This window comes from Alosa pseudoharengus, unplaced genomic scaffold (assembly GCF_046254945.1).
Source record: "Alosa pseudoharengus isolate Yale_2024_CS ecotype anadromous, Long Island Sound unplaced genomic scaffold, YU_APseudo_1.1 YU_APseudo_1.1_scf_12, whole genome shotgun sequence".
Classification (NCBI taxonomy): Eukaryota; Metazoa; Chordata; class Actinopteri; order Clupeiformes; family Clupeidae; genus Alosa; species Alosa pseudoharengus.
Window position 1 is genome coordinate 36,548,946 of NW_027468587.1, and position 72,089 is coordinate 36,621,034.

At 45.8% G+C, this 72,089-nt stretch overlaps 1 protein-coding gene across 1 annotated transcript; it reads right to left on the bottom strand.

Moving 5' to 3' along the window:
- Positions 1 to 26,700: 26,700 nt before the first annotated feature.
- Positions 26,701 to 56,544, bottom strand: mroh1 (maestro heat-like repeat family member 1). Its single transcript, XM_076281162.1, has 43 exons — positions 56,316 to 56,544; positions 55,724 to 55,831; positions 55,309 to 55,454; positions 54,191 to 54,322; positions 53,841 to 54,003; positions 53,396 to 53,494; positions 53,052 to 53,203; positions 51,783 to 51,923; positions 51,098 to 51,190; positions 50,484 to 50,562; positions 49,691 to 49,804; positions 49,379 to 49,452; positions 48,270 to 48,392; positions 48,076 to 48,183; positions 46,907 to 47,051; positions 46,373 to 46,416; positions 45,781 to 45,922; positions 45,164 to 45,216; positions 44,854 to 44,961; positions 44,456 to 44,575; positions 43,911 to 44,033; positions 43,491 to 43,637; positions 41,581 to 41,607; positions 40,507 to 40,629; positions 40,165 to 40,244; positions 39,690 to 39,828; positions 38,933 to 39,028; positions 38,713 to 38,817; positions 38,286 to 38,421; positions 36,792 to 36,904; positions 35,784 to 35,936; positions 35,325 to 35,479; positions 34,949 to 35,114; positions 34,608 to 34,813; positions 33,724 to 33,861; positions 33,286 to 33,400; positions 32,375 to 32,521; positions 31,085 to 31,273; positions 30,613 to 30,762; positions 30,029 to 30,163; positions 29,584 to 29,686; positions 29,043 to 29,108; positions 26,701 to 28,884 (listed from the first exon to the last, which is right to left on the bottom strand). The coding sequence occupies exons 2-43, from the start codon at positions 55,743 to 55,745 to the stop codon at positions 28,808 to 28,810; spliced, it is 4,947 nt and encodes a 1,648-aa protein (XP_076137277.1). The 5' UTR covers positions 55,746 to 55,831; positions 56,316 to 56,544; the 3' UTR covers positions 26,701 to 28,807.
- Positions 56,545 to 72,089: the final 15,545 nt, after the last annotated feature.

Below are 72,089 nucleotides of genomic sequence, written 5' to 3' on the forward strand. Positions count from 1 at the left end.
TGCCCGTCCACTCTGAGGTAATTGCCTGAATCAGGGAAATTGCATTTATATAGGCTCTTGACAAGGCCATTGTGCGCGTGTAACATATGACCTGTCCAAAAGCAGAGTCTCAGGAGGGGGGAAAGGGAGAGAGATGAGATATCATTTCCTTCTGCAGACCCTCAAACAAAGGGAGTGTCACATCCCATCAAAAAATACATATCTCTCAGGTGTGCACAGCAGGGAGGCCAAGAGAAGAGAGAGGAGCGAAAGAGAGAGAGGGGGTGAGGGGGAGGGAGAGAGAGGTAGAAAGAGGAATGAGGGAGCGATGGAGAGAGAGAGTGCGCGGGAGAGTGCTATTTTCTTGTGCTCAGTGATAACATTATTATCCATTTTGTTCTTCATAGCCCTTTATTTGTCTCCAGCGTGGGCCAGGGGAGGCGCGCTCAGCCAGCCTGCACACACTCACTCGCACAGGTACACTGATTCTGTCCAAAAATCTCTCCAGCAAACACACACGCAAATACACATGCAAGTGCAAGCGCACAGTCACACACACATACACACACACACATTTATGTACACACACTTAACAGTACACACAGTCACACTTTACCCCCTACCTGCTTGCCAGCTTGGCTCTCTCTGCCTGTGCCAACCCCCCTCCAGCCCCCCTCCCTCTCCTGAGTGACAGAACAAAAAAGTGAACACTGATGTGGACAATATTTCCTCCAATATTTCATGCTGGTGAATAGATTGGGGGAGTGAGCTCCTCTTCGTCGCGCGGCGTCCCTCGAAATAAAGATAAGAAGAGCTGAGGGGAGATAAACCTGCGGCACTCTGGGAAACAGGCAGCGTGCCTCCCGTCCCCTTCAGCAGCCAATCAAAGAGATCGGGCTGCGCAGTTTTCCCTCAAGAAGAAGAAGACAAAATACAATATGGAATATAGAAATATGGAATATATGTATTTGGAATGAGATTTATAATTAAAGCAGTAGTGTTGCTTGTGGATGGTGGAGATGGCTGTGGAAAGTGAGTGATAAGCCGTGGGGCCCCACCTCTACCCCAGGAGCAGGTGTGGAGGCGCACGGAGCAGCTGATTCCAGAAAAGGATCTGGCCCCGACTTGGCGAGTGTCCAGCGCCTCGGACCTGGTCCAGAGTCAGCCGCCTGCTATCTGGAGGTCAGCGCCGGGCTTTCTGCATGTAAACACGGACCGGGCTCAGGGCACCTGCCCCTGACCTTGTCATCTCCCCCTGGCTTGTTTGATCATGGGCTGGAGGGGGTGGGTTGATCTGGGGCAGGTGGAGGGGGGGGGGTCTGCTGGTGAAAGTCACCTATCTCCCCATCGTCTGGAGCCCCACTCCCAGCTCAGAGGACGAGGGGGGCCGGCATTAATCTCCCCCGCGGCGAGCGCTCCCCAGGGACCCGGCAGGCAGCCTGGGACTCGGCGGACCCCCCTTTATCGCACCGCGACAGTCAGCCAGCCAAATGAGATGCGAGTTAAGGAGGCTGAAACGGGGACAAAAGCCACATTATGCAAATGTTGTTTGATTGTGGTCCATTTTTATCCGTCCCACTCTGTCGTCCTTTTTTCCCCTCTCCTCCCTCCCTCCCCCCCCCCCCCCTCTCTCTCTCTCTCATTCTGCCTCTTCTCACACATTGTCCCTGAAACCCTGAGACAAGATAAAAAAAGGCACCGGGCAGCAACGCTGCGCGCCACATGTTTGCCGTCTGCTTCTTGCTGAGTGTGAAGCAGATGACTCCCTCTGATCTCCCACAGCGACGCGCTTCCACACCGAAGCCTATTTAAGAGCAAAATCTCCAGCTCCAGCAATCACACAACAGCTCCACGCGGTCACGGCCCAGCTAACTGCCCAAATGTTCATCTGAACATGCCTAGACGCAGAGAAGAAAGCTCACACACAATTGGCGGATGAATCCTATTGAGAAGTGAGCTGAGCTGAGTGGGTTTGTGTCTGTGTCAGAAGTGAGTAATAAAGCTGTAGAACTCCCACGGCCCCCAGAGGGAAGCCCTTCTCCACTGGTGCCTGGTGTGCTGTTCACTTCCAAGATAGATGAACGCCATAAAGAATCCATGAGAAACAACTTGATTTTTTCATGATTGATTATGGCAGAACTGGCTGACGAGGTTAGACCAGTTGTGAGAGTTTGGGAGGAATATATCTGACTCTGTGTGAATAAGGAGAAATAGACAGGCAAGGGGAAAATAAGGAACGCATAGGCTTGCTTTTTTAAGCTCAATTTGTGTGTGTGTTTATGGTCGGAAAACAAATCTATTGGTAAGACAAGGATGGTCATGAAGGTGTCTCTTTGGAGAGCACTTCTCCATTACTGCTGATTCAGGATCAGGCTGAAGACATAAAACTTTAATCAGACCAGTGAGTTAGGTGACCCCAACAGGTCCTACGGCAGAGAGGTTATGGCTGAAAGTATCACAGAAACATAAAACTCACCTCAGCCATAAATCCCTTCATGAAAGTCAAAACACTGAACACCAGGCAAATAAAATTTCGGTGTGGTCCACCCTTTCACAGATTACTGGAAATCCCAAAGGCTTGACATCCCCTCTGTGACACCAATACAACAAGACCTATGACACACACACACACACACACACACACACACACACCAAGCTATCATCCACCCACACACTCACACACTGCTCCACCATCCCTGGACCAGTGAGTCGTCAGCCGACCTGAGACGTCCCAGGGGCCGGCGCTCGTCCTCCGTCAGGGCGTGTGATGGCGGCGTAAAGACACGGAGAACATGGTGTTAAATGAGATGAACACAATGAGGAGAAAAGAAATGGCTGACATGACACAGAGAAGAAGCACACGCGGCAGGGAAGCCTCACCTTGTTGACAAAGCCTGCACAAGCTGGGGAATTGACCAGATTAGCATTTTTATAATGAAGCCCCCCTCCCTCCCTCCTTCTCTCTCTCTCTCTCTCTCTCTCTCACACACACACACACACACAAGCTCCATAGCTCAGCTTATTCAGTGTTCTGCTTCAGTGGTAAGAGGGAGCTGGGCTACAAGAGTGCCCTGAACAATCAGCATTCACATGCAGATGCACTTAATACCTATGAGACACACAGCCTGTGCCATTGGTGGCATCCGCCCACATAGAGCTCCTCTATAGGGACTCACAGAGCAGAGCCGGTATGAGAGGGTGCTATCTATCTGTCCAATCTTTTCTGCAGACCCTCCCACACAATGATTCAACAATCCAATCTACTAAAAGCTGCATCTATTTTCTATCTATTTAAATCATTCATATCTGCCGGTATGTGCATGTCCAGGTTTCTCTTCATTGTTGTACAACAATGTAGAATCCAAACTCCATACTACACGCTTCATACTCCGTACATATATACTTTTCCGAGAGCAGGCTCATGTCTCCTGTGGCCTATAAACTAACTTTAGAGGACGCCTCCGGGCTGTTTGTCTGTGGCCTCCGTCAGACGGGGGACCTGCCTTTCAGAAGCCCCCGCTCCGAATCACCGCTCAGCAGCGCCGGTGAGGGGCAACAACAATCTCATTATCCATTAAGTGGCTGATAGAGTCTATCAATGTCAGGTTCCAGGCCTGCGATGGAGAAGAATGAGGTGGCAGTGGACTGTAATAAAGATAGCCCCTGCCTAAGAGGAAGAGCGGGACGGAGCTGATAGCTTATCTGTTCAGACTGGCCTGCTGATGTCTATCTCATAAGAGCACATCAACACATGGAGGCTGACCCCTGATGTGTTTATACAGCCAATCAAGGCAGAGCCCACACTCATACAAACCCTCTATGAATTGACGGTGTCGGTGTTCAGTCCGGTTGCATGTGGTGAGCGACAACTTCAAAGAGTAGAATCAGCAGCTTTGTTTTGTCTGGTGTGCGTTTCTTACCTGTGACCTTCCTATGTTCCTATGCAACTTGAGATATGCCCATAGAGTTGCGCTGCAGATAACTGTATTGTTTTACATTTGGTTTTAGGACATCTGTTATTGTTCCAACGCTGCTGTGCCGGAGCCATTCCCTCCAGCAGTTCATTATTTTCCATTTGGGCTACGAGCAGTCATGAGTGCATTGTCCCGCAGTTCATCCGGTGGTGGAGCTATTGTGCTTGTCTCTGTGTGGTTTTCAGGATGAGTGATAGGTCTGATTATGCGCTGGATGTGATGGTCTCCATAAACAGTGAAAACATGCTTTAAACATGCAGCGCCTGGTGTGCGTCGGCACGGTGACATTAATCACTGGAGCAGCTGAATTCCCCACTCATCCTTTAATGTCCAAAAGAGCACATTCATGCAGAACCCTCGGCTCGGCGCGCTGCAGAGGGGATTTCTGAGAGTCCCCACAACAGAAATGTGAAATGAAACAAGCCGCAGGGGAGCCCAAGTTTGCATTACCGGTGGCAGACAGAGATGCAGTTGCTCTTGATTGCCATTGATCGCAGTAGCGGTACACTACAGAGGCGCCATAGTATTGTATTTTTTCAATATAGACCAATTAGAGGAACACAATACATTTTTTTTTTTTTTGCACAAACTGAAACTACTAAAGGGTATAAATTTGTCAGATTTGTGTATAAATGAGTTTGCTTTTGAGGAAGCGTTGGGAGAGTTCATTTCAGATGTACACAGGAGAGGTGTTCAATTCCTTGTGCTATAGGAAGGGGATTTTCCACAGCGGCCAATCAACAAGGTAGCCTATTTACCATCAAAACAATACCAACAAAGCAACCTATGGGGGCAAAAACCTCCATCACCAACAAAGCAGGCTTTGTGAGCATTCCACTGGGGTTATCAAGCAGGCACCTTCCTTTATCGATGTTCCATTGAAGCCCACAACAGATAGACAGACAGACAGACAGACAGACAGACAGACAGACAGATAGATAGATAGATACTTTATTGATCCCCAAGGGGAAATTCAAGGGTCTCAGTAGCATACAGACATCACACACAACATGCTCTTACAGCAGAAATGGTAAATATAAGTATAAGTATAAACATATAACTAAACTCCACTGTACAATAAAGACAGTAGAAGATAAGAAAACTAACAAAACTAAATATACTATATAAATTAAATGTAAAAAGTCCAATGTGCTTGAGGGTGATCAAGCATAAGACGCTTGTAGTGACAGGGCGGTGCTCAAGGGAGTGAGTGTCATGGTGAAGGTGCAAAAAGTAGTCCAAATAAATAATATGGACAAATAGGAGAGTAAAGTATAATGTAGACAAGGTAATATAAAAAACTATGTCAGTGCAAGAACAGGTTGAGGTAATAGGGTTATAGCCATTCAGTATTGTAGCAGAAGCCTGACCGCAGCCATTGATCATGTGTGCTAATATAGCATGAAAAACAGTGTAGCAGTAAAACAGTAGTGAAAACATTGGGCTGTGGACATTAGTAAAACCGTAGTGAAACAGTAGTAAAGCAGTAGTGGGCAGTCAGTACTCAAACATGGAGAGGGTGGAGAGGCAGACAGACTAAGCAGAGAAGTCTATCTCTCCTCTTCCCTTTAGTGAGGCATTGAACAGTTCAATGGCCCTGGGGACAAATGACTTCCTCAGCCTTTCAGTTGTGCATGGCAGTGAGCGAAGTCTCCAGCTGATCAAGCTCTTTTGCTTTTTAATAGTGCTGTAGAGTGGATGACATTCATTGTCCAAGATGTTGATCAGTTTGTTCAGGGTCCTTTTGTCAGATATTGAAGTGATGCACTCCAGTTCAGCTCCCACTACAGAGCCAGCATTCCTTACCAGCCTGTCAAGTCGCCCAGCATCCTTCTTCTTTGTGCTTCCTCCCCAGCATACCACTGCATAGAAGAGGACGCTGGCCACAACAGACTGGTAGAACATCCTGAGGACAGCAGCCTCCTCAGGAAGTACAGCCTGCTCTGTCCTTTCTTGTAGAGTGTGTCAGTGTTGGCTGACCAGTCCAGTTTATTGTCCAGGTGGAGACCCAGATACTTGTAGGTGCTTACCACCTCCACATTGACCCCATCAATGGAGACTGGTAGCAGAGCAGGCTTAGACCTGCGGAAATCCACCACCATCTCCTTGGTCTTTGAAGTGTTGAGTTGAAGGTGATTGAGTTTGCACCAAAAAAATTCTGCATGTGGCATGACTCGGTGTTGTAGCAGAAGTCAGATGTGTACAGGGTGAACAGGACTGGAGAGAGCACAGTTTCCTGTGGCGCTCCAGTGCTGCTGATCACAGTGTCAGAGAGACAGTTCATCAGTCTGACGAACTGTGGTCGCTCGGTCAGGTAATCTGTAATCCAAGTTACCAGGTGAGCGTCCACACCCATCTGCAAGAGCTTGTCTCCCAGTCTGAGGGGTTGGAAGGTGTTAAAAGCAACACTTCTAGAAGGCTCAACAGTCGGGCCTGACATCCCAGACTCGCCCCCTCCACACTCCTCATGATGGGTTCTCTATCAACAAAACCCAACACATTCTTCAGTCATCCCTCTTTGTGGCTGTGGCCATTTATGATTAGATCAGCAACATAACCAAAAGATGCAAACCCTTGATGAGGGCACCAACAAATACCAACAAGTACCAGCAAATTCTTCAGTCGTTCCTCTTTGTTGCTGTGGCCATTTATGATCCAATCAGCAACATAACCAGATAAACTGAAAGCGCTTGATGAGGGCACCAACAAATACCAACACATTATTAACAACAACCAAAAACAAAATACCACAAATTCCTTGGTGCTGAGCTGTTTATGATCCAATCCGATTAGCATTACATTACAGTTTAAAGAATGTGTCATATTTTGCATTAGGAGAAGTTGTGAGGAGACAATATGTGGGTTAAAGGTTTGTGTGTTGCATGTAAAGTATGGTGTGTGTGTGTGGGTATGTGTTGTGTGCACACAACTGCCTGCAGGTATTGCATATGGAAGCATAGCACATGTGTTTGAGGATGTGAGGGTGGTTCTGGTGCTACAGCTGAACATGACTGCACATCCTGCACTGACAAGTGTGCGTCCTCACGGCAGAGGCAGCCTGAGAGAGCCCCGCTGAGCAGCAACATGCTCACATACTCACCTCACTCCAGATGGCCCAGGTGACACAGGCTGCCTGCAAACACAACACGCACACACACACACGCACAGTGTACCAAATGTATATGTAATGCAGAAAACTAAAATGGAATAATTTTCTGTGCGTTGACAGCTTTTGATTAATTACCCCAGACTGACACAGAATGAGACGCCATTACTCTGCTCCTAATGAATGACCTGGCTTTTTTAAAGTGGTTTGTTTTTGCGGCGGCTGCACAAGCCTCGGCACGCCTGAAGTTGTTTGGAGACAGCTGGAACAGGAGTGGGGTGAGCGGGGGGAAAGCCCAGTGGTGTTGGTGGCATGCCGATAGCTACAATAATAATATGCTAATGCACAAATGTTCAGCTAATTTGTGCCCTCAGATCATGTGTGATTTATTAGGTGTGTGGAAATCAGACAAATAGCCTTCACTGGTGTCTTGTGTGGTACTGGTGCACAAATCAGAATAACAGGTCATTGGTAGTGCTATTTATCTATGGAGGCTTACATGTTAATTGAACAGTAGACAGAAGAAGCCAAAAAAAAGAATTGACCCATTTGATACTTACACTGTATGACCATTTCTGGGCTTGACACTGTGTTAGCTGGAAGTGATCTAGCTGACTAATTGTCTAAAATGAATTAATGTGTTTATTAGATATCCTAATTACTGACTAATTAATTGTAATTTACTTGATCGCACTCTGTAAGTGCTCATGTACTGTGCACTGACCTTGTTAGATGATACAGCATTATTAAGAACATTGTAAAGTAGTGTGATTAAGGGACTGCATCACTGCCCAGGTACTTGTGTGCTTACAACTGATAGTATATTACGTAAAATAGTAAAGTAAAAACTTTAAGTAAATAGCTGTGCAAATGGAATTCCATAATTGTCATGTATCATCAAGTACAATCTGACAGCAATTGGGTATGTAGAATATAGTTATACTTAAATTCAGACAGTTTTTGCTTTGAGTTTTTCCAGAACACTGATTTTTGTGGTTTAGACATCACAGGGCACAAAAGTTAATTTGGTATGGCTCATTCCTTTCTGCTTTAAATGAATTCAGCACAATTTCAATCTAAACATTTGAGTCCCATTATGGTTTATTAACTCATATGGTGCTCATTGTTAACTTGATGCTGAGGTTCAGACGGGTGGCTCTGACCTGAGGGAGGCATGATGAATGGCATCTCCAGCAGGCGAGCAGCCGGCTCAGGTTCAGGGTCGTTCCAGCCTCTCTCCTTGAACCCCTCCACACACCGCATGGGCGGCACAATAGAAAGAGTTGTCACATGATGTTCACACCGCCAGGGACGTGTTGATTTGGGCAAGAGCACCTGCCATTTCTGTCAACCGGGCGAGCAGCAGCCTCGGACACGCTACGCTGCGATGGAGTCGCCCGGCGCCACGGCCTCCCGCAGAGTCCCAGCAGCCAGCCTGAGAGGCCCAGTGATGACTGGCACACAATGTGAGCTAGGTGTCAGTCTATCAGATGCACCCCCGAGACACTCCCCTCTGTGTGTGAGACAGGCCATCACACCTCCAGTGTGTGGGACAAATGCTCAGCAACCTGACAAAATGCACACACACACACTGCAGAGACACCAGCAGCCTTCTCTATACACCACATTGAAACTGGAGACACTGAAGAGTCTCTGCGAAGTGTCAAAAAACACTACTGTATTTAGGAGCTATCAATGTCCACTGAGGACAGAGAGAGGAGACTGCATGTGATCTGAAGACAGTGAGGTGACATTTAAATGGAGTGTATGAGCATCATGTTCATTGTCCCTCTTGCGAGTGAAATGAGACAGCAAACAGTGAATAGTTGAGCTTGTGTTGCTGTGTGCTTGTCCATGTGTGATCTGACCAGGGAGAGAGCCGGCCGGTCCCAGAGGGGAGACGCTCAAGAGCCCTCTCTGTCTCTGTTAGTGGAGCCTCCTGTTTTCAAAGCAGATATGAAATTCTAATCCGTCTTGCGGAGTGTCAGAGCGACTCCTCTCCCTGGTCACTCCACTGTCACAAAGTGGACACAGCAAGTCAGTGCCCCGGCTCTGCCTGCCGTCTCCTGGGGGTCTGGAGATGACAGCTTGTGTTCCGCAGCTCCGTCCCCAGCTCACAGCACAGATCCACTGCAGGCCTCTGAGATGTGTGCGGCTGTTTACAGCGATGCCAATAGAAGACAAACATCCCTTTCTGTGCCCCCTTTTAGTCACTGGGGGGATTTAAAACAGGCGTAGATCTACTAGGCTGGGCTGAATCCATTGAAATCAACACTGGATCAACAGCGCATATGGATATGCTTCTTCATCTCTTGAAACAGACTTGTAGTTTATGAAAATGAAAATGAAAAGACAGGGATTTACTCCAAAGCAATATTCCACCTGAATAAATGCATTTTCGTAGAGGTATTTATGAAAAGAAAGGCTGCGCTAGCAAGGTCTGGGTTGTAATTTATTTTTGCTGATGATGATTTATAGGGTGGGAGGAGGTCCGAAGAGCAGAACTGAGTTTCTAATCAAATGAATGTCATTTCTACTTGAGGAGGTACAACAGGGCATAAGCACACTCAATGTTTTTTCTTATTCAAAACTCAAGATGAACAGTTTGTCCAGGCATACTGTAGGACTCTCATGTGGGGTTAGATGCAGGGCTTTAGATACATACTCCAGAGATGTGGCAAGACTGAGGGACAGAGAGAGAGAGAGAGAGAGAAGAGAGTTAGAGAAGGGACAGGACAGAGGAGGGAGGAAGATGAGAGGTGCAGAATAGGTGGAGGGCAGAGAGAAGAGAAAAGGAGGGAGAGGAAGGAGCACTCTTCACTGAATGAAAAGCATTTCCACCTGCTCCCTCTTTCATTTGACCCTCATGCTGCATTTTCTCTTCAGTCTCCTTCTGCTCTTTAAGTCCAGACTGAGAGCAATGAACAGACTTCACAACCGAAGCGCGCGCACCCACACACACATATTCTCTCTCTCGCACACACACTCACTCTCTCTCTTTCTCTCACTCACACACACACTCTCTCCCTCTCACCCTCTCTCACACACACACTCACACCACTAGACACCACCTTTAGCTCCTTCAAGCTCATTATGTTCTGAGCAGTGGTGAAGAGGGAACTGCTCACTTTGACTGGAATCAACAGCTCCTTGTTGTTCTTCCTGCACCACTTTGCTCCCTCTCCTGCCTGAAGAGATGTTCTGTATTCCTCCACTGCACTTTAAAGCTTTTCAAGCCTCAGTTGTTTTGCCATTCAGGTTAATTCGCCCTGCTTCCAACTTTGGGGCATAATGTTTTTGTCACACCACAGGTGGAAAATATGAATTGACAGGTGGTCGTCATGCGTCATTAGCTATAGGCTATGTGCTGAGGCTATGTGCTAAGTGGTCTACGCAGCGTGGCTCCCCAACGTGGCCCACCATGTCACCTTCAGGATGACTCCTAATGCATTCAAATGTTGGGCTTAGGAAAAGGACCTTAATCCATCAAGAGCCTTAAGATTGTAATTTTGGCACGGCTAGTTTTATTGGCAGCATTGTGCATAATCTGGCCCTGACATCACCAGCGTGCACATCTGATTGATGCCGTTTCACTCTCGCCGTTCGCTCGCTGCCGTGGAAAGAAAGTTTCCCAGGATGGCTGTGATACGTGAAATGAGCTGATCAGTATCAGCCGTCTCCGACTACACTCCCCTGACCGGAGGAGCAGGCGTGTTACGGCAGACGTCTGTATTGGAGAGGACACCGAGAGAATCTCCATGAAGTCACCTTGCAACGATTTGCATCGATGGCAACGGCCTTGATCACTCATGCTGGAGCTAATTATCAGAATTCCAGTCACAGCGACGCATTAGCAGTGCACCTACGAGCCGCAAGGCGTCACCCATATTAATGGGGGAAGCACGCGGCCCGCGGGCCAGCACTGGGTATGGGGTTAAAGCCACCTGATTTCTGTTGATTATGCAAAGCTCAGCGAGGTGATGAGGATTAAGTCTATATGAGTTATGGCCGAGTTACAGGCATCATGCATGTTCCACCTGAGGGGTAACAAATCAGATGCGATTACTGCAGGGAGGTGTTATATTACTCTCCTCACGCGGAGGCCATGCCAATGTGGGGATAGGATCACAGAGCCCTACATCAATTAGTTTAGGAAGATCTAATTTCAACACCTGTTATTCATTTTGTTGTCAGCTGTGTCTATTACCTGCTGTCAGTGGCCTGGGAGAACAACAGTATTCAGTGCAAATGATTGTGTCATTATGAGCAGGCTTGGGAGCATTGTTATGTAGGGAAAAAAAGTGACGATGAAGCTACTTGTTATCTCACAGGGAAGAAAAACAGACACTAAGCTCAGACAATACGATTCTACAATTAGATGGAACTATAAACCTGCTGTGTAAAAACGACTGAAGGTGAACACAATTTTATATATTTCATTACAAGGTGAAAATACACATTTCACTCAGAGGACAAAAAATAGGAAATAGGTCAATATAAATAGCCAAATAATGATGCGTTTGCTGTGTCTCCCCTTTGTATCATGGGCAGCAGTGGGGTATACTACGCAGCAAGCTGAACATAGCCAGGCTATCTAGACATATGGAGGATTCACAAAGCCTTAACTTGGGCTAGAAGTTAGGTGATACTACAAACGCAGTTATGTGTATATTTGTCAAACTAGGCTTTCAGCTTAGATTTTGTATGCGTTCTCTGTGTTCTGATGATGTTGGCCAATCGTGAAATGTGGAGACGCACAAGACCGCCTATAATAAAAACGATTACTTCCGCATTAAAGGACGACAGCGTAATCTAGGGTGTTCATTTTTAGTGACTAGCTTTCAACACCAAATAAATCGGTGGTAATGACATGTTTTATGGTATGAACGTTCATATTAATGGAATATTTGCATGCGCAAAGGTGTTAAATGCACCTGCGAGATTGAAAAAGTTTGGATAGGCGGAGCGTCCCCTGTAACATACATGACAGAATCTTACATGTGATATAACTTTTGTTTTTCCAAGATAATTGATTAGTCAGCAGCACGATTTGAGTTTTAACTTAGCACCTCCTCCCGACCAGGTTTGGTTGCCAGCATAAGATCATGGTGATATAGCGACACTAAAAGAGAGCGACTTTCGTGTGACAGCTAACCCAGGCTTTGAGCGCAACATACCTCGCTAACCCACTAATCGAGGTTCGTAGTACACCCCACAAGTGTGACAGACCTTATTATGTAGACACAACAGATTCTGCGCTATCAAATACATGTAACATTGTAATGGTTTTGTCCATGAAAACATTAAAATGATGTCCATAAAATATGGAAAAGAGCACATTCTTTTGTGTGCACAAAACAAAATAGATGATTTATGTTGTGCGCTAAATTGACTGCTTTTTATTTTGTAAACAAAAGGCTGAAAGTGCTTCTCCCCTTGTGTTTCTCGTGGACAAAAGACATTACAATGCTGCATTGTTTTGTAAGAAGTGAATGTGTTGTGGGTCTGTTTCACTTGCCACCCCATACTGTGTGCATTACCTGCACACTGCCCTTGACTTACCCTTTCTCTCTCTACTTTGATTCCTTCAACTCCTGTCAGTCTGGGAGAGCTACTGATAGCAGAGATCGAAGTCTGGAGGTTGGGGCCGATCACACAGCTCAATTAAAGTGCAGGGTATCCTCAGAATCGCACATAAACTACTAAGTATCAGAGGCGGGGGACAACAAATGTAGGAGTATCCGCGGCTCCAGCTGATTGCACGAAGGCATTCTAAACACTAACGCACTGGCCCTGCTGCAGTTCTACAGACACTGCTGATCACATACAAATCTGTGTGTGCTGCTGTGGCCTTAACGGGTCTGATTTCCAGTCACAGATTCCTAATGTCTGGCCCCTGGGGCTTGATTTTCACTCATCAGTGCATCGGGGGGGAGAGGCTTGTCCTCCAGGAACCCTCAAACATCTTCATCTGACTGGGAGTCAGTGTTGAGCGCGGCTGATGGGCCTCCAAAGCTGATTTCCCTGAGCATGGGGGTGTCAGGTTGTGTGTCACCATCTGCGTGGCAGCGGCGGGCCCCCGAGAGGAGATTGCTCTTTATCTGCCGCTCCTTTTTCAATCTCTGGGGTGGCGGCTTGACAAGCTGGCAGGATGAAAGAGACGCATAATCAGAAGAGAAAGGGGGAGAAATGAGCTGGGTGGAGGAGCTCGCCCATGTCTCGCAAGACTGAATAATTCCCCACAGGCGGCTCAGGCCAATATCACCCACTTCTGGGGCCTGGATTGGTTTCTCCCGTCCCTCCAAAAGCAGAGCAGAGGAACGGAACAAAACTTGCAGGCTTTTTCCCTGAGTGGAGGAGGGGGCCGTTTCCACTTGATTTGATAAACTGTGATATAATGGCATTAAAATGACAGAAAAAGGTGAATTGCCCTCAGTGCAAAGGAATCCATTACAGTCCAATGGAGCTGGTTTGTCGCTGGAAGACATTTGAGGACTTGGCAGCACTGTTGAAGGGGGTTAGGTTGCAACAGGCACAATCCTCTGCCCCCTGTGCCCCTAGCCAGAGGCCCGTGGATCCAACCCCCCCAAGCCCCAGCGAGGGCAAGAGAGGCCTGCTGCCTCCGATTCCGGCCACCTGCTGTTGTTTGGGCAGCCTCGGTCAGCTTATCTCAGTTTGTCCACTCCTCCCGACTTACAGGCACTTTAGGCAGCCTCAGCACCACACACACACACACACACACACACACACACACACCCCATGCTCTGTCAGATTGGCTGGTTCTCGAGAGGCGCTTTCTACCTCAAAGGTTTCCTTATTATCCTGAGATGAAGCGGAAGAGAACAGCGGAGCTTTCCAAGACACCTTACAGATGTACAGTGTGCGCTGCAGCAGTCTGATCCCCAGTGGATTACTCCTCAAGTAAGACTTCAGCGTGATGAAAAGCGCACACAAACAATCACACTGGCACAGACGCACGCACACATGCACCGAAAGCTGCTCCTCTAAATGTTTTGCATATTCAGTAATTTGGGAGTGTGAAGACATATGCAGCACAAACTGGACAAAGACACCAGAAAGTCCAGCTCCTTCATTATTATCCCTTATTACCGGCCACTCGATTATTATTGGTATTTTCATCCTCAGTTGAACACGAGAACTCAAACCTAATTCGTTTCCAAATCTACTGCGATGATCATTTGAATGTGTAATTTCAGACAGGAACATCAGGAAAGATTAAATAAAGGCCATTAGCACAATCAACACAGCCTTTCAGGATGACAACCGACACTTTCCTCTCCTGTCCTTATTCATGCTGAAGTGTTGCCTCTTTTCTTTTTTTCAGCGTTAAAACCAAAGAATGGCGAGTGCTTCTCCCTAATGCCTCTCACACACTCATTTCCTGCTTACTTACCCTTCCATTTGGCCCGCCCCCCTGCGTGATTCATTCCTGTTATTCGGCCGTCTCGCGGCCACTCCAGCCCTTCTGAAGAGCTCTCAGTGTCTCTGAAGAGTGCATCCACCTTCTTAATGTCCTGTAAGAGCCCGGCCACAATAGAGCGGGCCGGCTGCGTGCCTGCAAATAGAACAGAGGCCACTTCGTATTCTAAAAGAAGAGCAGAGCCCCTCAGGAACAAACAGACCATTCATCGCTCGCACTGGAAGCCATTTTACCTGTGGCCACTCTGCCAAATGGAGAAAAACAAACAGGTGGATGGAGTGGAGCTCGGGAGGGAGGGTTGGGGGGGGGGGGGGCTGCCCTGAGTGTAATGAGTATTCAGTGAGGTCTTGGCATGGGAGAGAGGGTACATCAACTCTAGGATAGTATTGTTTCTCTGCCCTAACTGGGGCAATTATTCACACCGTTTTTGTGGGAAATCTAGATTTAATTTTGTTGCTGAGTTCCCTATCAGTCCTGAACATGCCGGCGCCCCCCAAGGTCTGACGGAGCCTGATAAGACCCCTGCTCCCAGCTAAGCCTGATTAGTGCCCCCCACCCGCTCTCTCTCTCTCTCACTCTCCCTCTCTCTCTCACACACACACGTACACAGACACATGCACTCTCATCCCCATCACACACACACACGAACACACACATACACGCAAAAAGCTTTGTTATGAGAGGTAAATAGAGTCTGGAATGATGGTGTGGGACACAGCTGATATGGTAAACCACACAGTGCCATGCAGCCTTTGAGCACACTGCCCTGAGTGAGCTGGAGAGAGAGAGAGAGAGAGAGAGAGAGAGAGAGAGAGAGAGAGAGAGAGAGAGAGAGAGAGAGAGAGAGAGAGAGAGAGAGAGAGAGAGAGAGAGAGAAACAGAGAAACAGAGAAACACTAGCATTCTCATATGAAAGAACAACATGGGGAGCAACTGTTGTCAGTAGGAGTGTGTAATGGAGGCTCCCCTCTCCACTGTCTGCAGTGCCAGGGCACGCTGTGGGCTGGGAGAGCGGCGACAGGGCTGGGGAAGGAGGGATCATTATGGGATGTGGAGTGGGGGGGGGGCTCTAATGTATTCCCAGCGCCGTTCAGGGGCAGCGGCTCTTAGCATGCGCCACAGGTTCCCTTTGTCCCCAGAGACAGTGATGAATGAGAAGTCCTCGCACATAAAGACCTGGGTGTCACAGCCAGCAATCGCCTCCCCCTCTCTGGATCTGCAGCGGGCCGGCTCTCCCCCACCTGGAAAGTCACTCTGAGGAGCGCTCTAATTAAAACAGGCCCTGCAGGAACAGCCAGGCAGCCACCTCGGCTATAGAGATGTAAAATCAAGTCTATTTTTTTGTGTTGCAGTATGCAAAATGTTTATGGGTGCTGTGCAAAACCAAATAGCAGTAAAATCAAAGGCAGAACCATAGTATAAGCAAAGAGCTATTTCATGCATTTGAAATGTAATGCAGGTTTGGTAGTGGTTATTAGGACCACTTGGCATGTGTATTCAATGTCTATTCTCACATATTCTATTATAATCTTTAAAACAATTCAATGTTTGTCAAATACATGTGGGTGGTTGTTCAAGGGGTCAGCTGTATGTTTGTAAGCATAGACTAGATGAGAGAGAAAGTGTACCTGACATCAGTGCAACACATCCACATGCTCAACATGCCTCCCACTGCCAAGGCAACTTTTGAAAGCTGTACTATGAAAACCTCTGGATTCACCTAATTCCGCCATGCCCATTTTCGAGGTCAGATGGCAAGATTGTACTTCGCCACCCAAGGAGTGGGTAGATGATATGTGGTACTGCGGTGGTGGCCTCCCATATCGTATGCTGATATATTTTGAGATGGAATGGCCATTCTCAGCACAGAATGTCATAATTGTAATAATAAATCATGATAGTACTTTCTTTATTTGAACCCAATGCATTATCTGATTATTTACTGTCTAAAATGCTAAAACCAAAACACTATCCTATCTTATCTGTTTGGTAACCATGAACAATTTAGAAAGTCATTACAGAACAGCTGCTCCTAAGTCAGTGTTAGTCAGTTCCTAACTCCAGATAGGAAAGGCGTATTAGAGAAATGTTTTAAGTCACCAAAATCCTAAATAAACGTTTCTAACTTTAAGATGACCCATAACATATGATGCCAGTCATCTCGATAGAACTCTGCTATCTCAATGTATCGCAATGGATGTACTGCTCAATGGGAAGTTCGGACACAAAGTGACCAAAGATGGCATAGTAAAATATGAAGGGCACATATATGTTAGTGCATTTATGTTAGTGGGGCGACTACTTTTCCCTTTAAGGTACGACCGCCTTTGAAAGAAAAAAGAACTGGATCAAGGGTACGTGAGAGCATGGAGTGTGTTTATGGTTCTGGTAGATGGCGGGCCTCATATCCCAACGCCACTAAATGAATTGTCTCTCCATGTGAAGGAGAAAGAGCTCCTCTGAGAATGCCGCCTACTGTGTCATCATCACAATATCCTCAGCAGGTTCCAAAATGAATGTAAACATGACTTTCTTTTGAAGCCTAAAGGTTCACCTTGCAGGATTAGTGATGGTACCACAGGAGGAAGAAGTGATCACATGTGCCTGTGTGTGTGTGTGGGGGGTTCACCTCACCTCCAGCAGCTCTGCGGGGCCACGGGGCGGGCAGGCTGGGACTGGGCATGGCTGGGTGCCATCTGAGAGGCAGCAGAGGGCACAGAGGTGAGAAGCGCCACCTCGTTCAGTCGCGCGTTCGTTAGTTCGTCAGAGGCAGATTGGTTTCTCTCCAGCAACGCCTGGCCTCGGCGCCGGCTCTCCCCCCCCACCTCCCCCGGATGTGCCGCGCACTAACGGCTGTCTTTGTTGCCGACGTGGTTGGTGCGGAGCGGCTGTGCGGTGGCAGCGGCGGCATCAGCGTGTACATTAATAAACCCGCCACAGGCTCCACATCTGGACTGTGATTACATCTCCCTATTTTCAGCCCAGCTGTCGCTCCATCCCAAATCTTATGTCTGTCCTGACAGACTCGGCACTGCAGCAGGAGAAAGTCGGAACTGATAAATCTGTGGGGGAAGGCGTGCTGTCGGTGTCAGTTTGATCAAGAAATATATTTTGGAGAACAACTCAAGGGTAAATGAACTGCTGGACTGAAGTGATGGCTATCAGAGTGGCGTAAGGTCAGCTTAAGATGAAACAAATGGAGAAGAATGTCCCAATGGCATTTTGACTTTCCTTGTTTGTCTCACTTCTTCCTAAGGATGTCATTTACCTTTGATCCACAAGCAGAGAGCTCAAGATCAACTGCTCAAAAATCAACAGCTTAGGCATAATCCTCCCTCACTGTTAGTGGAGAGTGACACTGACATAAAGAGAACTGTACATATAATGAAATGAGCATCCATACTGACCAAAGCCTCTCATTAATATCCTTCATCTTAATTAATGTGATACCTAAAATTCCATGGGCTCTGTAAGTGTTTCTTTCACACAATCACTGTGTATTTCCCACCATGTTACTGCTATTATCAAGTGTGGATGCTGCCATTCTTTTGAGCTAGATGGATACTTCAAACTAAAGTCTTTAAAGTTACTGTAATAGTTACCATTGGCAGTGTGGGCAGGCCTTCATGAAGGTAATGCTGTTGATTTCTTCAATGGGTCTTTCAGAACATGTGGATTCCAGCAACAGCAGGCCAAAAGCAAAACCTAAAAAAATCAAGATGGAAGGATCATTATGTGTTGTCTTGAGCTGCCATGTTTTTCCACAGACTATGGAGGCCATTTTGGAGATCACAGATGTTACCCCACAAAGGGTGACGATGGGTGAGGGACTTCTATCAAATATCTACACTGACCTCTGTCAAACCCCTGGTCTGGTTTGAAACACTGTGGAGAAGAAGAGAAGTCTTTATAGAGGTCCACTTCCTGCACCACCGCACTCACCCAACACACCCACACAGAGCTGTAGAGTTTTAATTTCTTTGTTGCTGGTACTTCTACCACAACCTTCATCGCTTCATATTGTTCACCTCTCCTCAGCTTCATGCATCCTTGAAAAAAAAAAAAGAATTAAATATTTTAATACCTGCATGGAGTACACAGAAATTAGAAACACTTGGCATTGTGTATAACAAAAGATTTGTTTTACTGGTTACAGTGAGAATGTGAAATCCTCACAGCTGGATACCAGTCGGCTGCAGCACGCTGGCTGAAGCTTGCGCTAACGCTAACGCTAACTAGCAGTAATGAAAGGCAGCTGGGCTCCGTCCAGCACAGATCAGAACACAGCACGGACACTTCGGAAGCAATTTTAAACCACTTAGAAGCAATTGCTAAGGAGATAAGGTGTTGTTTCAGATGATATGACATTAGGTGTGTTTCCTTGTGAAAGTGCAGCAGTGTGGGGATGTGGCAGCTGCTCTCCTCTTATTCCTGTACTGCGTATCGCCACTGAATCTTTCAGTGGTACGGAACACCGGACCATACAGGCCTACGCTGACCCCTGGCCACCCCTATCCTTCTTTATCAACGACTTCCACCCACGTCTCTGTCAAAGATATTTATTACTCTATATAACAAACAATTCCACTGGTTTCTATCAGATATCTTTACTGGTGTGTGCATGACACGTAAAAGCTTTGCTGCAGGCTGTGAGTGTGTATCAGTGTATGTGTATGAGACTGGAGGAGACGGAGACCTGGGACAGACATCAGACACAGAGCAGCCGTGGCTGGAGACCTGGGACAGACATCAGACACAGAGCAGCCGTGGCTGGAGACCTGGGACAGACATCACACACAGAGCAACTGTGGCTGGAGACCTGGGACAGAGACATCATCAGACACAGAGCAGCCGTGGCTGGAGACCTGGGACAGAGACATCATCAGACACAGAGCAGCCGTGGCTGGAGACCTGGGACAGAGACATCATCAGACACAGAGCAGCCGTGGCTGGAGACCTGGGACAGAGACATCATCAGACACAGAGCAGCCGTAGCTGGAGACCTGGGACAGAGACATCACACACAGAGCAGCTGTAGCTGGAGACCTGGGACAGAGACATCATCACACACAGAGCAGCTGTAGCTGGAGACCTGGGACAGAGACATCATCAGACACAGAGCAGCTGTAGCTGGAGACCTGGGACAGAGACATCACACACAGAGCAGCCGTAGCTGGAGACCTGGGACAGAGACATCATCAGACACAGAGCAGCTGTAGCTGGAGACCTGGTACAGAGACATCATCACACACAGAGCAGCTGTAGCTGGAGACCTGGGACAGAGACATCATCACACACAGAGCAGCTGTAGCTGGAGACCTGGGACAGAGACATCATCACACACAGAGCAGCCGTGGCTGGAGACCTGGGACAGAGACATCATCAGACACCGAGCAGCTGTAGCTGGAGACCTGGGACAGAGACATCATCAGACACAGAGCAGCTGTAGCTGGAGACCTGGGACAGAGACATCATCAGACACAGAGCAGCTGTAGCTGGAGACCTGGGACAGAGACATCACACACAGAGCAGCTGTAGCTGGAGACCTGGGACATCACACACAGAGCAGCTGTAGCTGGAGACCTGGGACAGAGACATCATCACACACAGAGCAGCTGTAGCTGGCGCTGACTCCTCCCGCTGGCTCCCAGCAGCTGCCTGTAAAGGGTCATAAAGGATTTGCCACCAACACACAGATGTGGGCTGGAATAAGAAAGCTCTCATTTGAATAAATACCCCAGGAGGGGGGGCTTTTAAATAATCAAACATCTATTAAATGTATGGCAAACCATGAAGCAAACTGAATTCATCGAAATATTTTTGCATTAGGTGACAACCGCCACACTCACAAGTAACTGTGTGTGTGTGTGAGCGTGTAATGTGTTTGAAGAGAAGAGAGAAAATGTGTTTAAAGGTCAGATGAGATTACCGGTATACTGCGCTTATGATTGGCTTCGGTGACCAAGCTTTATATAGTCAATGACAGTATGTATTACATACTATATGTGTATTATATATAAAAAGGTCTGCAGCATATTCTCAAAACCCTGAAGAAAGACAAATGGCCATAGAGTAGACGTTGGTGCCAGGGATGTAGTGGAGGCTAAACGCAAGTAATCACAATTAATCCACCTATGAAATTTCAGAAATAGAGTTTATCCACCTGAGTTTATCCACCAATTGGAACTTTTAACATCATATTTAAAATCACACTGTATTATCCACATTCACAATATGTACACTCATCAACACTCTAGAAATAATTTAATACCACTGGTATTGTTATTAACATTGGGCAATAACCTCCACCATCATCAAACATGTTCTGAATGCCTTGTGCGCCATCTGATACCACATGGCGTAGTCCATCTTACCGTGATCACCGTACCCACCTCTTATTTTACCACTACACCTCTGGTTGGTGCTGAATGATGAGCTTGCTGTTCCATAAACGGGAGTGGAGACAGATGAGCCATATATGTGAAGCATCTCCTCTCCAGGCTCTCTCCAGCACACAGCACAACACAGGGGCATTATTCTAATTAGGAGCAAGGTGAGGTGATTAGGCCTCTACAACTGTCTCTGAGGGAGGTCTGCACCAGGTGGCCCACACGAATCACAGCCGGAAGACAGAGGGAGAGTGGGGAGAGACTGACCGGTGAGGGACACAGAGTTTGACGGATGGACAGACAGGAAGGAAGGGGGAAAGTCAAAGACTTGGATCACATTTTGTTCAAAGTGCAGTCAGACCATATCATCAGTATAAAACCAGAGTACTTAATTGGCTTCATCACACCACCTCTCCCACATAAAGCCCCATTATTGGTATGATTGCAATAGTTTAACTGCCTCACCAGCCTTGATTCCACAATAAACACAAAAAAAGAAAGGAGAGAAAAAAGGACAAAAAAGACAGAAATGAAGAAAAATGAGTGAAAGATTGAAAGAACGCTCGAAGAGAAAGCTGACGAGTTTTAGGCTTCAGTCTGTGGCTTAGTGGGAGCGCTGTTACGGTACAGTCACTTGGAGGGGGAAAGCAGATGCTTGTGTGAGTAATTATTTCCTGTTTGGAGACTGGGAGCTGACACGTTGAATGTACATCACTCTAAATTGGCTGTGTGTAACCTCTGGCTCTGCCCGGGCAGCGCGGGCCAGCGAGGTGCAGCGGAGGGCTTGGCACACTAACGAGCAGCCTGGCCAGGGACACACGGGGCCGGCCAGGGCTCGCTCTCCATTCCTCTCTCTCTCTATCTCTCTCCATCCATCTCTCTATCTATCTCCATCTCTTTCTCCCTCCGTCTCCTTTTCTCCCTCCCTCCCTCCTGTCTGTGTGCCTAGCCCTGTGTTCTCTCTCTCATTCTCCTCCTTCTCGCTCGCTGTGTTCTGTGCTCTTGTAGCAGACACGTGCCCTCCTGTCAGGAAACACACACACACACACACCAGCAGCAGGGCTGCAGCAGCGAGGTCTGGGCTGCACGCTGAGCACATGTGGGTCAGAAGTGAGCTGTAACGTGGGGCCCCAGGATGGACGCAAGTCGGCAGGCCAGATAGTTCAGCCCTGAATGAATCCCTCAAATCAAACCAATTATGTTCACGACAAGATTGGTAAGGATTCACTTAGGTGTGTGGGTGTGTCTAGCTTGTTCAATGTGTCCACTGCTAAATTTCCTCTAACAGATCCTTGAATTGAATTGGAGGAGGTGCATGGACTGATTAAAAACATTAGACTTTGATGCTGTGGTCATCTTTCAAAATCAATTCTCCGGTCATCAATAGGACAACTTAATGTTGAGAAGAACACCCAGTCAGTGAGAGCCCTTTGGATAAACACTTCAGCTTCTCTCCAGGGGCAGCCACTGACTCAATCCACTAAAAACACTTTAACAGCTCCTCCGATTTAATGCTCCAAGTGTCATTTAATGAGTTTGAGGAAGTGAGTGATTTCTAGTTAATTAAGAGCGCACTAGAGTGGGGTGATTCCTCATTAGTAGTGCCACCTAAATAACCAGAGAAGATGCATGCAATTCATTTATTGGTGTTATAGTAAAACCTTGGAGCTCCTACATTGATGTGGCTAAAATACAGGGTAGACTTTGTCTTTAGGGTTCTGCTATGTGCATCGCTATGATTACAATCTGTATATTGCGAGAGCAAGGTGTCAGGTATAAGGTGTTATGATACTTTATTAGTTGAAATGACTTAGCACTGTGTGGCACCTGACATTATTGGCTAGGTGTATTTCTGGTGACATGTTTGGAAGCTGCCTTTGCAGGGCACTAATTGGGGGTGTTTCACAATGCAGTCTGATGTCCATCTGATGGTCCAGAAATATAATGGCTGCAGAGGGTAGGCAATGCCATTGCTATATTTATTTGGGTATACATGTCAGTTCTCATGAGGGGTCTAAATAGCTATTAAAACAGGTCAAAAATAAAATGCTACTGAATATTATAGTTATGTAATTGCAAAGTTAAAATCGTTGCATATGTATTGGTCTCTTTCAGCTCTGGTTAATTCTTGCATAGCCAGACAAATATTATTCCAAGCGACGTAGGAAAGAGGATGATCAAATGGGAATATGGTCTAAATGTGGCTGGAACATTCAGCACATCCACCCCAAGGCCTTGGCTCTCAGGAACGCCAGCATGGTTGGCCATGACCCTCCCCACACTCTGAACCCAAACAGTTTTCTGATGAGAAGCATTTGTTCCTTTCTCAGTACCACCCAGTGGTAATTACCATGAGCTTCAGGGCTCCGTTTAGCACCTGACACATGTGGAGACTGTTGGCTTCTCTTCAGTCTTCGTCTTTTCCTGGAGACCTATAAGAAGAGCTGTGAAGGAAGAGGAAGTGTCTCCGCTCAGAGCAGCAGATGTGGGAGCAAACCTGACAGACGTGTCATCCTGCCGTCCCCTGTGACACTCCACACTGGTGACAGTGACATCACCCTCCCTGGCACTACACAGAAGATCAATCAGCGGGGGCTGAGTAGATCTGATTATGACGTTCATCATCTGCTGAAATGATTTGGATAGCAATATCATAGTTTATGTCAGTCTAACGGATTTTCCTCTGCAGAGTTATAAAGAGTCATAAATCTTCCGATACAATTTTGTAACACTCCGGGGAACGTATTGAATGAAAAACTGAAACAGAGAGATTTACAGTGCAGTTTTCGATGCAGACATAGAAGACAATTTAGAAGGCAATGATAATGATGAGAGTTCTGTATAAAAGGGTGTAATGGCTCCTATAAACATTTCTAACATCAAGAAGTGGGCTTCCACATACATTAAGTGTGTTTTTGTGCAGTTTGATCGCAGTTCCTTGTATAATCCCCCCTCCACTTTCCTGGGTTAAAATATTCTGAGCGTGTCCTTCTGATAAGGAGATGCAGTTTGTCTATGAGACTAACAGTAGGCACAGAGGAGCTGCATATTAAGGAAGCAGGTGGACGTGAGGAACTGTAATGTCTTTGATAAGAGGTGAAGTTCACTCAAGTTCATCGTGGTGAAAGCATATAGTCGCAGCAGCGCTCAGAGCATAGCAATGGACTCCCTTGGCTGCTCACACCTATAGACAATCACCCTGCCCCTCAACTGCCATCAAGATTAGAGCTGCAACTAAAATATAATGGCCCTTGGAACGCAACAAGGATTTTCTTTCATTGCATCGCGGCGGTATAAATTGATGGCAACTATCACATGTGAGCCAAAAGCAATCCGGCCAAAGATTAGATCCATATGTCCCCACAGTCAGGTCAGAGTCTGATACAGAGCCTCTGTCTCCCTGCTCAGCTGCCAGCAGGGAATGAATGACTGTAATTTCAGAGAAAGAGAGAGAGTTTGATAGAGGGAGAGAGAGAGGGAGGGAGAGAGAGAGAGAGAGAGAGAGAGAGAGAGAGAGAGAGAGAGAGAGAGAGAGAAGAGAGTGATAGTATGAGCATGCAAAGGGTGAGATGCCGTGAAAGTCCTTGCCTAAATGACACCTCCCCTATTTTAATGGGAACGCTCCCTGTAAAATTCCAGGTGGTTGGGGTCCAGTGAGATATGGGAGTGCGGCTGACAGTGAGTGGTGCAGACTGGCACGGCCGCTCCAGCAGAAAGGGACTGTGAGTAAATGATGGCCGCTTGGTGGGGCGGCGTCCCGGGAGGAATTTGTTTGCTTGCGGCTGATAAAGCTGCCAGTGATGAGAGAGAGGTCTGGCGCCGGCAACAGCATAAATACCTCGGCGCTCGCCGCCACACACCGCCACCTCTACCTTGACCTCACCACAATATCTCACCATGCTAATCTCTCACTTAAGCAGCCAGGCAGGCGTGAAAGGCACAGTGGAGCAGATTCACACTGAACTCTGCAGCCATGTCATTAAACGGCAGTCAGTCGCTCCGTCCACTCAATCATGTTAGCTGCTGCATTAAGTAGGGTAATAAAACGAGTTATCAAAACGCTACAATTGAACTCTAATCCTTTCTGAAAGGCCAGCGGAGACAGAAAAGTCGATAGGATGCAAGTGGGAGATGAGCTTGATTACAGTGGAGGACAGTTCAGTGTGCCAGCTCCACCAATTAGCCTCCCCTGCACCCTTCATCACCATCCCCACAGTCCCCCAGCCGCTCGACCTCAACTCTAATCTAGCAAATAGCCTCGTTTAGATAAAGTTTTCTCTGTAAACGTAGCCCTATTAGTTTGTCAGCCTTAATGGATGGAAAATAAAAAATCTAATCACAATAAGAGTGACCCTTTGAACTGGGCCTTTTCCTTGGAATGGATAAGTATGCTGGACTCTGTGCTTCCCCTGTGTTAATGCATGCCTCTCCTCTATAGTCATCGTGGATGCAGCGAGGAGAATCCGGGACACTGTCCTAAACATGAGCTTCAGCGCCCTCAAGTGGATGCCTTACATCCCTACAATGACCTCAACTGAGGTTGCTGTAAAGATATGCAGGGCCAGAGAATTCACTGCTGAAGAGGAGGGAAGAAGGGGAAGTGTGCAGGAGAAACAACACAATCTAACACATGGGCAAAGCATCTCTTGACATTCACCCATTAAACATGTTACCACTCTTCACTGTAGTAAGGTATCCAATAATTTTCTGACCTTTTTGAAATAAAACAATGCCTAATCTCACCGAGATCAAAACGTACATGAAACGGATGTACTTGCCCCTGCAGGACTCCTGTGTAAGGGTCAGACATGAGGAGGCCGCCACTGCCCTCTACAGAGCCGCCTCGCTGCTCAATCCCGCCTGCTCTGCTCTGCATACCAAAGCTGCCATTTCTGCCGTCCCGCTCAGCTGTAATGAAACATCAGCCTCAATGTCACCAGCTGGGGAGGATCAGCAGATGTCTGAAATTACCTGCATCTCAATGTAAACACTTACAGGTCACTCAGGGTGAACGAATCGTATCTCGCCGCACCGACCTGCTGAGAGCAGGTTGTCATTCAGATGCGGGAGTGCAATTCAATTCACGGCTGCTATCAGGCTCCTCTAATTTGATTGCTCCAAGCCTGGGGTTTTCATCTCGCCTCCTCGTCACCTCAGGCCGACGCCGGGTGCACTCCCTCCGAGAAATGGGAGCTGTTAGCCAATTTAACACAACAAACCCATCTGTTTTAACACAGTGACAAAAATTGACTTTGGTCCGGGCGTCTTTTGATTGACAGGCATTTTGGGCAATCAGAGTGATTAATGGGCCACTAGAGACCTCAGTTTGCTGGCATCAGATCCGTCTGTGCTGGTAGAAGGCAACTCGACAGGCTATTACAGTTTGCAAATCTGCAAAATGCTTTTACAATGCATATGTAATGCGGGAGATAAGCAAGGCATTCAGTTTTTTTTTTAGCTGAAGAAGCATAATAAAATAAATGAAGTTTCAGTCGTGAGCAGTGAGCCTTAGAGAGGCACACCTAGCCGAGGCCTGTAGTCCTCACACGGGTAGCTCTGACACAACACTGAAATAAGATAAGATCAACTAATGTTCCGCTTAATAATATGCCTAAAGCGCCCAGTTAAAAAGGTCAACGCTACACCCATATTGTAAACTATAAATGAATAGTTTAATTTCACTTCAGACGATTCACATTGTTTATTCAGGAAGATCAATTCACGATCACTGTTGTAAATACCACTGTAAGAGGGACTTTGTGAACTTGTGACAGGATGTCTCATGGAAGAAGGAGGAGATGTGCTGCGAGGTTGTCAGGAATGATCTCTTTAATGATACTTGTTAAAAGGAGTCGATTGCCATCACTCTCAGTAGTCTGATCCCATCACATGGGGAGTAGCAGTAACATCTTCATAATACGTACCGTTATTATTATAGAAAACAACATGACAGAACACAAGGATGGACACAACACTCTTCCCAGTTCCACTTCACCCAATGCTACTCTACTCTACATACTAATGCATCTCTACCAACTCAAACACCCACACACATGCTATCAAGAGGAGGACACTACATTCTCCTGTACATGGAAAAGTGCTCCCACCACTGAAATCAAACACACACACACACACACACACACACACACACACTCTATTTGTGGGGTTTCAGGGGTGTGTGTGTGTGTGTGTGTGTGTGTGTGTGTGTGTGTGCAGACAGGGCAGGGTGGCTGACAAGTGCAATGTACTGTTCAGTGGCTCAGTGGGAGCGACTGCAGTAGGAGCAGCCTCCTCTACCCCGACTCACACTCCACACACACCGTAGTGCACCAGACGACTCACACTCCACACACACCGTAGTGCACCAGACGACTCACACTCCACACACACCGTAGTGCACCAGACGGACGATGGGCGGAATGGGGTGGGGAAACCTGGACGATACAAAATCTAAAATGGCAGACAGGTCACTAAAGGCAGAGTATGAAAATGACAAACGTTATTGCATCACTCTCAGGGTAACTTATTTTGTTCTCTATGGATATGAAATATTTGGCACTGGATCAATGGCAGCTCTCTCAACAGGCTGGACTGGTCTCAGGATCTACTCTTTAGTTTTGAAGGAAGCATAAGCGGTCAGTCTGTAATCTAACATCCACTGTCAGCTACACCTCTTTAGGGAAAGCCATCAAGTCCTACTCGGGGTCCACATCACTGACCCTCAACACAGCATTTCGGCTCCATGCTACAACCGTGGAAAAGTCTTCAACAGTGTTACATTTTGCTCTTAAAGGGGAATGACTGACTCTCGTGGAGCCACCGAACATTCTGACCAGCACCTCGTTATACAAGTGCAAACATGGAGGCCATGCAACATGGAGGTGCTGAGGGCTCTCCAATAACCACTGCCTGAAGAACAGCCACAAGGCATCTAAAGCTACCCTGTCCATTAAGACTTTTAAGATTAAGTGCTGATGTACAGTCAAAGGCCACCCCAGTGGTCAGTGTGTCCCGAGGGCTGGGCAGTGCAGCCAGCTCCAGCAGGAGGCGCTCATGCGCTCAGTCACTCAATCTGCTGAGGCCTGAATCAGATGTGAGTCACTGCACTGAGCTCTGAGGATGGCCTGCCCTGCTGCATCTACTTTGGGTGCATTCTGAAGAATGGCCACATGGAGCAGACTCCAGCGCTCAGGTTGGAGAATGGGACTAATCTGCATGCTGCTTCCCAACCGGTTAATGTTGAACTTGGCTCATTGGTTGAAAGTGACCATCCAAACCACTAGATGGCCTCTGATGGTAATGTCTCCACACCCCCACACTCCTCTCACACTAGCATGCCCCCATACTCTTCTAACCACTCTAATCTCTCACACTAGCATGCCCCCATACTCTTCTAACCACTCTAATCTTTCACACTAGCATGCCCCCATACTCTTCTAACCACTCTAATCTCTCACACTAGCATGCCCCCATACTCTTCTAACCACTCTAATCTTTCACACTAGCATGCCCCCATACTCTTCTAACCACTCTAATCTCTCACACTAGCATGCCCCCATACTCTTCTAACCACTCTAATCTTTCACACTAGCATGCCCCCATACTCTTCTAACCACTCTAATCTCTCACACTAACATGACCCATACTCTTCGAACCACTCTAATCTCCTCTTGCTAATGTGCTGTAAACAGAAACATTTTGGCAACTAGTTCATTAACAGAACTCCAAGGTCATGGAATGATGGGGATACGGGTGTCTGAACGGAATTGGTACACACTCTTTGGTCACTAAAATCCTTCAAGGGCTTATTATTAAGTCAATCAACACCACCCCACCCCACCCCCCCACACCACCAACGTTCTGGGCTTCTCTAAAGGGAAAGAAACAGTGCTAACTCTACATGGCAGGGGCAGGGTGGTCAGTGGAAATGGCCCATGGCTTCTGCTGCCTTGGCTCGCACCATAGGGTCAGGGTCCTGCAACAGCATCACCAGGCCTACAGACAAAGAGAGAGAGACAGAGAGAGAGAGAGAGAGAGAGAGAGAGAGAGAGTTACAAATGAGTTACAAAATTATTTTGTAAAGGACCTCATACAGATAACACCCCGCCCCACACACACACACACACATACTCAAATATATAAGGATTCCTCACCTCTAGTGACGTTTGCCATGTTCATGTGGATGAAGAGGTTCTCTGGAAGATTCCCCAAGAGAAAGCCTATTGGAGGAAAGTGTAGAACAATCACACATTCGCACTTGAAAACACGACTGACAGAGTGGGTGTGATATTTGTCTCACTGCCTGTCAGCAAAAGCTAAATTCAACTGACATATCAACAAGTTCCCTCAGAAGTATGAATTTTCAGTAGCCACTAAAGATAGGCTGAGCATAACATGAGACTACTCTCCCACAACAGCAGCATTTCATTCAATATCATTTATCCCTACCTTCTGCATGCATACCATACCACATGATACAATGTGTATTCAGTTTTTGAAATATGGCAGAAAGAAAGTGTATTTAAAATCTTGCTAAATCATCAATCAAATGAACCATAATGGCAATTTGTCACTTCGCTATAGAGAATAATATCAAAATATGTGCGGGTGAGTGTGTGTGTGTGTACATTGATGTATTTTTATTCAACAACAGCAACAAAGTGCCCTCAAATATGCTCCCGCTTCTCGTCTCACCGATAAACATGGCAGCGCCAGCACGGATATCGGCCCAGTTGCTTTTGAAGAACTGAACGACGGTGTTGTGGTAGAAGTTCAGCATGTTTGGGAAGTCCTGGATCTGCAGGAGGATCAAAAGAGTCATCAGAACTTTCATCTGGCTCCCGCAGGAGAGTCACATGCACAGATGATGTAAGAAGTACTGAACCGCTGAAACAGGAGAATATTGTTTCCATTTCAATGCTAATGAATTACTGTGTACAATTCTAACACGTCAACAACAACCGGATGCCCACTTCAAAATGAAGTGCCTGCGTTTACTTAGCACACTGTGAATACTAACTACATTTTTCCCAGACAAATATTCATATGCTGTTGCCGGAGGACACTGACACATATTCATTGGGCCAAAGGGAGCCGTGCGATGGGGCCTGGAGAGTAAATGAGCTTGTGTGTTACTCACTAGGTATTTGGTGAGATCGTTGACAAACTCGCCGTAGTGCAAGCCTTTGTCCTCGTGCAGATGCTTCTGGAACATGGTGGTGATCTGCGTGGAGCCCACCAGGGGAGCACACACCCTCATGGAGTACTTACAGGCCTGCCAGCAGCCAACAGGACAGCAGCTCAGACAAACACACTCACTTAACAAGCACAAAAGCACAAAGGAGCCAGCAGCCTTTTCTAATATGCTTTGGAGAATATTACCCTATTTTCCCAACTATTAGCCGCGGCTTACACATTGATTTTGCATAATTTCTTCAGCTATGAGGTTAATACACGGGGACAGTTAATATGGTATTAATATGGTTTTGTTTCTTTTAACTTGCATAAAACACTATCCTGCAGCTTATACACAATGTGGCTAATAAACAGGAAATGACTATGTGTTTTCACTTGGAGCTCAGACATCTACTGACACAGAGCAGTGGCATCACATTCTGAAGCCAGTCAGTCTAATGAAGGGGGTAGAATGCAATTGTGATACAGAATTGCAATGTGAGTCCTTCTTGACTCCTTCTTGACCGTGTGGAAGTGATGGTGCCTTACCTTGACCACCTGCTGGTTCGGGTCACAAAGGTGCAGCAGCATGCTGACCAGTACGTTGTGGATCTGGTCTTTGAAGACGGGTTCTCCTGAGCCAAACTTGGACAGGTTCCCAAGGAGCATGATGGCAGCACAGCGGATTTCATCACTCTCCTGGAGCAGGGAGCACAAGGGAAGTGCATGGATGGAGTGAATCGAGGACTCATCAATAGATTGCATGCCTGTGCAGGGGTGTCAGTGCTGTATTAGGCTAATGATGGAGGACTCATCAATAGATTGCATGCCTGTGCAGGGGTGTCAGTGCTGTATTAGGCTAATGATGGAGGACTCATCAATAGATTGCATGCCTGTGCAGGGGTGTCAGTGCTGTATGAAGCTAATGATGCGTGGGCCATTAAAGTATGTCATATGGAAAGATGCACATTTAGTAGAGTGCACAAGTGACAAGATCCAGAGCACAAGTGCAGGCACTCACGTTTTCCAGGAAGGGCTTGATCTTCATGAAGATGTAGACCACCAGTAAGTGCACGTTCTTCTGGTCCAGGTAGAGCAGCACTTTGGAGAGGCCGGACATGGCCTCCAGCGTGATGTGCTTCCCGGGGTCGTCCTTCTCCTCCATCCCAGCACTCATGGCTGCCAACAGCTCCTTGGCATATTTATTCACCTGAGCACACACACAGGACAGCCCACATCAGCCATTAGCCAACACTACCAAGCTCAGTCTGACCAGGCAGGCACACAGGCGCACGCACACGCACACGCACACGCACACGCACACGCACACGCACACACACACGCACGCACGCACGCACACACACGCACACACACACACACACACACACACACGTTTAGACTGGCTAGTACTTCCTTTGTAACAGTGCTTCCTTTTGCTATAATAAGCAAACTGCAATTATTCTGCTAATAAATATCCTGTGGACCCATCAATCTCAACTATATAGAGAGGACATATTGTTATGTAAGGGATAATGTATTGTCCGCCGGTCCACTTAGCGTCAGGGTCCTGTTTGCCCTGTTGGGACTTATTTTCTGATAACGAACGGCGGACAATACATTATCCTGCTTATTATAGGGCTACTTGCCAAAACGAGTAAAGAAACTTCACACAATGGGTCTTCTAAAATTAATTTGTTACCATTGTTTGGCTTCTGCTGAGAAGACAAATAGTTTGCCACGCAAATAGAACTTGAAAGTTTCAGGTGTCGCGTGGCAACGTTGGCTATTACTCACTGACTTTCACCTTTAATGAAGTTCCAATGAGATAAGTGAACAACTCACAGAATGATATGAAATACATGAGACAGAAGCACAAGACCCATTGCCATTGACAGAAGTCATTATATATTTTGCTGTGGTCATTATACGCTATATGATTTAAGGTAAGCCTTAAGGTAGGCTTTTCAAATGTCCCTTCCCTGCCTGTGATGGCCATAGAAAGGACCAATTAGAAAAGCGTATCACTTCTACATCACAACTGCTCTCATTTATTATGCTCCCTCCCCTGCTAGGAATCTAGAAATTCACCTGGGAGATGCCTAAAGACATGGACCTATCAGACCTAAGCCAATACATGTACAATTTAACATCAAAATGAAAACCAATAGGCTGATTTTACAGCTGAGTTTTCAGAGCATAGCTAGAACATCCTTGCAGACTTTACAAAAGCATCTAAGAGAATATGTTTGAGAGGAGCTGTAACCTGTATAGAGATTATAAGCTAAAACTGAAGAGGTGTGGGATTGAGCACCTTCTCGGGGGAGCCCACGGCGATGTTCCCCAGGCCACGCAGGGCCAGCATGCGCACGGTGCAGCAGGGCTCCGAGATGCGCTCCATCATGTTGTTCATCAGCAGGTCCATCATCATCAGCTCCGTCACCACATGGTGGTTCAGCAGCTACACCACCCAAACAGAGAGGTGTTTAAGCAGCTACACCACCCAAACAGAGAGGTGTTTAAGCAGCTACACCAACCAAACAGAGACGTGTTTAAGCAGCTACACCACCCAAACAGAGACGTGTTTAAGCAGCTACACCACCCAAACAGAGAGGTGTTTAAGCAGCTACACCACCCAAACAGAGAGGTGTTTAAGCAGCTACACCAACCAAACAGAGACGTGTTTAAGCAGCTACACCACCCAAACAGAGACGTGTTTAAGCAGCTACACCACCCAAACAGAGACGTGTTTAAGCGTCAACAAGGGCAAGAGCCTGAAGACTGTGCTCCACCTATGTGCCATTGGCTAAATAATGCAAAATCTGAAGTGAGTGAGTCACTAACGGCTCCCACACACAGTTGCATGCGATGCAGTGCTGGAGACACATCCCGTTCACTTTACATGGGCTTACGTCATCCGTTGCCGAACTGAATTGTGGGTCCGTCGCGTTGCTCCCGTCGTTCACGTTGAGAAGTTAAACTTTTGCTGCACCGACGGACGGCACCATCCAATCAAATTACGAACAAGCGAACAACAGATGGCACCAGCCAATCATGCGTTGATGGAACGCAACTGTGTGTGGAAGCCGTTAGTGATATCCTGCTGCACATGCTTAAGACAAACTGCAGCTGTAAGACTGGTTAAGTCACTGGAGGAACTTCTACAGGTGGGAATGAATAGCTGATTTTTGGAAGTGAAGGGAGCGGTTAGGACTTGGGTCTCACCTCAGCAAAGAAGGCAGTGACGACGATTCTCTGGCACTCGTAGATGTTGTTGAGGGAGGGACACAAGGCCTCCACAATGGCAGGGAGACGGGGCCCTGCATGCTTGGCCATGGCTCTGCAGGGAGTAGGAAGCAGTCACTCACACATATACAGTACACCACACACGCCTCAACAACGGCAAAGTCATTTCTGTACTACAGAAAAAATATGTCACACAAGCACTTCACTTATGTGAAATAATAACACCGCATAAATAGCTTGGGCACAAATCACAAGGGGCCTCTCTGCACAAAATGCAAAACTCAGACCTGCACATTTCCTGCCATACAGCTGAAGCTATACACACACACGCGCACTCACACACAGAAAACTGCACAGTGAAATACCCAAGTGCTCTGAAGGCAAACGTTCATGATCAGCAGTATCAGGCAGACTCACCTGGACAGGAGAGTGATGCCCTCTATGTGCTGCTGGGGGTCCTTCATCTTGTCCCAGGCGCCGTCCTGGTCCAGAGGCTTGACCACCTCCTCCAGCTGGGCACGAGCCAGCAGGATCCGCAGCGCCTCCACAGCCACCCTGTACACACACACACACACACACACACACACACACACACACACACACACACACACACACACACACACACACACACACACACACACACACACACACACACACACACACACACACACACACACACACACACACACACACACACACACACACACACACACACACACACACACACACTTAGAGAGGTCAGAAAATGAGACGGGAGCGCGTCAGTCTAAGTCAGCGAAAGTTCATCGTCAAAAATGGAAAACAAACTCTGTTCAGGACTGCCAATAAGCCTCCACCCTCATTTGTTTAAGGCTGGAGCCAGACTCTACTAAAGGGCACCAACACAACTGCTTTCAGCTACAGAAAAAGCAATGACTTGGCTGCAAACTAAAATGTGCAACCCTGCAATCCTTAAAGCAGCACAGGAGCACAATGCATTAAGTACGTTTCAGATAGATTAGCGGCAGCAGACAGTAGTCTTTTATAGCCCGAGTGGCTTCTGCAGTCAAAAAAAGGCTGACCAGCTGTCTGACATCCCTGGTCCTCCACCTCCAAACACCGAGGTGTTTTAAAATAACAAAGCTAGGAAACACATTCTCAACGTCTCTTCCATTTCCCTGATGCACATGAACACACAGGTTTATTCCTATGGATAGGTTATCTGTGAGGAGTAGCATTTCTGTATGAGGGTTCCAACAGTGTTCTATGACTGCAGTGCTAACACATCAGGGGCCCCCAGATCCCTCTCCTGCTCCACTCACCCACACACATGGAAGGTTGCGATGGTGCTCTTGGAGGGGCCCTTCCTGTCGGGGCCGATGCTGTTGCTGTTGATGTCCTTGGGCAGCTGCACGGCAACGCTGGAGCCCACGCGCAGCAGCAGAGCGCTGAACAGCTGGGGGAACAGAGACGCCACCGCCTCCACCGTCTGACCGTTCAGCATCAACTCTCTCAGCGCACACGTCATCTGGACACACACACACACACACACACATATGTGCACGCACAAACAAACACATAAAGCATGACAAAACATACACAAACACAAACACCTCAATATGAAATGCATGTGTTGATGAGTCTCTGAAGCAGCTGTACTCACAGCTAGCGGCTGACTGGTGGCTACTTTCGTAAGGCCGGGCCTCATCATGGACTCCTTCTTGTCCACATAAGGAGCCATAACGTTCAGCTTCTCGATCATCATCTCCATGATCCGCGAGGCAATGGTGCTGTCCGCTCCGAGAGCGATCCACATCTCACAGCTCCAGCTGGACAACGGAAAACACACTCAGAACACGACACCTCATAAACTAGAATCCCATCTCGAGGATCTTGACCTCATTCTGGACAAGTGTTCCAGAATGATTCCATAGCTGGCATGCATCATATCCCTCTGGTGTCTGGCTCAGTTATGACCGGACAGCGACTTATCAGTGTGCAGGAGTCCGTAAGGTCCGCTTGGGGGAGGCAGTGCTCACCTGTCGAAGGGCAGTGGGTATGAGATGAGCGTGCTGACCACAGTCTGCAGGTGCTGCGCGGCGAGGATGAGGATGGACTGTGCCACGGCCACCTTCACCTGCTCCTCAGAGATCACCTGCATCCTCGTGTGAAGCACCTCCAGAACCTCAGGGACCTACAGTACCACACACACACACACACACACACACACACACACACACACACACACACACACACACACACACACACACACACACACACACACACACACACACACACACACACACACACACACACACACACACACACACACACACACACACACACACACACACACACACAGAGCGAACTCAAGTACTGGGTGTGTCAATTCTACTGTAGAACAGAGTGGGGAGCACTAAAGCAATGGTGTTATGAGATCAGTGGAACAGTGGGGAGGACTAGCCAGAGAGTGGACAGTAGTGGCAGTGCTGCTGTACCAGGTCCTGCAGGCTGGCCCCTCGGTTCTTCATCAGTGTGTTGAGGATGACACTGGAGGCCCTTGAGCAGTTGGACTGGGAGTCCACCAGCCCTTCGAACAGCAGGAAGAGCAGCGTGCTCAGTTGCTGCTGCGGCAGGCGCTTACTGATGATCTAACAAAGGAGAGAGCACAGGCGCTTACTGATGATCTAACACACACAGGAGAGAGCACAGGCGCTTACTGATGATCTAACACACACAGGAGAGAGCACAGATGCTTACTGATGATCTAACAAAGGAGAGAGCACAGGCGCTTACTGATGATCTAACACACACAGGAGAGAGCACAGGCGCTTACTGATGATCTAACGCACGCAGGAGAGAGCACAGGCGCTTACTGATGATCTAACACACACAGGAGAGAGCACAGGCGCTTACTGATGATCTAACGCACGCAGGAGAGAGCACAGGCGCTTACTGATGATCTAACACACACTGATGATCTAAAGGGCCGTTCACAACAAGAATGATAACTACAACAATAACTATAAAAAAATATATCTTTCTCGTTAATATGAATGACGATGTTCACACATAAACTATAACGATAACGACATGAAGAACGATATCGTTGGGGATCACTTTTAGAGCGATTTTGAAAATGATAAAAAGCTAACAGCCATCACATTCATTAACACAAGGAGAGACTGAGCTTATTGTTGGTTAGTGTGGACGCTTTTATCGTTATGGTTATAGTCCTCGTGCATGGTGTGAACGGCCCCTTAACACACGACAAGAAGAGAGACTTCCCACTTATTGCTTATTTAATCCAAAGTAAAAGACAGAAGACTATAATCTCAATCACATCTGAACTGCTAACTGCTAAGTACAGAGTGAGATGATTAATGTGTGATTAATGCCTGTTACTCAGATTACCCCAATGTTAATTCACTCATTCATCACAGTTGAGTTAGTAGAGCATAGACTGTGATCTCAGTGGACTGGTATGAGTCAGAGTCCTTTCTCACCTTGGTGAGCTCAGAGCAGGTTTTATAGAGCACTGCGTGGTCAGGGTTGTCCAGCCGCTCCCGCAGGCTGATCAGGCCCTCCACTGAATCATCCCGGTAGTCCAGGGAGAACCCTGCCGAGCGGAAAAACAACACACACTTTTCATCACAGGCGGGAGGGAGGGAGGGAGGGACCTCAGAGACTTGGCAGGACGAGGCCCTCACAGTAACATTAAATAGGAATGTCAACCAGAGACCGGGGCGAGAGGTAAGATGAGACTTCTCACTGAGGAAGTTACATGTTCCAGATTCACAAAAAAAGTCAGAGGTTTAACTGTGATCACCAGGATAACAAAACTTGTTTTTATTTCGTGTCAAGAGCGCCCTGCCAAAGGCTGACAGCTATATGACAGTGCTATTGCACATTACATGTGGGTGGAGCGCTGCATTAAGAGTGTGCAGCTATATGACAGTGCTTTTGCACATTACATGTGGGTAGGGCGCTGCATTAAGAGTGTGCAGCTAGTCAGTGCTATTGCACATTAGGTGTGGGTGGAGCGCTGCATTAAGAGTGTGCAGCTAGTCAGTGCTATTGCACATTACGTGTGGGTGGAGCGCTGCATTAAGAGTGTGCAGCTAGTCAGTGCTATTGCACATTACGTGTGGGTGGAGCGCTGCATTAAGAGTGTGCAGCTAGTCAGTGCTATTGCACATTACGTGTGGGTGGAGCGCTGCATTAAGAGTGTGCAGCTAGTCAGTGCTATTGCACATTAGGTGTGGGTGGAGCGCTGCATTAAGAGTGTGCAGCTAGTCAGTGCTATTGCACATTAGGTGTGGGTGGAGCGCTGCATTAAGAGTGTGCAGCTAGTCAGTGCTATTGCACATTAGGTGTGGGTGGAGCGCTGCATTAAGAGTGTGCAGCTAGTCAGTGCTATTGCACATTAGGTGTGGGTGGAGCGCTGCATTAAGAGTGTGCAGCTAGTCAGTGCTATTGCACATTAGGTGTGGGTGGAGCGCTGCATTAAGAGTGTGCAGCTAGTCAGTGCTATTGCACATTAGGTGTGGGTGGAGCGCTGCATTAAGAGTGTGCAGCTAGTCAGTGCTATTGCACATTAGGTGTGGGTGGAGCGCTGCATTAAGAGTGTGCAGCTAGTCAGTGCTATTGCACATTAGGTGTGGGTGGAGCGCTGCATTAAGAGTGTGCAGCTAGTCAGTGCTATTGCACATTAGGTGTGGGTGGAGCGCTGCATTAAGAGTGTGCAGCTAGTCAGTGCTATTGCACATTAGGTGTGGGTGGAGCGCTGCATTAAGAGTGTGCAGCTAGTCAGTGCTATTGCACATTAGGTGTGGGTGGAGCGCTGCATTAAGAGTGTGCAGCTAGTCAGTGCTATTGCACATTAGGTGTGGGTGGAGCGCTGCATTAAGAGTGTGCAGCTAGTCAGTGCTATTGCACATTAGGTGTGGGTGGAGCACTGCATTAAGCTGTGTTAAGCGTGTGCTGGCGGCGCGCCTCACCCTCGTAGCGCAGCTGGATGTGCAGCAGGGTGTAGATGCAGTCCACGGCCGCCCGGCGCACCAGAGGGACGGGGTCAGTGCAGCGGGGGGCCAGCCGGCCCAGCAGAGCGCCCAGGTTGTGGAACGTCACCATGTTCTACAGCCAGCCATGCAGGCCACAGCAGACACACACACAGAGGAGCAGCATCCATAGACACAAGGTTAGAGACAGACCATCTGCACATCTTAAAGCACAGGTACTTTATGAGATGCACCACATACACACCTAGAGACTCATGGTATGTCATAGCAAATATAGTGAAGCAAGTTCTAAAACAAGCTAATACAGTTTATGAAGGTAATGGCAAATAACATTAGATATGCTTTATTATAGGGGCCCTATTAAGATAAACTAAGACAAAACATAGCCTGAGTCTCTCTATCTTACCTTCACATTGAGACTATCCAAGTAGAACTGCAGGATCTCCAGTGTTGTCAGGATCGCCCTCTCTCGCTCATGGTCCTGTCCGGAACTCAACCAGCCCTCTATGTGCTGAACATACCAATACAACCCATACAGGGGTGGAGTAGGGAGGTCAAACACCAGGAGAAACTCTGGAGGAGAATGCCATGTAATAGTAATGTACAGACAGTGGAGTGCTCCATACCTTAAAGACGGCCTGAAGTCCATCTGGACTCAGGTCACGCGCCAACACACTCCGCAACAGGTCACTCAGAGCTTTGAACGTCTCGGAGTACAAGACCTGCAAGACAAACATGATGTTGTGCGGTGCAGCGCCAGAGGAATAGCCTTTTGCACAGCCTACTTTCCCAGCTGTCCATAAAAAGAGTCGATTGTGATCCAATATCAACAGAAAACATTTGATCTCCACTCTCTACGTTCATATTTTCACAGGCCAGAATGAATCATGATAATGTGAGTGGCTGCAGCTGCCAGGGCTGCCATCCGTGTGGTAATTGGGAGCTAAGCAGCGTGCAGCAGGGCGTGGAGGAGGAGGAGGAGGAGGAGGAGAAGCCTGGCTCAGTGCTGCAGCGCATGGAGCATCAGGAGCCCAGCCTGCAGCTTCACAAGGCCGTGAACACACCCACAGAGATGATAGATAGATTGATAGATACTTTATTGATCCCCAGGGGAAATTCAAGAAATAAAATGTTCTAATCAGTGGCGTAACAAACCAATGGTGGGCCCAGGTGCGAGAGCGCTACGCGGGCCCCATATGATGCCCCAGATGTGTAGCAGCAGGAAAAACAGCATCGCAGAGGATTCTGCATACACTCTGAGGTAGCCATCTCAAAGACACAAAGGACTGACCAGTACCGTAACAGTGTCTTGTTTATCCCTATAGTATTCAGTAAGAACAGGGCTCGAGGCCACAGGGTTCTATAGTAGCCACAGTCTCTCACCTCCCGCTGCTGAGGGTCCAGGGCCTCGTCCTCTTTGCCCTTGTCCGGCGTGTCCAGCGGAGGCAGGCTGTACACGCTGCTCATGCAGGTCCGCAGAATGTCAAAGTTCTCAACCTCCGTCAGCACAGGGTCCAAGTTACTGACAGCTGTGTCAAGGACCAACCAGGTAACAGAGAACAACGTCATTGCACAAGCCAGACAACACAATGGCCTGGAGATAAATGGGGCCAATGCTGCCAACCGAAAAAAAAACACTCGGTTCAAACGTCATTTAAACCTAAACAGCAACACAAATCTGAGCGCTCCATCTCTTTCTGTCCCCTAGTTGACCAGTCAGGTGAGAGCAGCGCTGTTTAAAGGAGCTGACCAGTCAGGTGAGAGCAGTGCTGTTTAAAGGAGTTGACCAGTCAGGTGAGAGCAGCGCTGTTTAAAGGAGTTGACCAGTCAGGTGAGAGCAGCGCTGTTTAAAGGATACACAAGGTTGGCACACGTGGTCATGACGAGGTGGCGCACAGGAGTTCTCATCACTTCTGTGGATTCTGCTTTTATAAAGTCCTGCAATGACAGTTCAACAAGCTTCGGTGCAAGTATAATGTTGTATCTCACTTTTAATGCTAACTGCTGATAATAATCAATGCTGCAATATCAGTACTGGTATTAATGATAACCCTATGATACAAGTACAATCTAAAACAACCTGCTATGTTGCTATTGACGTTATGAACATTGCTTGAGTTGATTACAGTGTAGATTGCTGAGTAATTGTGGTGCGATGGGGTGTTAAGGTGAGTGGGGAGCACACTGGACACTAACTGACCATCATCACTCCCATCAGCTCCTGCTTGCGTGCGAACAGGTAGCTCTGTCGGCGCACACACCCACTGATGGCCTTCGCTATGAGACCCACACTCTGGATCAGACTCATCTTCATGGTCATGTCCTGCACAGGAGTGGAGCGCAAAACACACACACACCCGCGCACACACACACACACACACACACACACACACACACGCACGCACACACACACACACACACGCACACACACTAAGACTGTGGAAATGTCACAGTGACTCTAAGAATAGCCCAAGAGCAAATCAACCAAAGCAGAGTGAAAGGTTGGCCCAAGTGTACTACATTTAAAAAATCGTTAAACTCCGATTACACATCACACACGGGTTACAGCATGCCCACTGAGCCGTACACACCTTAAATGAGCTTATTTTAAACCAGCAGCACATATAAACAGATTAGAAAAAAGGAATCACAATCTGCATCGCGGGTTGTGATTGGGTAAGAGGCAGGCCAAGAGGAAGTTGAGAAGATCCCTGCAATCAAGAGGGAATTCACACAGTGCCAAGTGTAATTGAATGAATCAGATATGACGAGTATCTGAAACCCAGCATGGAGAAAAAAGACCTCATGAGCTCAGAAAACATAATTGCAGAGTGATTAGTGAAGAAGAAAAATACAATTGCGTTAGTACGCGGGACCTGGGCGAAAAAAACCCAAACTTTCTGAACTTCTGAGAGAACGATAAAAAAAAAAGAAACTCTGGCAGACAACAACGTGTTTGTCTCGAACACAGAGCGCCATTGGATGGAGCCCAAACCAGCGGCTTAACAGCTCATCAACAAATGCTCACTCCAGAACGCCAGTCATTACCAGCTAATGACGCTCAATTGGAGTCCCATGCCAATTAGCACCAGGCCAAATCAGCTCTCAAGTTTGCTGTAGAAGTTCAGAAAGCTGGGTCTGCTGCCGGTGCCCCAGAGACAGTGAAGGGCATTAGTGAGAGTCTGACTGAGGAGGAGGAGGAGGAAGATGGGGGGCGGGGGGAGGGAGAGGGGGCAGAGGGCTTCTCCTCCTGTGGGGTTTCCTCTCACGGTACCTTGGTCTCTACTTTTATCCCCAGAACCTGCACAACATAAAATTAAGAAGGAGTTTAAGGCACCATTGAAAATGTCTCTCATCACAAGATATCCTCTCCTCCTAAAGAGCAAACACCACTGACCAGTTGTTTATACCAGTATTAGTGGTTGTTAGTAAGCCAGCAATTCAGTGATAATGATGTTTACTTGTATGGTATATGAATACTTTGAAACCAATTCATTAAAAACATATTGACAAATTGATACATTGCCCAGTTTCCTTTTAAGTAGAGCATCTGAAAAATTGCAACCAGAGTACATGTGCCAGTCTGACAGCCAAGCGAGTGTTTAGTTCTAGAGCATACACACATGAATTAATGCATTTTACTGCAGCATGATGTATGAAACTATGCTATGGGTCAATGAAGGCATCACATAGACCAGAGAAGAGGCAAGTTTCCATTCATTAAGAAGAAGCAAGAAAATCACAGCTTCACTAGGTGTGTGACATGTGGCTCAGTCCTACACTGACTGACCACACTCAAGGCCTCCGCACACGGCCCTTGCGGCCCACTCCGCCTTCCATGTTTAATTCCACTCCATTCAATTGTTTTCAATACAGCCCTGCACATTAGCCTTGAACTCTGCTGTCGCCATCTTGTCGATTACGATCCGGTTCTATTTTTGTCAACGCCACTCAATCAAATCCATTGTTTATTGTAAACTTCTCAGTTACACATTTGGGTGCTGGTGTGTGTGGGCAACTGACAGAAAGTGCCGGAGCACTCATGTTGGCTCCTATGTGCCAAATGCTTTAGGCAGGTGTAAAACTTGCCCAATGGAAAACAAATATCTTGACCCCAAAATAGTCGATGCTATCTGGCTAAAGCTAATTGTTGTTGGAGTTCAACACCAATAGCCCTGCAATGCATTATTCAATTAAGCTACTAACTGTTATTAACTAACTTTCATGTCACATGCCCAAAGTTGGCCCAGTGCTGTCATATTTGTGTGAAAGTGAGAAGCTCCAAGCAGATGTGAGGACACAGTGGTCAATCTGAGCTGAGCCCTGCAATAAGTTCAGCTTTAGAGGCCACTGCCAGGAGCATGATTGTAACAATGAAAACCACAGCCAGCAGTTTTCCATGACCACAGGCGCATAAACACACACACACACACACACACACACACACACACACTTAGAGAGGTCAGAAAATGAGACGGGAGCGCGTCAGTCTAAGTCAGCGAAAGTTCATCATCAAAAATGGAAAACAAAGAATTCAATGACCTTCCAAGGCTTATGCCACACTCATTAGAAAGTGGGTCCAAAAAAGCTTTTTACTGGAGACGCTGTGTCACTCTTGCATGACTGTATAGTCTTGCCAATCTGCCAATCTGCCTTGTGGCCTGTCGGCGGTGGTCTATGGGTAAGGGGTTAAACGGGCACAGCCAGACCACTGGGGGAACTCTGCCACACGTGTCGCCTGCGGGCCACTCCGCCAGGGCCGTGCCGAGTGTCGTGAGCCCCTGTGACGTGAGGTCATCCCTGCGGACGCCAGCTCGCAGACTCGGCCTGTGCCCGCTGCTCCGGGGCGGGCAGTGGAAAGGCAACGGCTCGCCGGCCAACGGGCTCAGCCACAACTATCTGGACTGTTCTCACCGACCATTAGGAAACTATTACGGCTCACGACGAAAAAGCACAGCGCTCCGCGGTGGTCAGAGAGGGGGAGTCCCCTCCCAGAGACTGTTTGTGTCAGGCTCAATAAACAACCCGCCTTCGCTAGAATGGCACATTTAATGGAGTGTGATCGCACTGTTTAGAAATACTTGCTATGGCTAATTAAGCCGTGGCATTCCGAGAGGGACCTGGGCCTTCAGAGAGCCCACCCCAGTGCTCTGTGGGATATGCAGTCCTCTCAGACGGCCATACCTTAGTGTTGAAGTGCTTGCTGATGCTCTTGAGGATCTGACCGTCGATGTGGCTGAGGATCTGGTCCTCGGGGGCGTTCAGGGCCACGTAGCCGTAGCACAGGATTAGGGTGCTCTTTATCTTCTCTGTGTCCACCTCGTTCTTGTCCTACAACACCACAACAACCCAAACGATCAGTCCCAAGGCTGATCTAATTACAAATGATCAACTTAGCAAGCAGGAATGTTAGCTAATGCCTTGCTGTTTTCAAAAGTCTAAAAAGGACTTGTTCATATCTCATCAACAACATCCCGGGAGAAGAAAATATGATGTTATTTGTTTAAGTAAATGTAATTGGGGAAAAAAACAGACAAGGGCTTATGTCTCTATTTGTTTATTTGATCCTCGTCCATATATTGGCCAAATCAATGTGTTGCGTACTTTGAGCAGAGCGAAGATCCCCGAGGATTTTTTGAAGGCATCCGATTTCCCAAACTCCTCCAGCTTCGCCAGAGTGGCATCAAGATGGTTGCTGGCACAAAGCCCGACTCCCATCGCAACTCCCTGTGAGAGCAATTACAACATAATACAGGAGCTCAAGTGTCAGCCTCAGCCTCCAACAACAACCACACGCTCATTACTCACGCAGCCCAGAGCAAGGTGATTACGCTCCATTCTGATAAAGCTGCGCTGAAACTAGGGATTAACTCCACACATTCAGTAGATGATAGCTCTGAAAAACAGTCAAGGCTTCGTTTGAAAATTCACTGTAAATTAAGTGTACTCGCTGTCACAAGACATCTTGGGCAACTGGGTCTAAGGAAGCTCATCAGAAGGGAGATACCATTCAGAGATTGTGGTGACAGGAGATTGCTCCATATACCACACCACAGACAGACGTTAGCTTCATACAGATCATGGCTGCAGCGTTGTCCAGGGGGAACACTACACAGTGGGCAGTACAGGCGGTCGGTGAGGGCTCGTACCTCTCTCTCGATGGCGTCATGGTGACGCACACTGATGAGCACCTCCTGGAGCTGCTTCTTCACCAGGTCTCTGTTGTAGCACTGCTGAAGGGTCATCCCTATACACCTGTACAGGAAACTCTGGACAAAGAGAGCCCTATCACTACCATGATCTTTAACTACATGAAACTAAAGCAGCTCAACTAACTGGTAACAGCTTTTGTTTGGATGACTCTACAATACATACATACAATACAAGGAATTTCTGTGCAATTGTGTGTGTGTGTGTGTGTGTGTGTGAGTTATTAGAGGGATCACACTGTGTAAAACAGTCTTCCACTGTGTAGACATTGACAGAGTAAAGTGATGGCACTAGCACACAGTACATTATGGCCCTACACATCCCCCTCTGAACTGACCTTCTCCTCCAGGGAGTGGTTGTAGGTAGACAGATAACGCGTCGCTTCAGTGGCCAGCTGACAGCTCCACTTGTCATCAGCTATGGCCACCAGAGTTTTGGACAAGAGCTGGAAGCAAAAAAGTCAAGTCTATGTTCAGGACAATCACATACATAAAAGTAAACGGTCACCAGTCCCTTAATAGCCTGTAGCCTGTATGATAGAGAAAAGGCACAGCTCTTACAATTCAACACAAGCACAAGATTGGCAATGAAGTAGTGATAGCAGACAGCTCAGGAATGCATCTGATAGATCTACTGCACCAACCTACCTGCAGTATACCATCTTCCCAGATGTACTTGTCTATAGTGTCAGACGAGGATTCTATGAAAGACAGAGACAAACATGAACATGAGTACCAGACAGCCTGATAAAATTTATCGTACAGATTGCAAACTGAGAATAACCAGCTGCATAAAAAGCACTTTGTGTGGTCCACCACAGCATAAAAGTCAACAAAACTTAGAACAAGCGATTATATTTAGTGGAATGTTCGAGGGCAAGATGCACACTTTCACAAGGGGATTAGAACTTAGCCAAAAAGTGAGATAAGTTTTTCCTCTAAAGAAATATTCCGTGGTGGACTTGTAAAATGCCGTTTCTTATAACATCCCATTAGCAGAGGTGTTGTGGTTGAGAAAAAAAAGAGCCCCATTCATTTACCAAAAATCCATTTTTATGACAAGCACAGCAATACCTCCAAACTATGAACCTTCATGAAATAAATCCGACGTGAAAAAAAGCTTTGCGAGTCAGTATTGGGGTAAATGGAAGAATGAGTAGGCCATAAAAGCTGGCTTCAGACTCGACTATGCCCAGTCAGTCTTGCAGCAAAAGTAGAAGCGGGCACATCGCCGCAGGTGACCCATGCGCTCAGAGGAGACTCACCGTCCAGCTGAGCCAGGAGCGGGGGGATGGCCTTCTCCCACACCTGCTCGGCGTTGGGGTGGATGTTGGGGGAGAGAAGGTTGAGCAGATTGAGGGATGGGGCGCCATGCCCGCGATAGCGGAACGGGAAGGCAGCGTTCACCTGGGACAGATCAGGCCAAAAGGATTGGTCATTTAAAAACCAAAGCAGCAGCAACCATTTGGAATAGAGCAACACTGGCAAACAATGCAACATTCATTCCACAAAGTAAAGTGAAGTATAGCATGCTGTTTTGGAAGCACATCATCTAACACTGTCAGGTTTGCTGTTCTGAACATTTCCTGTGCTTCCACCATGGAGAGAATACGGAGCCTGTACTCAGCAGAACTGAGGACAGAACTCTGGCTCAAAGCCAGCGCTTATGGGACACAGCAGCACTGTCTGTTCAAATACAGAATACAGTGTGTGCGTGCGTGTGTGTGTGTGTGTGTGTGTGTGTGTGTGTGTGTGTGTGTGTGTGTGTGTGTGTGTGTGTGTGTGTGTGTGTGTGTGAGAAACACTCATGTCCCTAGGACTGCTCAGGTCTGTGGAGAGGTCTGCCGGCTGCCTTACCAGGAGCCGGATCATCAGGACGTATGGCGACGGAAGGTTGGTGCCTGTGGGAGGAGACAGAGCAGGGGGCAAACTCAGGGGAACGCTCTCCCGGGACACACCAATCTACAAGCATTACAATTAACGAGTAAATGATTACCAACTGCACGGCGCTCACACACGGGCCTCGCTTAATCATCGTCTCCACCAAAGAAACGATTATGGCTTACAGTTCAGGACCCCGCGCACATTATTTCAGTGATAAATATGGCTTTTCATTCGACTAATTAAAAGCAGACACGTCTGGCCCGCCAAACGGGACTTTAATGAAAACAAAATGTCTGCGGCTGCGAGGCACTTCCAGCGGCCGGGTGGAAAAAGAGCGCCTGGCCACTCGGAGAAGAGCTGACGTGTCGAGACTGCCGCGCACGCTCAGCCTGTTTACAGTTTACACCCCCGACACTGGCCAGAGGCCTGGCCAGCAGCCCATGGGAGTGGAAAAGCCCTCGTCACGGCAACGCACGCTCATTATGAAATCACCGCCGCCATGGCTACCTGGGGCGCTGAAGTCGATGGTGAAGTTGGGATCCTGGGCAGCTCGCTTCTTATTGGCTAGTAGGATGAGGCTCTTGCAGAGGGGCGTGGTGGCGTTGGAATACAGTCCTGGAGTCAAGTAGCCAACCAGCATTGGCCATAACACCTACAGAGACCCATAAAAAAAACAATAAAATGGCAAAGGTTAATCATCTGGAAATAAGTAGTTTTTGTGAACAAATGACATGACAAACTCTGCATTCCCACCATATGGGAGTGCATGAGGAACAGAATTTATGAGGGGTTTATCTTAAAGTTTATCTCATCTCCTTGAAAAAAAAAAGAATCCAATAACACACCCTATAAAATGAACTGCTACCATCATTCTCGGCTAGAGAGAGTGCAACAAACATGGGACATTTTAGCAGCTTGTAAAACGTGTGAGGAGACATCTTGGCAACAGCGGCGCGGTATGTGTTGGTGTTGGGAGAGCGGCTGGAAAAAGGGCTCATATCTCCTGACTGCTGCTGTACTTGGCCGTCAGGCCGCGGGGCCGTGTGCCCAGGGCTTCCTGAGCTCATCCATTACGGCGTGAGCGAGCGAGCGCTGAGCGAGCGCTGAGCCTGCGCCGGAGCTGTGGGAAAGCTGAGCCGTCTTCCCCGGCCGGCGCGACGGGAGGCCGACCCACGGGGGAGAGATGAGGACATCTGGCCATGGTGGCCGATCTACAACGGATCCGTCTTCAGATGCTGCTTTTGTTTCACGCTCCTCAGACTGAAGCCGTGATCTCCAGAGTGCAGTGCAAAAGCACACAGACTCCTACAGCAGTGTCAGCGACTTAGAGACAGACTGGCAGGGAAGGAAGTCTCATGCAAATATGCCAGTTCCATTGGTTTTGCATGTTCAAGCACATTCATTTGGTGGCTTAAACCCATATACTGTAGGCCTACCAAACCTCTGCACTGCTCTTACACTGCTTTAACAAGCCATGAAAATCAGACATTTCCGTTTAGGCACTGGCTTTGATCTGTGAAATTAGGATTGTGGGTCCATTCCTCAATTAGTAGTGCTATGGCAAATTCTACCACTTTTGAAGCTGAAAAATAGGATTTCTCTGTGTGTGTGTGTGTGTGTGTGTGTGTGTGTGTGTGTGTGTGTGTGTGTAGGATTGTGGAGAGAGGATGACTTACATCAGTCAGGCGTCCCACTGTGGTGGTGAACAGGTGCAGGGTGTTGTCACACATGCTTCGCAAGGCCTCATTGGTCACCTCCTCAGGGTCTGTGGGACGCTGTCCACGCTACAGACGAAAGGAGGTCAGAGGTCAAACAGACACATTCCTGATTATGGCTGGAATTCTCCCAGGTGAGGAGGAAACAGACTCACATAGTACGTGTCTGGGAGAGCGCAGTGCTGGACGATGAAGCGCACTAGCAGATCTCCCCCGTCCAGCTCCAGGTAGCCATGGTGAGCCATGGCACTGATCACTTGGACAACCATCTTCTTCACCTAAGACGGGATTAACACACAAACACATAGTTGAACTTTCTCCTATCCATAAAGACATACTGTAAACCAACACGTGTATCGTAACACCCCCATTTATCACCACTTTTGTTCTATTCTAGAACAACGATGTTTTTTAACACTTCAAAATAACATTTACTAAATGAACCTTACATTTTTCAGTAGCCATAGATGTGTAGATTTGAACAAAATCTGGTTTGGTTCTTAACGGGAGCATTTACTGCCTGAAATATCCGATTTTGTTTACCACGCTCGGAGTTATAGTGCTGGCCTGATGGGTCGCCTATTTACACCGTTTCAACAGCACATGGACGGTTAGACCGAGAATTCTCGTCATGAAATTAAAATTCCACTGGAGCTCCAAGCAGTTGTGTACACGCAGCCTTACAACACTGTTTACAGCTCTTCGAGTCACGGTAAAATGTCATTTTTGGTACATAGCTAATTTAGATACACTTATGGTGTGGGTGGTTGGGTTTCTTTAGGAGTCCGCTGTCTTGGTTTGTATAGAAATGGATATTAAGTGACACATACACGCAAGACGGTGGAAAACGGGACCGACGGTAAAGTACTACATTGCAATCTTACACCAACACTCCACACATATAAACAAGGTGCTTTGTGACTTGTACAAAGGAACAAAACAAAGGAACATCCCTCTCAAGGGACGAAACCATCATATCACTGGTCTTGGTCAATATCAATGGTCTTTAAAATTCTGTTCACCCACAACATTAGATTAGGTTCTGCATTATGCTAGAGCAGTGGAACTAGAAGAAGCTATTCAGAAAAGAAAAGTCTTCAAAGACACAAATAAGAATACCTGATTTCTTAGTAATGAAAAGCAGAAAGGCATAATAAGCAGCTGTTGCTGAAAGACTATGACAAATACAACAATTAATGTCCAGCATCACTGTGGCTAAACTGATGTAAGACAGTGTGCAGAACTGGACCTGGACTTGCATTACCTTATTGCTGTGGTCAGCCAGGGGCTGGCGGATGCTTGCCAGGATGAGCAGCTTCTTGCTTTCCATGATGGATGCTGCGGGAAGAAGGTAAATCACCACTGACAATGTGCATCATCACAGACACAGACACAGACACACACAAACTGAATCTAAAGCTGACCTACAAAGAGAGACAGAGGACACATCTAAAATACTAAAATGTCTAAATATGGAGGATATGAGCCCATGTCCGAATGACTCAGCAGATGGAGCAGGAAGGCCTCAGCCGTGGCAGTGAGGAGATGGCAGCGTTGTGGTGCCTGTGGCTCTTACTGGAGGAGTTGATGAGGTGTCTGAGGACCGCCAGAGAACCCACACGGTTCCTCTCGTTGCTGTTCTCCAGTTTCTGCAGAACAAACACCAGCAGCCTGTCAGGGAAGGTGTTGGCTGGAATACAAGGAGGAGGAAAGAGGAAATCAGAGACATCAGACATGTTGGGAATGGGAAATATCACATAGCATGTCCTCTACAAGCTAGCCATCAAGTCATTTGTGATGTTTTTGTCATACAGACTTTTAAATCCAAAGAAGAATGCGACACTTCTCAATATTTCTATGCTTTCTCTCCATCTTGCCTCAGGTGTTTCTGATATTTGTTCAACTTTTCACAGGGCCAGAGGCAAAGAAAAAAGAAAGAGTGAAAATCCTCCTTTCATCCAGCAGTCAAGAGTTACATCACTGTTGCAAGTCCGGAACATTCATTTTTCTCACCGACTAGAACTAAATCTCACAACATCAAACAGTACAGTAGCTCTGGGTTAGAACCACAGCACCAAAAGCACTTCGGTGTAAATGTGTTAGCGAACCAGAGCTGCCAGCTGGAAGTGGACTGTTTTTTACTGAAGGCACGTGAAGTCTGTGTCACCTGAGAGTAAACATGCATTACTCCAGTGGGCCACGGGCGGCTGTGTGTCCAGACTACTGAGGCCTAACTCAATCCCCATCACATGACGGCCGGATTACTGGCCCGGTCAAATGATTGTGATTGAGAACACTGGAGGGCCTCATCCAAAAGGTGCTAAACAGAGACATGAAGATGAAGACATGTGTCCCGGGTCAGTGCCTACCTAGAATACTGAAGCATCGTAAGATCTCGTTGTGGTTCTTCACAGTAGGAGGGTTGCTGTAGTCGATGGGTGCACAAATCTAGAATGGGAGAGATTAGTGCAGAATTAGGGGACCGAGATGCTTTCATTCATAAACTGTACAAGAGGATAACTTGGAACCCCTTCATGACTTCTACAGAAGTCTGGCATGGCTGTTCTTCACCTACTGTATGTTCTGAGCCCTTTAGCCCATCAGATACACCTCTAAAGGGAAGGCTCTAAACTCTAACAGGAACCTCTCTGCCCAGTTGATGGCCTACACAGGTATACAGGCTTATATCAATGCAGCTTTTCAACAGTCCACTTCCACTATGTCAACATGCAGTACAATATACATTTTCAGCAATATTCAATACATATCTAATTCCAGTAAATTATATGACATAATTGATAAATACTGAGGTGTTGCACATATAGAATGGTCTCATCAGTACAACAGAACAATGCATAACAGTTTGACTGACAGACAAGTGCAGTTTAAAAGTAAGGGGGCACTGCAGTGATATCCACTGAGGTGGTGGGGCGGTGAGGCTCTACCAGGTGGAGTGTGATAGCGTTGGTGATGTATACTCTACCTGCTGGTGCAGAGCCTGAAGCAGACTGTCGAGCTGAGTCTCCAACACCCGGCTCCCCATGCTCACAGAAGCATCTAGAATCTGGCACAGACTCTGAAAGGACACAATACACCCCATTTCAGGTTTTTAGCTACACACAGGAAATGTTTTATTCCTTGTGCTACTGGTTGAGGACACAGCGGTCAATCAACAGCCTTGTTTTATCAATATAACACCACATGGTGTAGGATACAACAACAATGCACACCAGGGCAGGGGACAGACGCAAGACGTGCCTCATGTTGTATCCGTGACAGGCCCTCTTGCACAGTACAACATGCCCTGTCTGTAGCCCAGAACTGCTAAATAAACACAACAACATAACTCCCCAACCATGGATCCTGCACAGCAGGATACAACAGCAACAAATGTGCCTTAGTGAGCATTTAACCAAAGTTTTTAAACATTAACACATTGCCCAACAAGTCTATACGTCAGCAAGAGGCAGCTTCAACTTTAAAAATAATCTGTCCTGTTCCAGACCAAATATGAACAGACTGAAGTGTTTGAAGCAAATGCAGCGTGTGCATAACGTACATCATTAACACTGCACTTCTCATGCACTGTGAACTGAAATGAAACTACTATATAAGATTACAGAGTTTCACAAAATGAAAGCATCCATGTGAAGCCTCATGTGAAGTACCTTGCTGATGATGTAATGCTCGGGGTTCTTCTTGTAGAGAGAGAGGATTGTGGGTAGGAGTTTGGGCAACTGCTCCTCCAGCTTATCATGTGCCATCAGGTGGCTCATAGGCCCGAGAGCTTCCGCCACAGTCAGACGCAGCTGGGGTGCACAGCACGACACACAACACAGTCAGGTCTCCACGCTCACTTAGTAACACAAAATCAGTTAAACTGGGCTTATCTGTGAGGCTGATGCAACATACTTCACATCCTCAGTAATCTAGAGTGTTGCTCTGGCCACCCTGTGGCTTTGAGTTATGCACGGGGGCCACTCCCACTCCTAACACTATGTTAAACAGGGATGCAAACAGGTAACGGGTAAAAAAGGTGAGAGTGCGTGGAGAGTTCCATACCAGTTTGAGTCTGGGCCTAACCCACTCCCCATCTCCCTCCCTTATTCATTCATTCTCATCTCTTCACTGTCCTATGATATAAAAGCTAAAAGGCCCGGAAATATAACTAAAAAGAGGAGAACATTGTGTGGAAAGATAAAACTGTCCACAACTGGTTGGTACTCATTCCCTGGAGTGAGATGATAATGAATGGAGACCAGTCAAATCTTAGCAGCTTTATCCAGCATGGACAGAGCAGGACAGTGGACACCACTTAACCAATGTACATAACCAATGGCTGTGTTGATGGTGTCCATATTAAACGACACAGATGTGTATTTTCATTCAAATTGAGTAAACAACTGCATTGAAATCTGTTGTTCTTCTGTTTACAAGAACAATATGTTTGCTGTACTTCCAAAAGGATTCAGCAAGAACTTACTGGTTACATCCCTTGGAAATTGAAAGTGGACTAAGAGTGTCCAGAGCATTTGTGAATTGAGGCCTAATTAGAGGTAGAGTAGGGTTGGCAGAATATGAGTGGGTAGACAAAGCAGTCGTTTGCTTCTAGTCTTCTTCCTCTAAAATGCTTGAATGATGCAACTCTGGTTACTCATCGATGTACAACATGTACACAGTTTTAAGGGTGATCTAATAGAAAGTGAATACTCCCATGGTATCATTATTCCCCTATTTTAAATTCAGTCTAAAACTCCAGGAGGATCTTTAATATGAAGCAGTCGGAGTTAATTCTAGACACTGCAGAGAGACTTCTTCAGAGAGGGAGATCAGGGGCCAGACGGCATTCCGTGACTTCTATTTGAACAAAAGAACAGCCCTTGAGCACAAACTGGATTAGCTCTAATTGGTGCTGTGCTCTCCCTGGTTAAGTGTACCTTGGAATCGCGGCTCTGGAGCCAGTTGGAGAAGAGGATGTCATAGGAGGCGTAGATCTCGCTGGAGAAGGTGTCCTTGCGCACTGTGGGATCCGGGGCCTTGTCCAAGTTGGCGAGGTACTCCAGAATGCTCTCACTGAAGTGCGAGAGTGCTGCCGCAGAGGGAGAGAAGGAACAGATTCACCACAGTGAGTCACAGTGCACGCAACACTCTCCTTACATGGCCAAAGACACAAACATTTTTTATTCTTTTTAAAAAAAAACAAAGACAACACCAACCAATAACTGAATAAAATCATGGTGGCCCTAGCAACCTTGAAATAAATATTATTTATTTCACTCACCAAAGGAGAACACCCACTTCATATTGTCTTGTTTAGCCATGCCCAGCATTGGCAGCATAGTCCCCAGAATGGCATTGAGGAAGGGAACCATTCCATAAACTACAAACAAATATATATTTATATTTTAGTGCACATTAAATATACATTTTAAGCATTCTGTTTTAAACAGATCTCACATAGTGCACACTGTAGCTCTTTTTAGATTCTTACAGCTCTAACTACTAAAAACTAAGAAAATAAACATATAAGGGATTCTTTATATTCTATATATGGGAGTGGATGCAGTTCATTTTGTATGCAACATTTACTCAACACTGAGCATGACACCTAAAGTAAATACATTTTTCAGAGCACCGTGTCAACAAAATAGGTTACAAAAACATGTCTAGTGTGTTACCCTGCTTTTGAAAGCAAACTATTACAAAAGACGTGTTGAATATCTCACCATTAGAATCAGAGAGACTGGCTAATGTTTGGACCACAAAGAAATGCGGTAGGACCCCTGGCTGGAACTTGCTTAGGATCTCCTCCATTATGTCATTAATGTGTTTGTTACCAACTGCAACCAGTATGTTGCTAGCTGCCTGCTGCCAATCTGGAACCACCTCCTGAAAAGAGGAAATATTGCACAGTTCAGAAAAACATCTTAACATCCTACTGTATAATGTAATGTATAATAAGAATAGTATGATATTATGACAATTAATGTTCAGAGGCCTTGTTTTGCATAGATCATTCCATAAGCAAATCTGTTATTCACAACCACCATAAGCTTTCATAGTGGGGTTGCCTCACCTTTGACCTTGTCATTTCATCTGAGGCCAGAGAAATTACGCTCTTGATTTTAGGGTAACTGATCTCATCGATCTTGCTTTTCACCACAAGCTCAATAGTCTGCAGTATGACAACTCTATGTCCAACAATCAGCTGCAAAGGGAAAAGGGAGAAGGGAGCAAATCTTGTCATTCAGGTGAAACTGGCTTTGGGATCTTGCGTCACTCTGAAGGGTTTGCAAAGTCAAACACTGGGATTCAAACATTAGTCACACAGCTTCATTACATGCTTAGTCTTGTTAGCATCATAAGTTAGGCCTACCACTTCCTCCAGAGCAGCACTGTGCAATACTAGGGGTGTAACAGTAATTTTTGGGGTAGTAAGTCTAGTACTACCCTAACATTCACTAACAATATTGCTGATGCTCAACACATTTAATCAGGAATAGTATTTTGAAAAGGTGTCAAATGTTTTTTTGGCTTTAATGAACTAAACTGACATATGGTCTGCCGCTTAATATGTTTGTGTGGAAACTCAAATTTGGAACATGGTCCATGGAACATGGAACATGTTGATTAATGTTGATTAACAGTTTAAACATTTGATTTGGTACATATCTGTATTGACCTAATGTCCTGGACCTAAATGGAATATGTTTACCTTTACACCCCTATGCAATACCACAGAAAAAAAGCAGATAATCTGAGGTTTTCATCATCAGAGCAACAGCGTGACAGCAATATCACTGGAAGCTGCTCCTCCCGCTGCCTGATTTCCTGTTTTGAACTGATACAGGCCAGCGCTCACATGATGCCATGTGACATCATCATGAAAACCACAATATCACCATGACAAGAGAGAACAGGGTCAGGCATCTCCCCTGCCAACAGTTTAGCACACTGGGATCAATCAATTACAGAAGACACAGCTTATATATACGTGTATAGGAGAGGACCAGTGCTTACACAGCAGTGTCTACAAGTCTTATGATATGATAAAGATGTCAATCATACAATGGGCTCCACATAAACTCTGCACATATGGGGTACACACATTGTACATCATGTACAGGTCCTTATAAGAATTCCTGTCAACAAGAAAACAGCATTCCTTTCTAACCACTGGTAGCAGTGACTGACCTTAGGATGCTTCACTAGGTAGTCCTGGCACATGGAGAGGACCCTCTCTGGCTGCTGGCTGCCCAGAGTTAGTATGGACTTCCGCACCTGCTCCTGCACTAATGAGTCTTTGTCATTAGCGGCGTCCAGCAATGCCAGGGTCACCTCTGGGCAAGACAAACACAGACAGAAAAGTCAGAGCTTCAACCAGCCTTCACCTGTAGGCTACCTGTAGTTTAACTTCACTTTGTTCTCAACCCTAATGTTAAAATGCAATGGTACTATAAACAAGGGGTGTGTCATATGTGGATGATAACTTCTGAAGGCGACATACTTTACACACAAGACCTATGACTCAGGAACATATAATTTCGTGCTGTTACATGTACAATGGGTTCCTGTCAGAGAAGCACTGTAACATCATAGGTCTACTCACGGTCCACATCCAAGTCCTCCATTTGGCCTGATGAAAGGCTAACGGTGGCGAATTAGGAATGCATCGAGGAATGACGTTCCAGAACCGTCCCCTCTTCTGTTAACCTCCCTGTGTAAATAAGAACGTCCAGGTGCTGTGTTTGTCACGGGGTATGCATTACACTTTCAGCCACCTTGACATATCGAGTTTCTTATCACCCAAAACACTATCAGGCAACATTTGCATGATAACTGCGACACATTTCATAAATTACATCTAACAATATAAATGAGAGACTATTGGATACCCGGCTGTGTTATCACTGTCTGCAAGCTACTATAGCTCCATGGTCGGAAGAAAGGACAGGTTAGCTTACTGCACTTCCTTGTTAAAAGACTATGCACTGACGTTAACTTGCATGTGCTGCTGCTGACAACTGCTAGCTCTTGCTAAACAGCCTTCAAGCTTGGGTGTCTGTTAACTGTTAGCAGCTAACGTAGCCTATTTTCCCTAGCTTTAAGAACACGACACTCTCCTTACAACCTATACGATTCAACGAATGCAGGACCTATAACATATTCAACCCAAGATAAGCTTGTCTGGTTAAATTTACCGTTTTAGTGTGTAGCTAGCTCTCCTCTCCTAGAAGGTGCTACACGAAGTTAATCCGATCCCTGCAGGCCAGTCAGTCTCAAAGGCAAAATGATGAAGACGGCAACATTCAGAAGGTTACGGGAGTGTCATTAATGTTTCGGTACAGTAATGCTATTTCTCAATCGTTATGGTGAAACCGCTGTCATGTAGTGTATGACTGCACAAAACAGTGCAGGTAAACACGCCTAATCATGTGCTTCTACTCAGCGAGAGCGTATCATAGCCGAGTGGGCGTGCCAGACAGACCAGTCCTCCAAACATCAACCAGGAAGATACTTAGTGTAGGTATACAGACTGTTAGGGAGAGTCTACTCTGATGGGTCGAGAACGAAGTCCTGCATCAACAGTTTATCAGTTTACCACTGAATTGTGATGATTGTCACAATCACATAACCTTCTTTTGAGGACTTTAGGCTATGCCAATCAAAACAAAATCCAAATCCATTACATTTTTAATTTCGCCTTCATCAACTAGGCCTGCTCTGCATGGGCACATTATTTGCAGTAGAAGGAACTAGCAGAGGCCAAGCATAAGCCATTCAAAGAATCTCACAGGAGTGCATCCATCACTCCATCCACTTAGATAGGCCTAGAGATGAATGGGCCCTTCAAAGTTCCACCATTCCCCTCGTCTGTCCATTTGTTCACAAGTAGGCTACATTTTATCAGTTTGCAACTCAGAGGGCTCTATTTTGACTATCAGAAACAAACAGCAAGCAAAGCTTATTCTTATCGTGATGCAAAGCTTATTCTTATCTTAGTCAGTCAGTCAGTGACGAATTTTGCGCCATGCGCTCACTTTTATTAAGCTATGCACCCAGGGGTGTGGCAGAAGGTGTGGTCTGCAAGCTATAGCTCCATGGTCGGAAGAAAGGATAGGTTAGCTTACTGCACTTCCTTGTTAAAAGACTATGCACTGACGTTAACTTGCATGTGCTGCTGCTGACAAAAATCGCTATCTTACACCCTCTAAAAATCATTAGCCACTGACCAAGAAAAACCTGCATAGCGAAAGGCCTTGAGTTCAAATAATAGACGAGTGCAGAATGCACAGATAGGTTTCAGTAAAGCATGATCCGCACCAGCCTCGCCTCAATAGTGATACTGTAAGTAGCCTAACACATTAAAATATTAATTAAACATTTTATGTTGATTGTGTGTGTGTGTGTGTGTGCGCGCGCGCGCGCGCGGTGCGTATGTGTAAAAGTAGACTAATGGGCAGGTGCAAAAGTACATGCACACATACTCTCTCTCTCTTACTCATTCTACATTCCTCTCGGATTTTTTATGAATTACCAGATGATTTGGTGACTTCTGCAGAATACTGATGTATTACCTAATTGACCATTAAATGAACATAAAATCCAGTTCACCGGATGCCAGACTGATTCATATCCAAGTTATATTCCCCCTAATTAAAAACGTGATTTCCAAATCTGGCCGTTCTACTCTCTGTCTCTCCGCAGAGGGGTCTGGGCCAGCCTGACTTCCCTCTGTGTTCTCTGGAGCTCCGAGCTCTGATGGACCACTGACAGCTTTACAGAGCTAGACCAGACAGAGCGCATCACTGCTGTCTCATTAAATGACACTACACTAATAACACACCAAATGATGAGGCCACAGAGACTGTGTCAAAGAACAGATTATGCTCAGATCCAGGACTATGTGTGTGTGTGTGTGTGTGTGTGTGTGTCTGGGTGGGTGGATGGAGGGTTGAATGGACAAGTGCCATCAGGACATCAGTTTTTGTCCTGTTGAGAGATCATGGTAAAATGCGAGGTTAAAGACTGGATGGCAGGAAACACAACTCACTAAAGTCTGAGAAGTACTGGCCCTATTGCTAAGGGTTTTTACACTAGCCTAGTCTGCTCTCTTCTTTTTCATTAAATTATATTGGTGTTGAAACATTTAACATGTTACATCAAGTGCTATGTAGAGTACAGCTGCTATGTTACTGACAATAGCTATTCAGTTACAAAATTAGCATTAAACAAGGGTTTTGGCAGGGTGGAACTGAAGGAAATTATACAAATGATACTTGCCTCTTTGGCAAGTTTTTTGTCATTGTTGAGACTTCTAAACAGACAAAAATGAGCCCAGTGTAATCTGCAATAATAGCCGGGTCTGAGGCTCACAGCAGAGTTGTTAAGACTGTCCAGCGCCGATGAAGACGGGGAAAGCAGGTGTGTTTGCTCAGCTGAGGGCTCGTGGTCCCACACTAAACCCAAACACCTCTGTCCAGGGGGACCAGATGGAGCCACTCATTTTTATCTGCAGTTTGCTGGAAAAAAATCATTCCATTCCATTTGACATAAGTCATGTCGCTGAGATTGGCAGTTTAAGTGGTGCTGAACAGATGGAGAAGAGGATTTCTGTGGGACAGATGATGTACACAGCTACCATTGGCTCGTTATGCTGGCAGGTCAAAGCCTATTGGTTCCTGAATTTGTAATGAGGATGTGTTCCAAATATTTGCCCAAGATACATGGCTGTAGTCTGAGGCACTGTTGCTTCAGAAATGTAACCTCAGCTGAGCGCTCCAAAGGCAAATACAGTAAGAGTTCAATCAATCTACCTGCTGTAGGTTTGGCACTGTGTAAATCCAAGATCATATATGACCTGAAGGAGAGAAATAGTAAAATAAATGAGTGTCTGTCATGTCTGCTGTGTGTTTATGTGTGCATGTCCACGTGGATCAAATGGCTAATCTATCACCTCCACCTTTGTTATTACAATGACATTTAATATAGCTTTGCAGTGTTTTCTATTTTAATGTGGAATAATCACCCTTAAGCTCAGAAGAGAAACCTTAGACGTTGCAGTGTGAAGTGAACCCGTGTCATCCAACAGAGGGGATTTGTGTTTACAGTGGTTCACGGTGGATCACACGCAGATCATTATGAAGAGCATGCATTCAATCTGAAAGAAACCATGGAAGAGAGAAAGTTATCGGCCACACATGGCACTCATGATGGCTGCTCAACTCTGGCATTGATGGAGTAATTTTTTCGCATTCTGATCCAATTAGAGGGAACTAATCAGTTGGATTATAGCAGGTGATGCAGTGTCTGGTGAAAACAGCCTGCAGGATAGGCAAGGACACGGAATGGTCCGGATTCAGGAGGATGTTGATTTAGCTTCATGCACACCCACCGCTGTTAGTGAAAGAGAGAATACCATGGGGTTAATTACATGTTTTATGGCTATGTGCTCTCATATAGTAAATATGTTGAGGACCAGGGCCAACCCCAACATCAGATGAAGCAGATATGGAGAATGAGCTGTTGGCTACATTTGTAATGTAATGCTAATTAGAGAATTGGCAGAGCTTAGTATCTCCTCTAGTGGTCTGTTGTGTTTCTGAGGTTATATGTGACTTGGTCAGGTAATTATGTTCTGATAGTGTGATGCTATCTTCAAAGAGAATACAGTATTTAAAATGTATTTCAGAGCTAATCCAGATCCCACTCAACTATACATTTAGAAGTCGCTTTGAATAGAGCATCTGTGTACCATAACCATCATCATCAAACCCTCATAACAGACGTAGCTGACAGAAGCTCACAAGGTGAAACTTGGTTTAAAGACAATTAAAGGAGAGGGTAAAATGATCAAAAGCCATGTGAGAATGCTAATTTAGTCTGAAAACACATGCAAGGTAAAAGTAACTTGCAAAATGTGGAAAATGCCCAAATCACAAAATGCAACATGAATGAATGAAGAAAGGTAGGCCTATTTGGTTAATTTAAGACAAAATCCACAACTTATTAAATGTGAGGACTTACGGTATCTCTTTAGTGGAATTCTAGGAAAACCTTGAGGCAAACATTGTTAGGGTTTTCCCTGTTTGAAAGGTCTGGTTGTATTTTACAGTTAAATTTAGAAGGGCCAGAGTGGAGTGAGTCATGACAGCCAATCAGAACTGCCCCCTAATGGTAAAAAACAAGTAGTTAGTTACTTGGACGGTGAATGCTTTAGCACTTACAGTCCACAGAAAGAGGGTTGCACTGAAAGATCATAACAAACACTTGTCGTTCTTTAAAAATGTAAACAATGACCTCTAAGAGGAAAAGACAATCTAAAAACTCTTGATATAATAACCTTGATGTGCTCATACTGTGTAAGTTATCAGACATTCACTGCTTAACACCTGACCATATCACTTTGTGCAACACATTTTCTGACACTAAGGAAAATGGGGATATCTCTGCCATGCTCCCCTCTAAGTAGACAAGGCATTTTTATGGAGTTTTACAACCCAAGTGGGCTCTCTCTCTAACTAACTATAGTTGGGTGTTTGAACAGCTGTTAACTAGAATTTGAATTTTCCTGAGGGCTCTCAACACTTGCAAAATATGAGCACACTTGACTTTTTTCACACTTCTCCAGCTGACCTCTGCCAGGTTGTACATCCGTAAATCTGTGCACATAAAGTTTGACTCGAGTCACAGCAGCGGGCCACCCTGGCTCCCTCTCGCCCTCGCTGGCCGCCCCTGAGCTCATGTGTTTGTGTTGGGCTGACCCTGTCGCGCTGACATGGATATAGGGGTCGACATACCATAATGTTTGGATAGCGGATCCCTTAATTGCCAGTTTAATTTCCAAACTCCATAAATCATAGTTCCCTATCCTTGTTTGGAAAAAAAAGAATGCACTCGTATGACATTTACTGAAGGTGAAAATATGTTTTGGCTCTGCAGATCCTGGTTTGATACAGAGAGACAGAGCACTCTCATGTTTCTCATGTTTTGTTTGGATGTTGTGCATGCCATTACATATTCCCCCACAGACTGCTAAAGGGATGTAATATCAACGCACTGCTGTGGAGACTGGCCTGTTGTGGAAAGCTTAGCCAGCATCCAGAGGAACGTTTGCTTCAGGATCGCATCTCCTAGACAGCTAAACAACAAGGCTGAGCAATTTCAGCTTATGGTAAACCCAGCAACATTGGACTAATGTTTTTTTTTTATATATTTATTTAACCACAATGATTGACTTGTGGTTTCACTACTCAGTCTTCACTGGCATCAAAGCAAAACAGTAGGCAACATGTTTTCCAGTATATTAGTGTTGCTAAATGTCAAAGACACATGTAGTACAGGTAAGCATGTGGAGTCATACTGTGGATAAAAATAAGAAGCTCTGGATGTTACACATCAGTGACCCTCATATGTACTAATACATGTAATATAGATTGATCATTATTTATCATTCAGTTAAAGAAATGCAAACTACAGGGCAATGAGGGCTACCTCTCTCTCTCTCTCTCAATGAAATTTCAATTCAATTCAATTCAATAAGCATGACTAAGTGTTACAATGTTGCCAAAGCAGTAGTTACATCAAAAAATTAGCAATTAATAGTAATAATAATAACAATTGACATGGACTATGGAGAATAATAAAAATAATAGAACATTAGAGCACACACACTCACACACACCCACGCCGCACACTCCACCCCCTCCCCCAACACACACTAGCACACAATGGAGAAAAGGGGAAAAAAGAAGGAAAGATAAATATACACATTTCTCTATTCATGCTCTCTCTCTCTCTCAATCTACAGAAGGAAACGGACATCTTTTGTCCGAAGTCCACTTTCAAAATGTAATAACTTAATTGATAATTAAAAATAGCACCTTTAGATTTGTGTCCACAAAAATTCCACCTCATTTCTGACACAATTGTGAGGACAGTATTTTCTTGCATGCAAGGAAATTAATTAATCAATAATTTATTGACTTTCACTTTTTATTTGTCTATTAACCTTGACATATATGCTCATTGCTGATTGCTTTTCCCGGATTTGGATAAAAGCTTCTGCTAAAAATGGAAATGGATTCACAAAGCAGATGACATGAGATTGTATCCATTAAATCAGTGAACCAGAAAATAATTATTTTAAGACTACTGGAATTTTCTGATTTCAATACCGTCTTGCAATGAGCAAACCGAGTGAACACAAGACTGCATGTCAGGTCTTTTGTTTGACACTAAAGTGTGAGTTTCCTTCATCCACATATAACTCTTCTGTCCACTAACTGAAAAATACTGTTGTCAATTTACTGAATAAAAACATAAAACCATGATTATTTGTGATTTATGATGCAAAAAGTATAATGGTTTTGACATGAATAAATGCCCTCTGTTCATAACAGCTGACCTATACAAATAGTAGCCCTTTGTAAGCCAACTCTAAATGACACCACTCATGTATGACGGAGGTCTTGAGTTAGTTCAGCCGTAGGCCTGGACTGTGTGAGGTAAGGTCTATGGATAACAGCTCTATGGCCAATAGAAACAAAAGGCCAGCTCAAATGACAGGAGGGACACAGCAGAAAATTCAGGGGCAACAGAAATAGGAACTTGAGGGCTAACGCTAGTCTGGAGGCATCAGGCAGAGCAGGAGCAGCAGCGCTGGAAAATGGGATCCCACATTCCACTCTGGAGTTAGTGGCTTGACTTTGCATGCATAAATTACACCGCGCTCATATTCCTATCATAACATTTGCATGTGTCTCCAGAGATGGGAGAAGGGGTTTCTCTAGCTTCAACAGCCACCAGGGAGAAATCTGCACAACTCTCCCTAACAACTGTCCATACATGCCAGTCATATCACTATAAATAAAAATAGTAATTTTGCATTGAGTCGGAGCATATATTTAAAGCAAAATCATCAGTCTTTTGGATCATCAGGGAAATGCCCACCGCTTGGATTTGAACCCGGGTCTATATGGGAATTTGGACTTTCATTTTGAATTTCGTGTGTGTGTGTGTGTGTGTGTGTGTGTGTGTGTGTGTGTGTGTGTGTGTGTGTGTGTGTGTGTGTGTGTGTGGTACAGACAGCTGCTTACGCCACAGCTCCCCCCGTTTGCTAACATTTGCACTTCCCACACACTTCCCTCTCTACCATCCTCTATCTCGTTCTACCACCTTCTCCTCCTATCACACTCTGGCTAGTAGGCTACTTATAATGTCGCCACTCTTATCCATAGTACTAGTATTGTCAGATGCAGTAATAATTCCTAGCTAAGGTCTCCTCTGCACTGTAGCTGGAATCGATTTGGTCGATTTGGATAAAAACGTCTGCCAAATGAATACATGTAAATGAAGTAAATGTGATGAATAAAGAGATTCTATAAGAGTGATGATCAGATGAAGTAAATGTGATGAATACAGATATTATATAAGAGTGATGAGCAGATGACAGTGTTTCCCATACATTGACTTATTTGTGGCGGCCCACCACAATATCAACATTGACCATCACACAATGATTTTCCAGGTTGTGCTAAATTGTGCTTAAATCTGGTTAGCATCATAACCATGCTGTGCTAATTTGTTAAAAACTGTTGTATTCAAGTAATTCTGTAATTCTGCAAACTAACCACCACAAATGGAATTAAATTCTGTGGGAAACACTGGATGAAGTAAATGTGATAAATAAAGAGATTCTATAAGAGTGATGAACAGATGAAGTAAATGTAATGAATAAAGAGATTCTATAAGAGTGATGAACAGATGAAGTAAATGTAATGAATAAAGAGATTCTATAAGAGTGATGATCAGATAAAGTAAATGTGATGAAAGAGATTATATAAGAGTGATGATCAGATGAAGTAAATGTGATGAAAGAGATTATATAAGAGTGATGATCAGATGAAGTAAATGTGATGAGTAAAGAGATTCTATACGAGTGATGAGCAGATGAAAGTATTCTGAGGCAATGGCTCTGACCTCCTGTACCTCTAGCTTTCCATGACTTTTGTACTTGACCCTATTGTATTCCTTTGCTCCAGTTTGAGACAAAACATGGACGTCTCCACTGTTCTTTACAAAAAAAGCCTTCACATTAGGCAGACCTAGAAGACTGATTATTTTCAAATGCATCATCAAGGAAGCATTTTAATACCAAAATTCCGATATTAGTGTCAAAAAGATTTTTCAAGAAAGGGAAACAGGGAAAATGTGCACATGATGAAGTATGTCAAGATTTTTCCATTGAAATGTCCAGGGAAACTTTAGTAATATTTATCTGTGCTGTTCAGGATGACATGTAGAATACAATAGGTTTTCTTTACTCCATCATTGCAGTACTGATTCAATCATATTTTCTTTAGTGAAAAGAAGACAGTATTTTAATGTCTGTTTTTTTTTCAATCTGGTTATAAATTAGATTCACCACAAGTTTATGCTACTCAAATGTGGTTGCACTTTGAGTGCTTTGAAGAATTCTCAAATACTACTGTAGCATATAGTGTTGTTACATTGTGGGGTTAAACCAACACTGAAAGCCATGTGTATTCCTCAAAAATCCAGCATTGTTTAAATCGTTACTTAAGTAGATTTATATTGGAAATGAAAGTCATAACATGTCTGATTCGGTATTCCCTCAACCACTTCCACAATAATACTCAAGTGAGACTCAGACATCAATAATGGCCTGGGTGCTGTTTGCCAACAGTGAATTAAACTAATGTTCTAATGATAAGACACTAAGATAGTAGAGCATAATTACACACAAAGCCATCAGTTGGCCCAGTCATATGTGAGAGTAATGAGAGGAAAGGCTCAGACTTCCAAATGTCAACGCTCTGGAGCAAGCAATCACACATGACCTGAATGATTGATGCTGCGGGATTTAATTTTTGTCTGTGGTTTGAAAATAATCAGCTCATCATCAATAGTTCATCACTGCTGTGCTTATAGAGAAAGAGCATTGAACTCCCACCATCCATCAGTGCAGAGCCAAGCTGAGTTCCGTTTGTTTACCTTAATGAGAGCTGGAGGACATTATCCATGATTCTACAATAGCAAACACACTGGCCTTGTCTATACCGTCTTGTGTCACAATGCGCATAGGGACTAGGTGTTTTCTACTGTTCTCCATCAGATGTTTGGAAGGGAGAGCAGAACTTCTTAATGTGTTGTATGGAATCAGAGCTCCCTGATTCTACCTTGAAAGGTTAATGTTAAAAGTGACAAAAATGTATGATTAAGATAAAAGGCCTCCATGAAAGGATTGCAAATTTAGCCATCACAAAACATTCCCATAGCTCTCAGTTGTATGACAATGTTACATTAACTGCACACAATCCGTTGTTGTTCTGCTATAATCGTGTACATGCCCTGGACAGAATTCAAACTTGACCTTTGACCTCATAACCTTGACCTTGAACACCTAATCACAGCTTGGAGCGTCTATAATGGGTAAACAATGTGTGAATGTGGATCAAAATACCTAAACATATCTAGGAGATATCACGCAAGCAATGAGAAATGCACAGTATAATGTGCAGTATAGTATAGTCAGTCATTTTGTCAAGTATGGCATAGTGGGTAGAGGCATGACTAACTTTGCAGAGACTGACATTACTGAGGTACAGAATTGTGGTCCACCAGACTTGTGCTACTCTAGTACCATAAGCAGCCAACCCTGACATGCTCCTTTTGTAGCCTTTAGTGATATTTAGGGCCACTCATGCTGAAAATATAGCAGATCAAATCTCGACAAATACCATGACCATGTTCTATTTATCATTTCTTTCCACATTCAATTTGTTTTTATGCTTCAAAGTGTTGGCTGTATCCTAATGGTACCTGATATGTGTTTTTAACATGTAGCTAGTTTTCCTTTTTCTCATTTTTTGAAAATAAAATTAGGCAAAAATAAGTCCTTCTATGGCACAAACTTTATTGAAGCACCTGACTAGGCTGAGTTGTGGTCATTTAGCAATGCTGTCACTTTCTATCAGCCACCAAAGGGACCTCAGTTCCCTCTTCTGGATACAGGATGATCTAGAGTAAATTAGAACGGTGTCTGACAGACAATATTCCTGCACAAAAGACACAACGCCGCAGCCTCAGGCAACCACAATGCCCCAGGTCTGGGAGCTCTCAACAGCTCTCGTAACACCCACGCTCCGTCTTACACAGCAATGAGTCCAGGTCCCAGGTTGCATTGAGGAGGGGGAAAAGGTTAAACACACTCCACAAATTCAAAATATTATCATTTGTGGAATAATACCACTGACATAAACCATGCGGTGACCTAAAGATGATGGATCTGCCATAAAGAGAAGAATGTCCTTCAGGCCCACTTCTGTTTTTCTGTCAACCGCTGTTTCCATTGGCAAGATCCTCCACGAAGATCTAACTTTCACGAGGAGTCTCATGGTCCATGCATGTGTGGTTGCGTTTTATGAGCTCGCGAGACAAAAGTGGCAGTAGCACATTTCATCTGTTGGAAGGGCCTCCCCTGTCAAGTCCGGAGCGGCACTACGGTGTGAAACTGAGCATGGCCTCTAGCACGCTCAGGGTCTCGCCGAGGCTCAGAGACCACTTAGTTCGTGACTTCTGAGTGAACCTGATGGCAGGAAATAGGCCTCGGACCTCGGCTCGCTGTGCTGATCTGCATACTTAAAATGGCAGATGGCCTCACCCTCCCCGCTGACGGCTATAATGGCCCAACGGTTTCATATGCAACATTTGACTAAATGAAACTGCGGCTCATTGAGCGCTGGGTGCGTTTCGTTGCCCTGAGAGCATTCAGGTTCGCTTTCTCATGACCTTCTTCCTGAACCAGGGGGGGCCTCCCAGACCGCTGAGCTGGCGCTGTTGTGACACACACTGATCTTTATAGCCCTGGTACTTTGTTTTACTAGCGCGAGCTGTGAGAACGTGCACTGTACATGGCCCGATCACACACATGTATATTCCTGTCAGAGTAATAGAAGCCTGAAAGTATCAGTCATGAAATCCATCTTGTTTCCCCAAGAGGAAATGTTGCTCCATTTGTTTTATTGTATTGTAATATAGGTGAATACCACCTAAAGTCCTCGCTGGCTTACGGCAGATGTTAGAGGTCTGCTAGCCTCTCTCAGTGGCTCTGTGGTTCTGTGTTGGACTCACTAACAGCTGAGCTACAGAAGGCCGTGCGGCGTCATGCCATACACTGGGCACAGAGAGCGAGAAAGGGACAGGGATTTGGAGCCGCACGCCCTCTGAGCCGGAGAGATTATTGTATCATAGCGTTCGCTCAAATCAGCAGAGACTCATCCTCTCCACTCACAATCAGCCAAAACGGCTCTCCATCATAAATCTAGAGTTTCCTCACTGGAGGACTGGAAAAAGTTTGAATTCTTAGGCACAATAAAAACTCTATTGTAATGGGTCTTTGTGGTAATTTATGGTGTTTCATCAAGCATGCAGCAGATTTGAATCATAAGCGTCCCTCCCCAATGTTGATTTCTCTCTCTGTACACCATCTCTATATGCTCTGCTTGTGTGATTTATCAGCCTCTAAAAACTGCCCCTGATGTAGTCTGGGTGAGGGCCATGGTCTTATATGACCTGCAAACAAGTCAGGACACCACAGGGTATGACAGTGGGACCAGACACATACAGATGTCGGATGGGATTCCAGAATTTGTTTGGTGAAAATGGATCTGAAATGGTGATGAAATATGCAAGAGGTTTGAAGATGTTTTCACTAAATATTGATGCTGTAATTCATAATAGTATTTACAGTATCAATGATGAATGGCCATAGGTCATTCTCTCTTTTCAGTGAAAAACAATCCTGAAAACCCAGGGTTCACAGAGATTCATAGCATTCAAGCTGGATTACAAAACCTCAGTGTCAGACAGGATGTTTTCCTAAGCAAGTGAATTTCTCATACTGATGCAGGTTTTACTTTTCCAGCTAGTGCACTGCACTCCACTTCCAACCTTAACATTGGCAAGGCCATGTGGCTTCTGGTCAGCATGGTGTGACCATTTGCTTGACAAAGTTAGGTCATCTAGTTGTTAGGCCTTATACTGTCATTTTAAAAGCATCACACTATGGATCACTCAGGGAGACTGCAAAACATTCAGCTGTGTCCAGTGTAATCTAAACATCATTTTAAAACACACTATGAGTAAATGCAATCTTATATCCAAATGTGTCAGTTGCTTTTTTGACAACTGATATTTAATTCCTAAAGCAAAATTCACAGGGGCTATATGCTATAAACTATTGGAACATTTACGATCTGCATTAAGCATTTTCATATTATTTCCTCATCTGGCATATGGCTGTGAGCAGACTGCCAAATGCCATAAAGCTGGATAGAGGGGGAGAGAGAGAGAGAGAGAGAGAGAGAGGAGGTAGTGCAAAGCATGGGGGTTGGAACTGACACGGTGGAGTATTACAGCTAATACACTTTTCAGTTAAGGCTTTGCTTTACTTTACAACACAGAGAGCCAGCAAATATTTGTACCTCAAATCCATCTGCATGTACTCACCCACACCCAAAAACGGACGAGTGATTTTGGGCTGTAATCGGCGCTAACTGCAACCAAGAGCCAGAGGCATGACTTCATAGTGCATACAGTGGGGAATGATATAAGCAGCTAGTTAGCTACTGCTTACATTACGAATGACCGCAAGCAGCCGTCTGAGGAGCAGGGAGCCCAAGGAGATGAAATGGAGCTGGAGCTCGGCCCACTCGCAGCGGGAGGAAGTGAATCACTCGCCCCCAGGACACTATGGCACTAGGAGGACATGTTAGATAAGCACATGATTAGTTAGACTGTGTAATGAAATATTGAGGAACAAGTTCTAGGAAATGTAAGTGTCTCTCTTCAGTGATTATCACCATCCAAATGTTGTGCTGGCTACTTTTTGAGTGGCCAGAATTCCTCTTTTTATGAATTAAGTTCCATTAGATTGTGGGACTGACCATAGATCCGCTATGGCTAGTAGCCTATGGATTCTGTGGAAGAATGCTGATAAACTATTTCAGCAACTGATGGCAATGATAGTAGCCTATATCTTACTTATTCATGAAACATTTCCATTTAAAAAAAATCTTAAAGTTGCCATCCATCATGGAAATGATGGATGTAATGAATCATTGCAGTCATCATTTATGAAGTATAGTCTAAGAATGTTTAAGTCTAACAATGACATGTAGTGACTAAATTTTGACAAATGGATTCAACAACATAGCAGGTTAGCTAAAACATTGCTTTAGTTTCTAAAGTTTTAGTTCAAAATTGGCTTACTTTAATAGAGTGTTTAGTTTATTTCATTTGATTAATCTAAGTTGACTCCACATCTGAAATCAATAATGCATGTTCAGAGGAGAGGGTGTTTCACTGTATGCAGTAGATGATCTATATGCTGGGTTACGACCCCACTCTCCTCCACATCGTTTAACAGCTGACCCATCGAGCACATTAGTATTCATATGGAACAGTTGTAATTGATTGACTTAATGTCCTCGAATTGTGATGAATACAGAGCTCGACCCCCTGCCCCTTTCCCATTCACAGAAGAGCTAACGGAGTCTCTTAATCATGGTTAATGAAAACAAATCATTGCAAATTTGAAATTTCCTGTCTCGTAGGCCATTTTCCGTAAAGGAAATGTGTATTTAAATATGTGATTTTTCTTCCCCCCCTCTCTCAGGTCATGCAGTGGAATAGTTTTCTGAAGTGCCCATTACATGCACTGAAGCCTCAGTGATGAACGTTGGAAACTCAGTCCTTTCCCCAAATCAAGTTTAGGGTCAGGGGATCATCATAAAAATACCAAAAGATCACACTTTGCCAATAGGCAGTTTAAAAAATCTTAAACTCTAAACAATTAAAACAATGTCATCGCTATTGTCTCATGCAAACATACTAAAACAGTCCCGGGCCCAGTGCAGCTGTTTGTGTTTTAGTGGTGTGCTTGTGGTTGGTGGGTGATGGAGAGGGGGGTCCGCAGGGGGCTGACCTGTGTGAGGGTGGCTGCGGACTGGTTCCAGAGCCCCAGTGTGGGCGGTCAGGGAGAACAGGCCCCGGTGGGGAGGTCACCTCTGCAATGTGCTTTATGAGGTCTGGCCTCAGAACCCCACTGAGCCTCACCTGCTTTATAGCACCCACATCCAAAGAGGGGCACACACGAGTAGCCTACACACACGCACACACACACACTCACACATGCATGCACACAAACATATGCACACACACATGCACAAGCACACACACATGCATGCATGCATGCACACATACATATGCACACACACATGCACAAACACACACACATGCACACATGCATGTACACAAACATACGCACACACACACACACACACACGCATGCTCACAAACACACACACACGCATGCACACAAACACACATGCACACACACACACACATACTCTGTTAGAGGGTATATCATTGTATATCTCATACTCCACTTCAATGACCTCAGAAACAGTTCACCACAACTGTCAGTCGAGTGACATCATACATTAGCCAATTACAATGATTTAATTAGTGTCTAAATAAAAATAACTTAGAATGATAAGTGTAATTGGTGTCTCTCAGTCAGACACTCTTGAGTGTTTTCTGCGGTGTTGAGTGCAGTAGACCAGATATTGGCTCTGGCCCACATGGAATTGGGGACAGCAGTGGCACTGAGCTCCTCACAAGCCGGATACCTCGGCTTCCAGGGGACTGAAGTGTAACGCCATGGAATTTGGACGTGTAGCGCACTGATTCATTTTCTCTAATGAAAAAATAAACCTCTGGATGGCAGAAGCAAGAGGAAGCCCAAAAAATTCTAGCACCAGATGATTTGAAGCCCTTCCACTGAGCCTTTCCTCATCTACACTGTTCTCTCTGGTGTTGCCTCAATTACACTGACGCTCGTAAAGCAAGAGGGGAACCATGCTTGTCCTCCATCACTGTGAGATAACAATGGTTTAGAGAGTTTCCATTAAGACGGCCTGTTGTTCTCTCCTCTGCTGTAGTTCTGGATTGAGAGTCAGAGGAATGGCAGTAAATACCGGACCAGTCACAGGTGGGAAATCACATCACACTGTGTCAGAAATCAGCAGTGATTGAAAGGTTCTGCCTGATGCCTTTGCCCTGTAATTACATTTAATGATGTCAACTCATTCTGCTCTATTTGCTTTGATGACATTCAGAAACCAGAGACTATTGAGGACTGCTTGGAGGTTCATTGTCTGTTTTAATTACCTGACGGAAATAAAGTTCCATAAAAATATCACAGTGATTTTATTATAATGCTATTTTTGCTTATTGTTCTGTAAAGTAACTCATAAGACCTACTATAAAAATAGTAACCAAATGGAAAAGTCAGAGTCAGCGTTGTTTCCACGAAGGGCTTTTCAGCGAGTGGAAGGTTGTTTTTTCCCTTTCTCTTCTTCCCACACGTTTAACGTAAAGTAATAAATAACACAACACTTCTCTTTCATTCTCTCTCTCTCAGCTCTCAATTAGGAGGAAAAAATAAAATAACCTGTCACTTTATACTTTGTTTCCTACCTATTCTGTCCCATTTTGCTGTTTTCTCCCTCTCTCTCTCTCTCTCTCTCTCTCTCTCTCTCTCTCTCTCCTCTATCCCTCTGGCAGCAGACGTTGGTGCAGCTGCTGGATGTTTTGTCCTGTCAGGAGCGGAGCGCTAGAGAGCCACTGGCCGCTCCCCAGCCTGACCAGACGGAGACAGCCCTGTCCCGCATTGTGCTCTGGTGCAGACTCCTTAATGACCCCGCCGAGCCTCCCATGCCCCGGCTCTCCAGGATTATTTCCTAGTTTTGACAGGTCTGTGACCTCCACTGGATTGGTTCAAGTGCCTCATGGTCAAGGGGGTCTTTATTCATCAGCTGAGAGGATAATACTTTAGGTGCGAAGCAAGCGAGGAAGTTGGAGAATGAGAAGAATTGTGGTCAGATGGC

Bases quoted from the DNA above. Each gene is read 5' to 3' on its own strand.
- mroh1 (XM_076281162.1), bottom strand. From the start codon at position 55,745: ATGGAGGACTTGGATGTGGACC. The intron at 54,323-55,308 runs GTCAGTCACTGC...TTCCCTTTGCAG, and splicing joins ACCTAGTGAAGCATCCTAAG to CTGATTGTTGGACATAGAGT. The intron at 34,814-34,948 runs GTGAGTACAGCT...GTGTGTGTCCAG, and splicing joins CCACCAGTCAGCCGCTAGCT to ATGACGTGTGCGCTGAGAGA.